Raw genomic sequence first — 72,089 nt, forward strand, 5'->3', positions numbered from 1 at the left:
ACGAGCCACAGAAGAGGCCTTGGAGGAGTTGAAGTGAAAAGAAGGCTTAGAGGAGCCCTCATCACCTATTTTTGAATCAACTGTGGAGGTAAACAATGTCAATCATTCTTCAGTTTCATCTCCACATGATGTTCTTTCTGTTGGAAATGTGGAGGTACCGATTACAGCAACTGGCATGGGACTCCTTACCAAGATGGGGTACAAATGAGGAGGACTTGGTATTGATGGCCAAAGCATGACTTAGCCATTGGAGGTCATGAAAAGACCTCGATTTGTAGGTTTGGGATACACCGAAGGAGAATGCTCAAAGTTGTCAAAATCTTTCAAGACATTGTTGAAACTGTCGAGGAAAGAGAATGATGGGAACATATCACCATCATCCCATGGCAGTGCACAATGCAAAGAAAGAATTGAGGCAAGCTCTCATCACCATAATTGCACTAGAGACAACCAGGAAAGGTATATACATTCTCAATATTCCAAAGTTCATTTTGATTACAAGTATGTTGTTAATGATGAACATAAATCATGGAATCGAAAAACATGTAGTCTATGTGGTTTACATAACCATGTGTTTGTTGAGTGCTAGAAGAGAATGGCAACACAAGAAAGGATGAGGCATGAAAGGCCTTCTCCACAACAAGGAAAGAAGCAAGTTAAGCAGGCCTGCAAGAAGAAGACTTATTGTAGTCATTATAATAGAGGTGGTCATTAAAGAGCCACGTGTTGGAGGCTCCATCCAGAGCAGTGCCTTAATGACAAAGCGCCCATGCAAAAACAAGTTGGAAATGTTGATCAATAAGCGAAGCCACCACAGGGAGATGACCCATTCACTTTGAGAAGTGAGAGATGGTTTTTCTAGATGTGTTAGCTTTTCATGGCCGTATTTTTGTAAAACATTTGTTGCAATTTACATTGTAAAAGTGATGATGTGTTTTCCATCACTTGTTGAAGCAATAATGATGTTTTGGCCTTGTGTTGATAGCTGAGGTATTGTTTCCATTTTGATGTAAACTTGACCACAGAGTATGTGTTATAAACTCGCAGCAAGTATGGGATGCTTCGGTCATAATTGGGTATTTAGTTAAGCACGTAATTTGCAAAATATTGTACTACAGGTTTGCAGAGGATGTAGGTGTCGGTTCATTGCTTATGGCTCCAAAGAACAAAGGTGAAGGACAAGGAAGGGTGACCTGTCATGACATTTGTGGTGCAGACAATGTACGAAGCAGTTGCAGATTATGTTCATGCTTTAGGAGGACCAAAAGCTCCTCAGTGGGGAGGAATGATCTTAGTGGCTCCAAACACACTAAGAGGACAAAGGGGGCTTATAATAACTCAAAATTCAAAGTGGTCAGATTTCTCTCGAATCAAAACTAGAGTGTAGTGCTCGTCATCCTGATTCCAACAATGTGAACGACACTCAAATCTGAGCTCGTATGAGGGAGATAGAGCAAGTAAAAATTTTGGTCAAAGTGGACATGTGGGTCAAGTTTAATGGTTCTACAAATTGACGGAGACCCGGTGCATGGAATCTCGCCACAAGGAGGGCAAAATTGTCGAATGGTTAATTTATCTATTAACCCTTATTTTAGACAAAATTGAAAATAACCATGTTTTTTATTAAAATAAATAACTAATAAAAGAAAAGTATTGGGGGGGGGGGGGGGGGTGTGTCACCTCTGCCACCCCTGGTCCACAATACCATAGTTACACATATTTTGGGTTGGGTTCCAGCTAATTGAGAACCCCATCCCATGGCCTATGCCACTAAAGTCAACTTTGGGGCCAGTGGGGCTTGAACCCACCTGACCCATGTGGGTCGGCCCCACCGAGCGTCCCCATATTTAAACACAAATCATTTTAAATGTAATGTAAAAATATTCGTTGGAACCTCATGTGACTCCCACTGTCTGTTATTAAACTCCCACCAGTTTGTAACAATAACGTGCTAAAAACATACATCCGTCCGTAAAAAAAAGTTAACACGCTAGTTTATGTTGGGGATCAGCGAGTTTGAATGCACAACCTCCCGCCTCTCTTTCTAGCTCCTCACCATTGGAGCAACGGTCCACTTTGTTAACTCTGTCACAAAAAGCATTATTTAACTGTTCTCTAACTAGTTGACTAGGAAGCCTCAAGGCAGATTAGAGGAATTCAGAGGCCAATGGAGCCATAAGTAGGTGCAGAACCCGGACAGTGGGACTTTGAGAAATGCGGAACCATGATTCAGTTCCAAGAAGTAGAATGATGGCATGCTTTTCAAGACGAATCTTACAGAGAATATTCTTTGATGCCTGAAAGATTCTTTGGGGAGGTAAATTTTTATTTCATCAGAATGATATGAAGTTTACAGTCATTTTAACCAAGATTTCAGAGGGAACACGATGGTGAAATTAGAATCACCATCTAAGCAGCAGATTTTCATATTCTCGACAAAGCAGAATCTTCAGGGAATCTTCTAGATTCCTTGAAGGCTGAAAATCGACAGATTCATAATGAAATCGAGTTTACACTCAAAAGTCTCAGAATCATGCAAGGATCATGATGGCAAGATCAAAATTTCAATCTGTTTTTCAGATCTCCAGCCAGCTTAGAGAACAGAATCTTTGAAGAATCACGAGGAATCTAAAAGGTTCCCAAAGGCCGAGATTTTGACGGTTTTGGAATTTGAAAAATGGAGAGTTGATTTTACACTTCTCGATGACAGAAATTCAGCGATGAAGTCAGTTTTTGCCACTAAGCCTTCCATTTTTCAGCCAACTTCAAAGGTGAAGGTACATGAATCAGTCATGTCATGTTTTCCTTCATAATTGCGGAGATGATGTATTATGTTTGAGATCCATGATTGATGTTATGTTGCGAGATCAATATTTCCACCTTAGGTTAGATGTATTTAGCTTGTATTGCTATGTATTGTTGTTGAGACCCCGTTTAACTATGTTGAAGGGATACTCATTGCCATGTTGTGTGAGATCATGTTAAGTTGTCATGCTGAGAGGAAGCCTTCTTGAGTGAGAATTCCCATAAGAGGAACATCTCATGGAGAGACAAGCCACTCTTGTTTGATGGTGTATGTCCTTTCTATGACAAACAGTCTTCCATGTACATGATCATCATTTCCAGTAGTATATGAAGCGACCTCCACCATATTGACACTGGGCTCGGAGACGTAGTCCACACTGGATGAACTTTGTTATCAAATGTGTCATGTTCTTGATTTGTTGATCGTTGTCATATTTCCTCTTGTTTAAGAATGCACATGTGGTTCTTTATTCTCTTTTAAATGAAATTCTAACAACATCACAAAAGTAAAAGATCTTGGATAATCTCGATAGTCGAAGAAACTTCGATCACCCATAAAGAGGTTTGTTGCCTCACTAAATAAACTTATGATTTGGTGGATTATCTTCCAAACATCATTATCATTCATGCCCCCAAATAGAAGGTCATCTACAAATGCAATATGAGTGACCTGCATATTCATAGAAACCTTCACTCCCTTGATTCTACCACTATCTTTTTCCTCTCTCATCTTTTGACTCAAACAATCCATGGCCAGAATAAAAAGGAGTGGTGATAAAGCACATCCTTGTTGGCGACCCTGGAATGCCCTAAAGAATCTAGTCGTGAAACCATTAATAATGATAATAAAATTTGTGGACTGTATACATCCCATAATCCAGCCTATGTTACTCATGGATATTCCCACCTTGTGCAATACCATTCCCAAAAAATCCCAATCTATATAATCATATGCCTTTATCAAATACATCGTTATCAAGCTAACTCGCATTTTTCTAACCTGCACGTTGGAGCAAGACAAATGCATGTACACATCCATCTGATAGTCTGGTTATGCAGTCAGAAAAATCATGAAGATTTTTGGACCGCCCGTCCTTAATATCGTTGGGCACGAAATAAGGGCCTAGAGATGGACTTCAATTATAGGCGGGAATGACACATTTTCACATGATACATTGGTGTCCACAAAATGGCACCGATTGTATATATTAACAATCATTTGTATTAATGTGATTGTATTATTAATTCATAATCCCGGGAGGATTATTAAATTATGGTTAAATACGATTAAGTTAATTTTATGTTGATTTTGAAATAAAAATTTTAGATTTTGACTTTAATTATTAATAAGTATTAGGTATATAGTAGGAATTTAACTTTCCCAATTTATTTTGAAATATTTTTAGTAGTATACAATGTGGTTGGAATTTCAAAAGGGACCCATCTATAAAATTTGATAGTTTTCACACCTCCCCACTCATCTTCACATTTTTGCAAAAATGTTCACAGCATTTGACAAGAAAATCACCCAATGACACCCAATTTTACCCATCAAATTCCCTTCCTTGTATACACAAATCAAAGTCGAGATTTATCCTTAAAGTAGTTATGTCATTTTTACTCTTTTAATTAAATTGATTAATGGTAGAAAATGTCAAATGAACTTCTACCATATGAAGTGAGTTGTGGTTTTTTGGGCATGCAGTGCTGATAAACCATGGTTTTACTCCATGGTATTGTAACAAATTAAGAATCTTCATGGCAAAGTGGGAGTAAATCTTTATAAAATCTAGTTCTATATTTTTTTAAATGCATATGCATGTTTAACTTATATATTAATTCTTATGTAGAGGGGTCATTTTTAATTTTTTTAAATCCTGGTTATAGTTGTCAAACTTCAAAGTTTTGGATGATGTTGAATCTGTTTCCACCATCAAAAACGCAATGCAAGCACTCCTATTATCAAATTTTTTAAAACCTAAGGGTCTTCACAATACTTCGATCACCAATTGAACTACCCCTTGGAACGTATATATGTTTAACAATTATATTAATTCTTTTTATAATTAATAATATATATATATGTTTAACAATTATATTAATTCTTTTTATAATTAATAATATATATATATGTTTAACAATTATATTAATTATTTTTATAATTATATATATATATATATATATATATATATATATATAATTTATTTTTAAAACTTTTAACAACTTAAGATATATCATAAGTGTTTTTATGTTAATTATAGATTGATACCTATCAATATTTACCAATCATTTAAATTATATGTTTGTGTGGAATTTTAGGGGCTAATATTCGTAGGTGGGCTAACTTTCCATGATTTTTTCACAAAAAAGATTCGCAAATTTCCATATTTATAAAAATGACTCGACCAAATTTTACAATATAGAATTGTTTTACTTTAAAAATCACCATCATTACACAGAGACTATATTTAAAACCATTTTAAATTTGACCACTTTTACAAATATATCAATAAACATTTTATAGTTTGCATATTAGGGACTAGTGAGATTCACCAATGTTTTTAAACTTCAAGATAATTTTCCACCCTTGAAATTTTCCATGTATGGTTGTCATAGTTATATCTGAGAAATAATTATTATGATCAATATACAATTTATTACAGTTCATCATGGGGATCGTGATTAACCATGTCCAATCATTTTAATTATGTTATGCATATATCAATCATTTGTATATATGTAATTCTATTATTAATATTGTAGAGATTATTAGTAAATTATGATTGATCCTGGTTAATTGTGCTGTGAGGCACTCTCCACCCTAGTATGGAAGAGGTATTGTAATGTCCCATCTTGCAAACATTTTGACCAAGTTGAATTACATAAAAATAAAACTAAAACAATAATTAGTTTTACAATTATTAATTAAAACATTTTGACGCAGTAAAATTGCATAAAAATAAAAGTAAATAAAATTAATAACTTTAATTATAATGAATAATTCAACGAACCTAGATCTGTCTTAACTCCAAATCTAACCAAGCCCTAAGAGGGATCAAATATGAGGAGCAACCCTATTTTAGAGTGAAAATAGATTTGATCCCTCTTGGCACTTGGTAGACTCAGAGTTAAGATGGATCTAGTTTGGTTAACCACACTTGTGGTTAAATATGATTATGTTAATTATAATTGGGAAAGATTTATTATGATCAACATATAATTTACTATAGTTGACCATAGTAATTATGCTTAACCATGTTCAATCATTTTAACTTCATTGAATCATCTTTAACTATTTTAAAGGAAATGACAAATTTTGACACAAATTTATATGAATTACACAAAGAAATCACAAATTTTGAAGTTTTATTAAATATCTCAATGAATTCTTTTAATAAAATATTAAAAATTTAACATTTATTTTAATAATTCTATATTTTTTTGTCTTTCTATATAAGTTTTATGTAAATTCTAGCCTCAAGGGTTAGCTTAATTGGTCAATTTCCCATCGCTAAATCCCCTGGCTAATGGGAGGTCACGAGGTCAATTCTCCTCGACGCCCTCAAGGTTAGGCTCTACTAATAAACTAGTGGGATGTGATCCCTCAAGGTGGATCTGTCCAAACATTTCCTTGGGCTAAAAGAGAGAGAGAGAGAGAGAGAGAGAGAGAGAGAGAGAGAGAGAGAAGAAGAAGAAGAAAGAATAAAGAAATAAGAAGTTTTATGTAAATTATTCACTAATTTTTTTTTTTTTTAAATAAGTAGAGACAATTTAACAAGGTTGAAATCTTACTTAAAAATAAGTTGGTCATCATTTTATAATCAACCCACTTCAACATTTTACCATTCTATTATAACAATCTTCAATAGGCTGTAACTTTGTTGTCCAAAATTAGCGTAAGTTTTCCACGGGGGCTTCATTCAATGAACCTTTGGCATATCTTGTGCATTCGTGGCATACTAAACAATACCCCTAATTCAACTACATATTGGAAAATACCTTTAAAAATCACATTATTCAACCCCCTGCCAATACGAACCCAATACACCTTCCCAATTTAAAAAAAAAAAACCTACTTTCAATAGATATTGTAGGTACCCATTTTTTCATTAACATTTTTATACCCCTTTATATTTTTTCATTAACTTTGAGCTCCATTTTTTATACCTACCAACATAAAAACCCTTTACCTCCTATATATCCTAATATATTATGTCATTTTTTTCTTAATATATATCCCCCAATATGAATGCACATGGTATGGTATTTCTCCCTCAGTGAAGCCCCCATAGAATTTTCAACTCTGTCACAACTAATGTAGTTATGCATTGGAAGAGATAATTTATTAGATGAAACAATTTCAATATTCTTAAAAGAAATTTGTTGAATTAAACTTTTTTCGCTAACTCGAGTATCATTGTTCTACCACATTACTTAATGTGATGAGACCACAAAGAAAGAAATTGCAGAAGTCTTAATCAAACAATATATACTATCAAGCATTAATAAGCACAACCACATTTGCAAAATGTTATTGATATACGTTGATTGGCATCATTTTAATATGACCAATTGCAGATGTATAAAATGTGGGAAATGTTGTCGATTGGTGTATATCAACCACATTTATTAATGTAGTCATGCTAGTTAATGACTAGTGTGCATAAGGAGCATTAGTAGACCATGGTTACTATGGATAAATATGTTCAAGTTATGGTTAAGGAAAATTTATTATGGTCAATATAGATTTGACTATGGATGACCATTATTGTCCATAACTAATTGCACCGAGAGGCACATTCTACAACATAGTATGACCCTAATGTGTAAGTATGTCACGTCCTAAAAAAAAAAGTTTTGAAAATGTTGGCCAATCTTAAATTATATATAACTTTTTAATATTATTAATGGACTAAGATTAATAATTAAAATATAACTATGTATTTGAATGGATAGTAAATTATCTCATGCTTTTAATAGTTCCTTTATCATATACGTGAATTTGAATGGATCTTAAATTTACCTTTAACAAAAAAAATTACCACATTTAAATTCCAAATTGAGTAAAATTTTAAACATTTTTACTCTTGCTAAAACAAATGTCATTTTTTAAATCAAAGGAAAAAGGTTAATTCAACACAAAGAATCAAAAATCTTCTCCAAAATCTTTTAATATTTCTTTCAACTAAACATTTGTAAAATGAATCTTTAAAAGGAAAAGACATATCCTAGGGCTATATCAAAATCTTTAAAGACATAAATATCTCCACATCAAAGTTGTAATATTTGGAAATATTAATTTGATGTAGTTTTATTTTAAATTTTGTTATCATGCCATGCAAAAAACATCATTAAATCTAATATTTATATTATAATATTAATATAAATATATTATAATATTAGTATTATTGAATTTAATAACTTTGGATTAATGAAATATTAAATTTAATATAATATTCAGTTTGTTATATTATAATATATATTAATATATCATGATATATATTAACTTTAGATATATATGGAGGGAAGAACAAAGACATAGAGTGATAGAGGTGGAGAGATAGGGGGAGTGACAAGGGAGAGGAGGAGATACAATGAAGGAGAGGGAAGAGGAGGAATGAAGAGAGAGAGAGAGAGAAAAGGAGGAGTGAGAGAGGGAGAGAAGGGTAAGAGAGAGATAGGGGGAGACACAAAGATGGAGGGGGGGAGATAGTGACAAGGTTGGAGGGTAGATAGATAGGGGGAGAGAGAGGGGGGGGGGAGAGATAGTGACAAGGTTATAAGGTAGAGAGAGAGAGAGAGAGAGAAGAAGAAAGACATTGAGAGAGAAACGTGGGGAGAGAGAGGGAGTGACAAGGGAGAGATTGAGAGAGAACGTGTATGTTTTAGGGTGAGATAGAGATACAAATAAGGAGAGATGGAAGGAAGGGGGGGAGAAGGAGAGAGGAGAGAGGGAGGGAGATAGTGATAGAGTTGAGAGGAAAAGAGAGGGGGAGGGGAGATAGAGTGAGGTGGGAGAGAAATGGGCAGAGAGGAAGGAAGAGAGAAAGGACATGACAGAGAGGAGAGAGGGAGGGAGAGGGAGGTGCTTGGAGGGGGGAGAGAGGTAGGTAAGAAGAAAGACATATAGAGATAAAAGTGGAGAGAGAGGGGGAGTGATAAGGCAAAGAGAGAGAGGGATAGAGGAGAGTAGGAGGGAACATAAATAGAAGGGGGAGAGAGAGAGAGGGAGAGTAAGAGGGAGGGAGAGATAGATGTATATGGGGAAAGAGTGGGTATGCTTTGTGGGTGATATAGAGAGACAAAGTAGAGGCATGGGGAGATAGAGATATAGATGGGAGGTGAAGAGAGGGAAGAAGAGATACATAGAGAGAGGGAGGGAAGCATATATATATATATAGATATATATATATATATATATATATATATATATATATATATATATATATATATATATATATATATCTGGAGAGAGTGTGTGTGTGTGTTTGGGAGGGTGAGATGGAGAGATAAAGAAGGAGAGATGAAGGGAGATATAGATATAGATGGAGGGGGGAGAGAGGGAAGATAATTTCTTACACAAGATGCATTGATTTCAGTGTAGATGGTGATTTATAATCCTATTTGATTGCTTGCACTAGATGCATTGATTTCGGTGTAGATGTTTAATTCTAATTATATGTGATTGTTTGCACTAGATGCATTGGTTTCAGTGTAGATGTTTATTTAAAATACTATTTATTTCTTTCTCTAGATGCATTGATTTCAATGTAGATGGTGATTTCTAATCCTATTTGATTTCTCACACTAGATGCATTGATTTCAGTGTAGATTTTGATTTCTAATTATATTTTATTGCTTGCACTAGATGCATTGATTTAAGTGTAGATGTTGATTTCTATTCTTATTGGATTGCCTGCATTATATGCATTAATTTTAGTGTAGATGTTGTTTTCTAATCCTATTTGTTTGCTTGCATAAGATGAATTGTATGTTGTTAATCTTGAGACTATAAATTATTAAAAAAAAATCAATATTAGATGGAGGGGGGAGAGAGGGAAGAATATTTATTACACTAGATGCATTCATTTCAGTGTAGATAATGTTTTCTTATAATTCTATTCAATTTCTTGCTGTAGATGCATTGATTTTAGTGTAGATGTTGATTTCTAATCCTATTTGATTGTTTGCTCTAGATGCATTGATTTTAGTGTAGATGTTTATTTCTAATCCTTTTTTATTGCTTGCACTAGATGCATTTATTTTAGTGTAGATTTGGATTTCTAATCCTATTTGATTGCTTTAACTGGATGCATTGATTTTAGTGTAGATGTTGATTTTTAATCTCATTTGATCGCTTGCATTAGATGCATTGGTTTCAGTGTAGATGTTGTTTTCTAGTCTTATTTGATTGCTTGCATTAGATGCATTAGATGTTGTTAATATTGAAGTTGTAGATTATTAAGAAAAAATATTTTCAAGATATATAGTAATACCTAAAAGGACGCTATTAAGAATTAATTAGCTGTCAAAAGTTGGGATATCTAGAATTAAAATGAAATAGATGTGCAGAATCAATCCTCCTGCAAAGTGCAAATTAATCCTTGATAAGATCGTCTCCCTTCTACATCACCAACTAATTACTAATAGACAATTACATATATTCAAAATTACAAATGGATAATTGCATATAATAATGTATTCATAATATTTATAAGAGGAACATATAAATTCATAAACATTCAACACAAATCAAAATATTCTTGAAGGAGATGTGATAATTGTTTGGAGAAACAAATAATATAAATATTTTATAATTCTAGCCACTCATTAAAAAAATAAAAAATACATTATTTCTTGACTTTTCTGAATAAACTATAGATAAAAAATCATTAAAATATTCTTGAAGGAAATAATTATTTCAAAAATTAGCAAAGCAAAAAATATTTCAAGAGTAATCTTGACGCGATAAATTATTAAAACTAATCTTCAATATATATTTTGTAATACTTGGAGGGACACTATTGAGAATTAATTAGTTGTCAGAGGTTGTGATACATAAAATTAAATGAAATAGATGTGAAATATCAATCCTACTACAAAGTATTGACAAGATTGTATCCTTTATTCATCACCAACTAATTACTAATAGAAAATTACATACACATATAAAAAAATATAACACAGCAATTGTAACATTCAAAAACATTATCATCCAAATCCAAACACATAAACACACAAACCACTCAAAGCATTCAAACAAAGATGTACAAACCATTCAAGGCAAGCAACAGAAACTAAATTAAAGAACAAAATGATATGGTCATGCCAAGAAAAGAAAACATAATGTGAATTTTGAATTTAATCTCAAACACATATATAATAATGATAACCTAAAAATGTGACATTGTTGCCCTAAAATGGAACCATCTTAGATCCATCTAACACCAGATCTATCATGTGCCAAGAGGGATCAAATCCCTCGAGGTGCAAACCTTTCCTCAAGTTCTACACTCCAAAAAGAATGTTTGCACCTCGAGGGATTTGATCCCTCTCAGCGCATGATAGATCTGGTGTATGATGGATCTAAGCTGGTTATGGTTATCTATGGTAGATTATGATTGATCATGGTTGTTCATATTTGATCATGGTTGACTATGGTTGGGTAAGTTAACCATGGTTGATGATGTTGGCCATGGGTGAACATGGCTTGACTAATTTGACCATGCTTGACCATAGTTTTCTATCATATATTATGGTCATCCATGTTGATAATGAATGGCCATGGTTGACCATGTTCAACCATGGTGATCTTCATTAATCTTGTTTAACCATTCTAACCACGATTTTCCTTGTTGAGGATGGGTTGACCATGTTTTTCTAAGGTTGACTATGGTCAACATGAGATGACCATGGTTAATCATGGTTTATCATCATTAATGGTTGACCATGGAAAATACAGTCAACAATGTTGATGATGGTTGACCATGTTGACCATATTTATCTACATGTTACCATAGTTAACTGTGGTCAACCATAGTTAACCATAGTAAACTATGGTGACCATAGTTAATTATGATTAACCACATTGACTATGGCTAACAATGGTTGACTATGGTTGACCATGGTTGGCTATGGTCACTATGGTTGAACATTGTTGAAAATATGGTGTCTATGGTTGATTGAAGACGACGATGCTTTCTAATGGTTGAATAAGGTTGACCATGATTGACTATGGTTGACTAGGATCAAGACATGGACGACTATGACTAACTATAGTAAACCTTAGTCAACTATGATCAACCATGCTTTGATTTTTGTTTATCACGTTACAATGTTGATGATTTATTTGTCACGTGACAATGTTAATTATTGTTTGTCACATTGCGATGCAAATTTTTGGTTCATCGAATGCGATGCCAAATTTTTTAATCATATTATGATGTTGATTTTGTTCTTAAAATTATAACATTGATATTTGTTTAATATATTATGATGTTGATATTTATTTTTTGTGATCATTTTTAAACATGGATGTCTATGGTCAAATGTGGTTGACTACGGGTGAACATTATTGACCATGATTGTTAATGTCTAACTATATATGAATGTGGATGGTCAAGTTAACTGTGGATTACCATGGTGACCATAGTTGACAATAGTAGAGCTTGTCTAATCATAATTAAAAATAATTACATTGTTGAGAAAAGTTATAAAAAAATGATTAAAATTTATATATCAAAAAAACTTAAAAATTAAATAAGCCTTAAACCTTATTAAATATAAACACTAAACATTATTCATAAACCTTAATGTTAATATCATAATAAGCCTTATCAATATAGATATTATTATATAAATATAGTAAACTTTAATAATAATAATAACAACAACAATGTTTTATAATATTAATAATATTAAACAATTGTAAACCTTCACTATCACTGAGTAAGGTTGACTATGGTCAACCATGGTTGATAATATATGAATATAGTCAACTAAGACTAACTGAGGATGGCTATGAGTGAACAATGTTGACTATCATTGACTATGTCAAACATATGGTTGACTAAGTTTGACCATGGTTGGCAATTTAAACATTGACTCTAAAGGTTGGCTACAAAGGTTGACTATGTTTGCATATGTCGTCAAATTATAACATTGTCATTTGTTAATCATAATGTGATGACATTTTTTCATTCATCTCAATGTGTTGTTGATTCCAATTCATGATATTGTGATGTTGTTTTTTTTTTTTTTGGTCACATTACGACATAGATTATTGTTTGCCATATTCCATTATTGAGTTTTCTTTGTAATAATGTGACATAATTTTTTTCTCCATGAAAAGTTGTATTCATCATATTATGATGTCAATTATATATCAAATAAACCTTAAACTTGATTAAATATAAATATTAAACCTTATTCAAAAATTTGAATATTACTATTATTAGTAAAACTTGTTACTGTAAATATTAATACTATTATTAAGATTTTTTAGTAATCCTCTTTAAAATTAAATAACCTTTAAATATTATTAAAAATAATATCTTATTAATAAAACCTTTAAATCTGATTAAATATAATATCTTATTAATAAAAGCTTATGGAAAATTATTAATAAACTTTATCATTAAACTTTTAAAAAATTATTAATATCAATATCATTAAACAATTTTAAACCTTTTAAATAAAAATTTATTAAATTCTATTAATATTATAAATGTGTTTTGAATCATATTAATATTATTATTATTAAAAAACAATAAGCTTTAGCTATTTGTGAGCATGGTTTAACCATGAATGAACATGGCTCAGTTGAGATGACTATGGATAAACATGCTTTCACTAATTTAACCAAGGTTATAGATCCCAACTTAGAGGAAATTATTTTTAATGAAAGAAAACAAAAAAGAATAGTATAATACTTTGGAAAATTGTAGTGTCTGAAGCAATGCAGTCCAATTAATTAACATAACAAAACATAAGCCCTAAATATCATTCCAATTGTACAAACAATGTTTGATTTGAGGGGTGGGGGTATAAGTTGTTAAAAGAACATGGATTATTTTTTTAGTAACAAGCATTTTATGGAAGAATTCAAACTCCTTACTCATAATGGAAGGATTGATGTCGATGAATATCTAATTGTTATAAGTAATATGTTGTTCATCTCATCTATCACATCTTATACTCTGAAATCCTATAATAAAAAATTCTAAACATCCACCACCTATTTCTATTCTAAGGCACAAATAAGGAAATAATGGAAAGGTCAAATTTGTTTAGGGAAAAATGGAAAGGTCAATTTCATTATTCTACTATAATAGGACTACAATTAAAAAATATATACAAAACATATGTGAAGGAAATATCTAAATTTTGTAGATTCAAAAACTCTATGAATAAACATGGGTCAAATTTTTTTTTGAAAAGAACTAGTTAATTTTATTAAAACACCAGATAGCTCCTTTATCTTATTCTCGCTAGAACAATTCCCTAAAAAGTAATGATTTTGCATCACAATAAACTTTGAAAATTGTTGAGAAGCTTCCTCACAACTCATTACTTGAAATCTTCGATTTCTAACTATCTAATGCATGTTCCCTACGAGCCATCTCTTTAGAGCATCAAAAGCAGTCTTCAATCTCTCTCACTACTCTATTGCATTGTTACTCTACATATATAAACCATAATAAAAATCAAAACCATGATAACCTTTAATATTAATTAGAGTATGTTTCATAACCTTTAGTATTAATTGGAGTAGATTCCAAGTTTAACTTCACTAACATTCTCCCCGTAGTGTGGGTAATAAATTGAGTTTAAACAACATATTTATCATGCTCAAATGCATGCTATCTGAACCATCTTGCAACGTTCTTTTGTAAACATATTAAAAACATGTATGGTAAAGTTTTGCTTTCACTCCTTTACCAATCCAAACTTTGTGAACCATCTTGCAACATTATTTTGTAAACATATTAAAAACATGTATGGTAAAGTTTTGCTTTCACTCCTTTACCAATCCAAACTTTTTCATAAACAAAAGGTAGGCCATTCAACCTAGCTTGCTCATTTTGAGGACAATAATTATTTCTCTTCAAACTTTGAGTTGGAAATGAACTAAACAAAAACTATATTGTACATATAGTTGAACATAGCAATATAACTGTATAATGCTCTTCACAAAATCATCTTCTCCTTGAAGAAAAAAAATCGCCTTTCAAGCAATCTATGATCTATTTGAAAACGAGGAAGAGGCAATATTGTATTGCCTTGTTTAACAAGGATTTTTGCAATAAAATTAACCAAAATTACCAAATCCAACCATATATATCTTTAACAAACAATTATTCCATTCCAACCTGTAAAATAGCTCTTCGAGTTGTTAGAATAATTAATTCAGTGACTTTTGTTGCTAATGAAATGTTTTAAATATTTCTATGTAAGGAACCTATGCACCCTTTATACTGATTACATTATAGAACAAACAAGGCAATATACCCATATGATCATTATAAAACAAATGACACCAGCTACTATGAATTTATATCTAGTGGCATAGTCCCATATTAAAAAGGTATAATATCCATAACTTACCCAAAATTGAGGTAAAAAATAATTTATTTATGATGACTTGTTAAAAAATATTGAATTTTCCTTTTTATGTTATTAAAAAAAAAAAAAAAAAAAAAAAAAAAAAAACAAACAAACAAACAAACAAACAAATTAACATTCTTGAGAGTATTATATAATTTTACATTCATTAAGAAATGAAGACTTCACAAATTATTAATAATTTAATTTGTTTATTTGTTCTATTTTTTTAGAAAAATGCTATGAACGTAAATATATAAAATTAATATAGCTTAACTATATAAATTAAATTGTTGGTAAACATGGATAAGGATCAATTCATAATAAACATCAAAACACTTATTTTATTTTACATCTCACTTTGCCAAATTATAAAAAAAATAAAATAAAAACTAATTAAGTTACAAATTTATTATTATTATTAATTATAAAAATAATTAATATATAAATTAAACATATTTATATTAAAAAAACATGGAACAAGATTTTTAACCATGAATATTTACCTCCACTTTAAAATGGAGATTCTTAATCTATAAGTAAGTTTTGCTACAATACCATGGACGAATACCATGGTTTATCAATACCACATGCCGAGAAAACCATGAATTATTTCATATGACACTTGTTCATATATAAAAAAATAATTAGTCAATTTAATTAGAAGAGAAAAAAAGAGCATAACTACTTTACGGATAAATTCCAACCTTCAATTTGTGTATACTATGAATATTCTAGAATTTCATGGAGGTTAAATCCTTACCGATAACCAACCACCTCCCCCATTTATCCAACTTCACCAGTCTGCTAAGGTAAACATGAGAAGGAGAGTTACTATAACATGACTTGACTTGCCAGTTCCAGTTAAGAAATTGGGGCCTACAAACCAACACACTAACGACTCACAAACATCCCTCGAGACATTAGGTCACCCAGAAGTCAGTCCACCACCTTTGATGACAAAATCATAAGTTGGAACTGTATTTTCACTAACCTAACCCCTGACCACACCCACAACAAGGCATGCATGTAGTTGTGAGCCTCCAATCGCACTCACAAGCCTAGCTATCAATGGTTGTGACCCTAAATCTTCCATTTAGAGCATGCGATCTCGGGATCAATGCTACCTCTTTAGGCCAACCTCTAGACCACTGCCCAAAACTCCATGAAACTTCTCAGAATCATAAATGACATAACAATAAGGCTACACATTCAAACATAGACGAAGAACTTGACCTAGACTGCCTGGAAAATAACAAACATCTCGTCAGACACATGGAAAACATGTAAGCTACAAGTCATGAAAGCATATCTAATCATAAATTGATAGTATTCACCTAAGGATCATCGAGAAGGCTCTAAATGATGCAGGTGCATTCAGCCCAAGGGAAATCATTGTAAATAGTAGACATAGGGGGTCATGAATTTTTGGAATTAGTTTCCTAAGTTCTAAGTCAGTTTAATATTTAGGCTTTTAAGTGTGATTTAATTAGATGTTCTCAAAATAAATAAATGAGAACATAGGAACTAGGGAGAGCTTTTAGGCATAAAAGGAATGGAAACAGGAAGATGCAATAATTTGTTGGCAGGCTCATTAAATAGCATGAATGAGTATGAGTATGTGATTAAAGAGATTGAACATAGATTGTTTGAAGATGGTAAAGAGGCAATAGGAAGAAAACAACTTCAAAGAGAAGATTATCAGCAACAAGTTAAGGGAGAAGAAGTTCACTACAGTGGACAAGAGCGGGAAGGCAACATTAGAACAGATGGTGTGGAAGAGAGACTAATGGACAGTCTCATGAATTCTGCTGAGAATTCGAATCAGCATGCTGATATGCTGACAGAGGAGAAGGAGAAAATAGAGCAACAAACTGAAATGTTGCCAAAGAAAGAAGAGGCACCAAGGCCTCATGTTTTTAATTTTAACAAGTGTTTTGTGAATGCAGGTGATGTAGAAGACAACCCATCACTTGGAATTGTCTTGAGGGAAGAAGAACTGTTTCAGAAATAAAATGAGACAGTCATGTCTCATATGCAGAAACTTGTTTCCATGGGTGACAATAAAGAGTTGGCTTGCCTAAATAGCCAAGAGAAAACTGTGGGGCAGAATTTTGAAACTGCTACAGTGATAGAGGATGAGACTACAGTGGTTAAAGAAATTGACTTGATTGCCAGAATCAATCAAGATGATGGTGGACAATTACTGAAGATTGTCGAAGGGGAAGATGGAAATTATGATGGAGTTAATTTACAGCATGTTGATGAAATGTTGAAATGTTTGCTGGAGACATTTGAACCTGAAGAAGAATTTGCAGATACTAGAAAAAATTTTCCTGAAGTTGAAAAAGGAGCAGATACTAGTTTGTTAAAATTGATTTTGCTTACTAGTATACAAACAAAAATAAATGGATACGTTACTGCAGGAAGAGAATTAAATGATAATTTATTTTCTGAAGATAAATTTGCAGGTGATGAAAAAAAGAATGTTGCAGAGGGACAGGAAGCTTGGGAGGTAGCAACATCTATGGTGGCAACTGAGGCAGCATTGACAGCAACAACATCAATGTTGGCAACAAGAAGAGCAGTAACAACAGTCACAGTGAAAGCAACTATAGCAGCTAAATTAACAGAAATTGGGGACAACAGTAGTAAGCTAGACACAGATATTGAAAGCATCAGAAGACGGATGATGAAGGTGTCTCAGAGGTAGCAGACAACAGCAAGAAAGCAGAAGAATTTCAGCAAAGGAAAGACAAAAGCAGAGTATGAAAGCATAGCTGGAGGCAGGATGCAGAACAAGATTTTGAAACCTGGAGAAAGGCAGCGAGCAATAGCACATGATGACTTGCAGAACAAAGTGTGGGATCCAGGAAGACCAAGACCAGAAGACACATGATCAGGAGATCATGAATATTTTCTACTTTGGGAGTCTGATGCAGGTGCATTCAGCCCAAGGGAAATCATTGTAAATAGTAGACATAGGGGGTCATGCATTTTTGGAATTAGTTTCCTAAGTTCCAAGTCAGTTTAATATTTAGGCTTTTAAGTGTGATTTAATTAGATGTTCTCAAAATAAATAAATGAGAACATAGGAACTAGGGAGAGCTTTTAGGCATAAAAGGAATGGATGTGGACCATTAAGTGATAAGGAGGCTTTTCTATTTTAAAACAGGGAAAAGATGGAATAAAGCCTCAAGAGGCTTTTTGTCATATGTATGCATTGCATGTAGAGCTTTAGAGCTTTTATTTGAGTGATTTAGGGAAAGGATGGAATTAGTAATCCAATTCCAATTCTATATAACCATATGTAAGCCTACGGGCAGTGGAAGAGGCCACTAGTATTGAGCATTTGGCTTGTGAGAGAAGAGGCCACAAGTATTGATAATCGAGCCTGTGAGAGAGTGAGGATCTTGTATAATCAAATATCGAGCATGTGCGCCTATGCATGTGTGTGAGCGAGACTGAGGGGTCTCGCATGTAACCTGCTTTTACATTAATATATATGTGGAGTTAATTCCTGTTTGTGTCAATTATGTTGGAAAATATTTCATGGATGTATGAATTGTTATGAATTCGTAGGCTCTGCAGGTTGCAGATAGAATTCTACAGGACACAAGGGAAAGAAGTGATAGAGAGAATCACAGGAGCTTTTGAATCCAAGTGGAAGGCCGAGCAACCTTGGAGGAGGAGTTGCAGCGATTCAGAGGAATCGAGGAGGAACATTGGATCCATTAAAGGAGAGAAGTACCGAGAGCGAGAAGGAACAACTGGAAGCATTATTCCTTGGAAACTTTCCATATATCGGGGCACGTAAGCTTTTAAATGTTGCTTTACAAAGTCCTGTGAATAACTCTGTTTACACAGAGAATTCACAATAATCCCTTAAGTGGAACATTGTGGCGGACGTGAGATCTTGTTAGATTGGTTCATTCCCTTATCGAGTCCGAACCAAATTTTGCATCGAAGGAGAGGGCTTTTAGAATTGTTATGCGTGAGCTCCGATATCCCAGAGCCGAAGTCATTATAAAGTAGAGTATAAAGGGTCATCGGGTCCGCAGAACCCATTATATCGCATCGGAGGTCGGGATAACGAACCCGAAATCATTATAACCCAAAATCGTCCGGACCCGAAATCATTATAGGACGGGTCGTAAAGGGGTGTCGGGTCCGCAACCCAAGTATTGATGCTTTAGACCTCGCGATAGCGATATGCGACTATCGCATCGGAGAAAGGAAGGGGAGTCAAGTGTTTATTGCGATCGCCAAATGGACGGAACCGCCGATAATTATAGGGGCGGGCATATAATATTTGGAATCCGCATATGTGAATTGGAGCGGGGTTTTACGTGTTTTCCCGTGTATTAATATATGTGTGTGGCCGCGGGGTTTTAATACTTAATACATATATTGTAATGGTTGTAATGTGTGGTCGCAGCGGATGTGTGGTGTCTTCCGATGGAATAAAAGGCGCGATAAAGGGATGGCTGAGGTTAATGTAAGCCCATGGTTATAAAAGGCTCATCGCCTAAAACCGCTTCCGATAAAGCTTGTGGGCTATAACCCACAGGTCGAGGGTTGAGATTTATATAAGAAGGGGGATTTTGGCCTATAACCAAGATCTCTTCTCATCAAGTGGTATCAGAGCAGGGAAAGTTTCCTGCGGAGAGATTCCAGAGAAGTAGAAGTTGGTGTCAGAGAAGAATTGAGGTCAAGGCAGCATTACTATCAGAACAGAAATAAAGCGGGGAAGATTTCTTTGAAAAGAAACTTACACACAGGAAAAGGTAATGAACTGAATGATAAAAGACTACAGTGGGAGATTGTAGCAATTCCAGCAGAGGCTTGGAGCAAACAGGAATAGGTAATTCCTTAAAGGAAAGAGAAAGCAAGATTGCTTAATGCAAGTTCTGAAGGAAAAAGGACTTGAGAAACCAACCAGAGGACAAGCCATTCAAAGTGTAGAAGAATGGGTGGAACAAGATCATGCTGAGATCTTGAAGGAATATTATGTTTTAAATTAAGAATGTGTGTTTTTATGCTAATGCACAGGTGAAGCTGTGAGAGAAGAACCAAGTGAGTTCTTAAAGACAAAGTAAGGAGAATTCTCTTATAGAGAAGTGGCAGTGAACCTGAAGAATCCAATAAGAAATTGGATAGAGAGGACAACTAAAGTGTTCTCAAGAGAGAATGAGAGATTGCAGAAGCCTAGAAGGAGCAAAGGTGTTGCTCAGGAAGAGGTTCCAGACAGAGGACCTGTGCTTACCAAAATACTGAGTGAGGAGAGCTTAGTGAGGTAAGATTGTAGCCAGGAGGACTAGCTGTTGCAGAGGCTTGTTGCAAAGGAGCTCATGAAGAAAGAAGAGAAGAAGATGACTACTGATAGTCATAGCAGAGGTTCAGAGAAAAGCCACAGTAGAGGATATCAGAAAGAGGATGCTAAGGCAAATGGCAAGAAGAAGAGTCAAGAGGAAATTGACAAAGAGGTTGCTGAATTAAAAGAACAACCCAATGCATTAAGGAGAATGCTTGAGGAAAGCCAGAGACTAGGTTGGGTCTTAAGTAAGAAGCCAGTAAAGTGGCATAAGTTGCAGGGAAGGCTGCAACAAAAGAAAGTGAAGTGGTTAAAGGGAAAACTCAAGGAAGTTGAAATGAAAGAATCAATTTGTGAACCAGAACAAGGAGAATTTCTGGGAGATAGTGAAGATGAAGACTTGAGGACTGAAACGTCAAGTAAGGCCGAAGATTCACATGGTCTTAAATCTGACAATTTGTGTATGTTTGCAGGTGAAAGACAATTGGCTGATATTGTCATGAAGAAGGAAAAAGACCAACAGAATCAAAATTTTGTTCTGGAAGAAGATGAGGTAGATAGATCTCATATACAGCTGGTGGAAGATGTCAAGCAACTAAGTGAAGGGCTTGATGAGATTGAAGAAGAGACCATCGAAGAATTTCTGAATCCTATGAATGATTTAGAACAACAAGGAGATATGATGGCTGAACCATCAAGTGAGACCATAGGATCTCATATTTTTAAAACTGATAATTTGTGTATGATGGCAAATATTGCAGGAGAAAAACAGCCATTTGAAGATATCTTCAAAGGAGATAAACAACCAGGGACTGAAGGAAAACTTGAGGAAGAGACTATGTTAGCTGAAAACATAGTAAAGGATCATCAATTCACTATGATGATAGGCATAATGGAGATAGTCATGGAAACTGTCGAGACAAACAGTAGGAAAGAAGAACGTCTACTGAAAGATGTTAAGGAAGAGGAAGTCTATGGGAAAAACTTAGCAAAGGGAGGAAGGACACTAATAAAGAAGTGTTTTGAAGAGGATGGACAGTCTTTTGAAGATGTCAAAAGTTTGGAGTACTCTAGAAGAACAGAGTATGATGGAGAAGACCTCTTGAATGAGGGAAGTAGTGATTTGCTACAACAGAAAGACCTTGAGATTACAAGGGTCAAAAGAAGACAATATTTTAATATTGTAACATAGCATGGGAAGGATGAAGCTGGAAAGAAAGAGCATTGTGATGAAGTTCTTTCTAAGTGTGAAGAGGAGATTAAACTGATGGAGAAACCGATGAGAGAACCTGACAGTAGAACAGAAGTTGCAGCCACAACTTCTGAAGAAGAAGGGGTGTCTCAAGGAGGCATGGAAATAGGAAGATGCAATAATTTGTTGGCGGGCTCATTAAACAGCATGAATGAGTATGACTATGTGATTAAAGAGATTGAACAGAGATTGTTTGAAGATGGTAAAGAGGCAATAAGAAGAAAACAACTTCAAAGTGAAGATAATCAGCAACAAGTTAAGGGAGAAGAAGTTCACTACAGTGGACAAGAGCGGGAAGGCAAAATTAGAACAGATGGTGTGGAAGAGAGACTAATGGACAGTCTCATGAATTCTGCTGAGAATTCGAATCAACATGCTGATATGTTGACAGAGGAGAAGGAGAAAATAGAGCAACAAACTGAAATGTTGCCCAAGAAAGAAGAGGCACCAAGGCCTCGTGTTCATAATTTTAACAAGTGTTTCATGAATGCAGGTGATGTAGAAGACAACCCATCACTTGGAATTGTCTTGAGGGAAGAAGAACTATTGCAGAAAGAAAATGAGACAGTCATGTCTCATATGCATAAACTTGTTTCCATGGATGACAATAAAGAGTTGGCTTGCCTAAATAGCCAAGAGAAAACTGTGGGGCAGAATTTTGAAACTGCTACAGTGATAGAGGATGAGACTACAGTGGTTGAAGAACTTGATTTGATTGCCAGAATCAATCAAGATGATGATGGACAATTACTGAAGATTGTCGAAGGGGAAGATGGAAGTTATGCTGGAGTTAATTTACAGCATGTTGATGAAATGCTGAAATGTTTGTTGGAGACATTTGAACCTGAAGAAGAATTTGCAGATACTAGAACAAATTTGCCTGAAGTTGAAAAAGGAGCAGATACTAGTTTGTTAAAATTGATTTTGCTTACTAGTATACAAACAAAAATAAATGGATACGTTACTGCAGGAAGAGAATTAAATGATAATTTATTTTCTGAAGATAAATTTGCAGGTGATGAAAAAAAGAATGTTGCAGAGGGACAGGAAGCTTGGGAGGTAGCAACATCAATGTTAGCAACATCTATGGTGGCAGCATTGACAGCAGCAACATCAATGTTGGCAACAAGAAGAGCAGTAACAACAGTCACAGCAAAAGCAACTACAGCAGCTGAATTAACAGAAATTGGGGACAACAGCAGTAAGCTAGACATAGATATTGAAAGCATCAGAAGACTGATGATGAAGGTGTCTCAGAGGCAGCAGACAAAAGCAGAGTATGAAAGTATAGCTGGAGGCAGGATGCAAAACAAGATTTTGAAACCTGGAGAAAGGCAGTGAGCAATAGCACATGATGACTTGCAGAACAAAGTGTGGGATCCAGGAAGACCAAGACCAGAAGACACATGATCAAGAGATCATGAATATTTTCTACTTTGGGAGTCTGATGCAGGTGCATTCAGCCCAAGGGAAATCATTATAAATAGTAGACACAGGGGTCATTCATTTTTGGAATTAGTTTCCTAAGTTCTAAGTCAGTTTAATATTTAGGCTTTTAAGTGTGATTTAATTAGATGTTCTCAAAATAAATAAATGAGAACATAGGAACTAGGGAGAGCTTTTAGGCATAAAAGGAATGGATGTGGACCATTAAGTGATAAGGAGGCTTTTCTATTTTAAAACAGGGAAAAGATGGAATAAAGCCTCAAGAGGCTTTTTGTCATATGTATGCATTGCATGTAGAGCTTTAGAGCTTTTATTTGAGTGATTTAGGGAAAGGATGGAATTAGTAATCCAATTCCAGTTCTATATAACCATATGTAAGCCTACGGGCAGGGGAAGAGGCCACTAGTATTGAGCATTTGGCTTGTGAGAGAAGAGGCCACAAGTATTGATAATCGGGCCTGTGAGAGATTGAGGATCTTGTATAATCGAATATCGGGCCTGTGCGCCTATGCATGTGTGTGAGCGAGATTGAGGGGTCTCGGATGTAACCTGCTTTTACATTAATATATATGTGGAGTTAATTCCTGTTCGTGTCAATTATGTTGGAAAATATTTCATGGATGTATGAATTGCTATGAATTCGTAGGCGCTGCAGGTTGCAGATAGAATTCTACAGGACACAAGGGAAAGAAGTGATAGGGAGAATCATAGGAGCTATTGAATCCAAGTGGAAGGTCGAGCAACCTTGGAGGAGGAGTTGCAGCAATTCAGAGGAATCAAGGAGGAACATTGGATCCATTAAAGGAGAGAAGTACCGAGAGTGAGAAGGAACAGCTGGAAGCATTATTCCTTGGAAACTTTCCATATATCGGGGCACGTAAGCTTTCAAATGCTGCTTTACAAAGTCCTGTGAATAAGTCTGTTTACACAGAGAATTCACAATAATCCCTTAAGCGGAACATTGTGACAGACGTGATATCTTGTTAGATTGGTTCATTCCCTTATCGGGTCAGAACCAAATTTCGCATCGGAGGAGAGGGCTTTGTGGTGGCTTTCGATGGAATAAAAGGCGCGATAAAGGGATGGTTGAGTTTAATGTAAGTCCATGGTTATAAAAGGCTCATAGCCTAAAACGCTTCCGATAAGGCTTGTGGGCTATAACCCACAGGTCGAGGGTTGAGATTTATTTAAGAAGGGGGATTTTGGCCTATAACCAAGACCTCTTCTCATCACTAAACCCTCTCTAGCTAGCTGCAAAAACACTTATTAATCCATGCATTCATCAACCATTCGCGTATTCATCAAAACATGTAAAGATCCATAGATAATATACATCATATAATTGACATATAACCAGAAAATAACCAGCATAGAAACCATGGCAACTCACCTATAATATCACCAACATAATCACTACAAATGTTCATGGATCACAATAATGAAATATCTGATATTAACATGTGAAAATACCAACCAAGTCAAGGAATTTCACGTACCACCAAACCATAGGTTGGGTTGAATCAAATTTGTCTTTCATCCAATCACCCTTGCGCCATATTCCAAGCATGAATGTCAGGTCTCATGGAATAAACCAAATCAATGCTTCCAGAATTCAAACCACCCGAGGGACTCTCAACCACAGTGATTCCACTTCCATGGTTGGACATCAGTAAAACTAACCAGATCGGTCTCTACCCAAACTATTTGGGGCTCCAGGAACTAATAACTCAATCCACAACCTTTCAGGGTTCCAGAGCCTTTATCCAACCTGACTCCAAGGAATAGTAACTCAACCCACCAAGGGCTCCAAAGCATTTGTCCCAACCTCTACTCTATGACTAGTAACTCAACCCAAGTTGTTCTAGGACTTCCAAAGCATTTGTTCCAACCCAAGGCCATAAGGAATTATGAACACCAATAAAAAAACAATCAAGTGGAAAAAACCCACAACACCATGACTATCTAGGAAATGGAAAAGCAAGGCTAAAAGCACTGTCACTCTGGGAAATTCTCCATGCCAATGATAACAAATGACTAGAAAATCGCATGCATATACCATGCATCCATAAACCAACAATGAAATTACACATGTAATCTATTACCAGCAAAGAAATCTAGTTGTAATTGTTGATCCACCTGTTCCCTTGTGCTTTTCTTCTTTCCTTTACCTTCTTTCTCCAAATCCAAGGTATGTCAAACTGCTCTAATAATGCTCCAAGAATATTCTAAGTGTGCAAGAGTGTGAGAGAATGAAATAATAGAAGACAACTCCACCAAAAAACTGTCGAAAGGCTATGAACTGATCATCAGAAGCCTTATATCATTGAGGTCTCTATTTGCTTCATTTTCCTTCGATTTCCCTCACATGCAAATATGTGTCTCTTCAGCTTCATTTTCTCCTATTTTCCTTTATTTCATAAATAAAATGTCAATAAATATCGTTTTTTCTTTATCAATGCCTCTGTCAATTTCCATAGTCATTAATTAACGGAACCTGTTAGGATATTTTGCCCACCATTCAATTTGGAATACATGTCCCATGACCTTGGTTTTATATTTTTTTTATATGAAAAATCAACCCAGAGGTATTACATTATCATTCACCTAATAATAATTGACAATTAAATTAAAATTCTAAAAACTCAATTTCAAAATAGACACACCTAGCATAATAATTAATATATGAAAAACATAATTATTCATGTAAAAAACATCTAATACAAAAACTTCATTATATTTCACCACATCATATAATTTATAATTTACTAAATAAAATAAACAAAATTTATTTATACAAAATATCTAAAATATAAATTATTTTTAATAAAATTTAAACTCTTCTTATATTAATAAAATCCTAAAATCCATAAACATTCATGCATATATTCAAAATGATACTTATACGAAAATGGAAAACCGCTCCATATTTTCACGAATCTTTTAGATATATGTATATATATAAAAGAGACACACACTCCACTTGTAAATATTATACCATAATTGAGTTGACTTTAAAGTCGAGCTGGTAGTTACGCGGAAACACCCTTTTTCCTTCGTGGGACGTGGGAATCATTTGGCTTTTGTCATTTCAAACAATCAATCGATAAACACTTTCTCTTTTCCTCTCCCACCTTTCACTTTTGTCGTTTCAAACATAATGAGTGTTTAAGTGTTAATTATGATGTTAAAGAGAGATTTCCATGTTTCCTCTTGTTGTTGATGAAGAAATACTTTACCTTTTGTTAAAGCAAACACAAACACAGTGATGATGCCCTCGAACTTTTTCTTTATCAATGTGGAACTACTACTCTCGTTTTTCGTTCACGTCAAAATTAGAATTGATGAAACACTTTCTTTTCGATTTTGCAAACCACATGTGTCCTGCTTTTTCTTTGTTAAATGAAAAAAAATTTCTTTTTTGATTGCTTTTGTGATCTGGAATCTGATAGATCCTTGACTTGGGAGTTGGATAGATGTCTTTTTCTAGAAGGAAAAGCAAAATAGATTATATTAAGTCAATATAAAGAGCTGCAATTGTATACATATGAGAGAGACAGATCATTTCAGATATAACTGAATAGGAAACATACGGCAAAAACTCAGAGAGAGTTGATTACAAATAATGGTTCCATATGATGGAAGGTGGTTGAAAATGAGCATATTTGACAAAAAAAACAGAATAGGGCAGATGTATTATGCCTATGAGCCTGAGATAGCATCAAAACAGGAGCAAATACTTTGCATAATGGCAGAGAAAGGGATCTTGGAATCTCTGAAGATTTTGTGATTCCGCCATTTCCAGGCAAACCATAAGGTGATAATGAGGAGGGGGCGCCTTGTCGCACATTATGAGCACCACCAATTGAAGGCTGCATGAATAGAGTCAAAAACATTGTGAGGAAAATCTAAAGAAATTGCGAGTTCATACCAGATTTTCTGAGTAGGATAGATGTTAACACCACACAGTCCATAAAATGTTTCTTGCTTTTCCCTAATATTGTGAGAATATATAGATTGGACGACCACACGCCATTATATTATACCTCCAAATACATTGCATATATGATTGTATATGTGCAAGCTTTTCAAAGTTTATAGAGGTTTTTTTTCTAAATATTTAAAATTATTTACATTTAATTGAAAGTTTTAATTTGATATGATTATTAGTGTACTAATTAAGCACAACATAAATTAATTAAATTCACACACAGCAGAAGCAAACAAATAGAGACAACGAATTTAACATGGTTCACCCAACCAATCTGGGCTACGTCCACCAAACAGAGGCATTGGAAATCTCATTCATCAACTGGAAGATTACAACAGCAAAGTTTCGTATCTGCTCTCCCACTCACCTCACATCCCTCATTACATATTTTTCCTCTACGAGCTTACATTTTATAGCTGGGAGTAGAAACTGAATCATAAATTCACTCACAACAAATATAGGATGCAATAACTCCTCATCAGGTTTAAATGAAGTCAATTTAGCAACAAATCCTATTGTTGTCACATTCACGAGATTTTTTCCAAATTTAATTAAAAGAAATCTCAACAATCTCCACCTTGACAACAATTAAAATGATATCCCGTTCCATTATTATTTTAATCTTTTTTGCAAGCCAAGAAAAGCTAGACACCATTGTAGCTTCTCTAACAAAACTGGTTTCGTGAGCATGTCTACACAGTTTTCCTTTGTATGCACTTTTTCAAGAGAGACTCCCCTTTCAGTTATAACCTGTCTTACAAAATGGTACTTGATAGGTATATACTTTGATTTACTATGATAGGCTGGATTTTTAGCCAAGTGACTTGCACTTTGACTATCACAAAGTAACTTGATGTTGTCTCGCAACCTACCAAACTCACCAAACAAACCTTTCAACCAAACCACTTCTTTGCAAGCATGTGAAGAAACGATGTATTATGCTTCTGTAGTGGATAAAGCAACAATGTTTTGTAGCTCTGACATCCAGCTTATAGCTCCACCTGCAAGAGTAAAGACATATCCTGAAGTTGACCTTCTCTTATCCAAATCACCTGCAAAATCAGAATCAACATATCTGCAAACAAATTCACTACTTTTGTTATAAGTGATACAATAATCACTTGTTCCTCTTAGATATCGAAGCACCCACTTCACTGTTGACCAGTGTTCTTTTCCTGGATTTGCCATATACCTACTGATAACCCCAACTGCATGTGAAATATATGTTCGTGTACAAACCATTGCATACATCAAACAACCTACTACATTGGCATATGGAATTCGAAACATATATTCCTTTTCTTCATTTGTATTAGGACATAAACTTGAAGAAAGCTTAAAATGGGAAGCTAAAGGGACTAAAACAGGCTTCACATTGTTCATACCAAACCTCAAGAGTATTTTCTCAATATACTTCTTTTTTGATAGCCACAATTTACTATTGCTCCTGTCTCTGAAAATCTCCATGCCCAAAATCTATCTGGTTGCTCCTAGATCTTTCATATCAAATGTCCTAGCGATCTGAGCCTTTAACCTGTTGATCTCTGTTATGCTTTTGCTTGCTAAAAGCATATCGTCAACATATAACACTAAGATAATGAACATGCCATTATTCAATTTCTTAAAGTAAACACAATGATCATATTCACTTCTTATATAATTTTGACTCATCATGAAAGAATCAAATTTCTTGTACCATTGTCAAGGTGACTGCTTCAGACCATACAATGATTTCCTGAGCCTGTAGACAAATTTCTTGTTGCGGTTTTGAACAAACCCTTCCGATTGTTCCATGTAAATTTCCTCATCTAAATCTCCATGTAAAAATGTAGTTTTAACATCTAGTTGGTATAATTCTAAATCAAGTAAAGCAACTAATGCTAACACACTCCGAATTGAAACAATTGTTACAACTGGTGAAAATATCTCATGAAATTCAATTCCTGCTTTCTACGAAAAACCTTTTGCAACCAGCCTTGCTTTGTACATGTCCTCTGCATCATCAACACCCCTTTTCAATTTGTAAACCCATTTACATCCCACAGTTTTTCTGCCTTTAGGAAGTTCTACCAGATCCCATGTGGCATTCTTGTCTAATACCATCATCTCGTCCTTCATAGCTTCTTTCCACTTATCACTGTTAGATCCTTCTACAGCTTCCTGATAGCACAAAGGTTCATCATCATTAGCAGTTAAAGCAACTGAAGTAACATAATCATCATACCTTTTAGGAGGACGTTTGATTCTTGTGGACCTCCTTAAAGATGTTTCTGGTACTTCCACAATTTGTTGATTATTATCTGTAGGAAATTCTTCATGATCTGCATCTGAAACATGTTCATGATTTGCATATGAAACTTGTTCATGATCTACATCTGCAACTTGTTCATCTGGACTATCATCAGTATTTGAACTGGTTTCAAACTGAATATGTTGAAACTTAGGTACATTATCCTGTTTCAATTTATCATCTACATCTGGATTATTGAGTGAAGATTCATTGAATTTAACATCTCTGTTAATGATGATCTTGTGAGTAGTAGGATCCCACAACCTGTATCCCTTAGTCCCATCACCATATCCAACAAATATATATCTTTTTTATTTAGGATCTAATTTAGAACGCTAATGTTTTAGAATTAGAGCATATGCATCACAACCAAAAACTTTCAGTTTAGAATAATCACAAGGATGACCTTTACATACCTCTTAAGGAATTTTGCATCCTATTGCAGTTGATGGTGATCGATTTATCAAATAACAAGCCATAGAAATTGCTTCTGTCCACAATTCCTTCTACAAATTGGTGTTACTAAGCATACTTCTTGCTCTCTCTAAGAGAGTCCTGTTCATGCGTTCAGCAACTCCATTTTGCTGAGGAGAATATACAGTAGTTTTATGTTTTCGATCCCAGCGTCCTTGCAATAATTATCAAATTCCTTTGAATTAAACTCACCACCATTGTCAGTTATTAAACATTTAATGGTTCTTCCAGTGATATTTTCTACTAATGCTCTAAACTGCTTAAAAAATGTGAATACAGTAGACTTTCTTTTCAACATGTAGACCCATACTTTCCTAGAGAAATCATATATAAAAGATACAAAATATGATGATCCTCTATATGAGGTTGTAGGAGATGGACCCCAAACATCAGAATGGATACAATTAAGGATTCCCTTACTAGTATGTTTTCCAGTTTTAAATTTCTGCTTGCTTTGTTTCCCATATATACAATATTTGCAGAAATCTAACTTAAAAGACTTTAAACTAGGAAGTAACTTACGATCAGATAAAAATTTTAATCCTCTTTCGCTCATATGGCCCAACTGTTGATGCCATAGTCGAATAAAATCACTGTCATTTTCAGATACAATTGAAGCCTGATCTGACTCTGTTCTTCCTTCTAACTGAAAAATATTTGCAACCTTCTTTGCTTTCATTACTAGTAGAATTTCTTTATAAACTTTCATTACTCCACCTTGAATAAAGGTTTTATATCCATTTGTGTCTAGTACTCCTAGTGAAATGAGATTTTTTCTGAGTTCAGGCACGTGTCTTACATCAGTTAATATTTTATTTGTCCCATCAAACATTTTAATCTGGATGCTTCCAATTCCCACAATATTACATGTGACATCATTTCCCATGTAAACTACTCCATCATTGATTGATTTATAAGTTTTAAACCACTCTCTATGAATGCACATGTGATTTGACGCACCAGAATCTAACAACCAATGTTGATCATGATTAGACAAACTAATTGATAACACTTCATCACTCATACCTGAAACAGATGCCGAACATGTATCTGTCGTGTTTGCTTCTTTCTTTTCTATCGAAGAGTCTGCTTTGGGTCTCTTCCAACAGTCCTTCTTCAAATGTCCTGATTTGCCACAAAACCAGTACTTTACCTTACTCTTCTTCCCTTTCGATTTTTACCACGAGTTGTTATGCTTACTAAAGCGTCTTTCTTTAAAGCGACCTCTGACCATCATTGCTTCTGATGTAGAGGTTTTTGAATTTGACCTTTTCCTTGTTTCTTCAGATAATAAAGCTCCAACAACATCATCAAACTCAAGGGTTTCTGATGAACTAAGACTTATAGAAGTAACAAAATGATCCCATGACTCGGGCAATGAGCATAATAAAGTTATAGCTTTATCTTCTGATTCAAATTTTACTTCTATACTTTCTAATTGCACCAAGAGAGTATTAAAGGTATTCAAATGATCAGTAATAGATGTACCTTCCTTCATGCGCAAACTGTACAACTGTCGCTTCAGAAGAATCCTATTGGTTAAGGATTTTTTCATGTACAGCTTTTCAAGCTTTGTCCACAAACTAGCAGCAGTTTTCTCTGACACGATGTTAAAAAAAACATCATCTACCAAACACAATCAAATGCTGCTTGGTTCTCTTTCATCCATGTCACTCCATTCATCATCTGTCATGGTGTATGGCTGTTTGGATTTTCCCAACAGCACCTTCGCCATGCCTTGTTGCACAAGTAGATCATACATCTTAACTTTCCAGATCTCGAAGTTGTTTTTCCCATTGAACTTCTAGATCTCAAATCGAGCACTTTGTGTTTTTTACATAGCTTAATTTAACTTCTCACACAGAACAGAAAGCTTCACACAGCATATAGTGTCAAAAATAAAAAAATTCCTTCAATTCACGTACTGAAAAATGATACCTGTCTCCAGCTCATGGCACTTTTAAACCTTCAGCTCCAGCTCACGGTAAACATAAACTCGACTCTTCAGGAAGATGAATACGGCTCTGATCTTGCGTCTTTTAGCAGTGGTTTCACCGTTGGTCTCGTGACCCAACCCACCTAATCAGGACTATATCAAAACTCATATTATTATCTGCTCACTCAAATACGGATCTGCGTTCACCGATCTTGGGTCACTTATATCTCCTAAAATATAAAACAACCAACGCAAAGCAAACAAGTGTAAAAACCATGAAAATTGAAGTGTCTTATTTCAGAAATCACTCAATTTACAGATCTGAAATATACATCTTTATTTCGCTGCAGAGCTTTACGACATTCGAGTCAGATTCGTTCAAAGTTTGGCAAACTCCGACTCTTCCCCAGCCTCTGGAAAACCATGGCACAACAACCCAAAGAGGACGAGGAGCATCGAACCTGCTCCCTCAGCCCATCAAATGCAGGGAAAATTCCATACAGAGCACCAGCTCATGGCGCAGTAGATCCTCTAGCCCTCGATTCGTTGACGCTCTCTCTCTGATTTCACAGCAAAGACGCTGCTCACGGACGGCAGCTCACAGCCTTATATTTAGTTCAAGACTCGAGACAAAAGCATGTCAAATCCCTGCACCATTGTCTCAGCAACACAAGGCATATTAAAGCAAAAGACAAAAGCATATTGTGAGTTCCGCCCCCTCAGCTCTAGGCTAGAGAAAAAAAAATTACAGAAATTCGAGTTTCGTCCTGCAATTAATCAACAGATGCTCTTCAACAAATTCTGTCACTTAGACCGCACACAGACACAACCTGCAAGCTCTGATACCAATTGTACGAATTAAGCACAACATAAATTAATTAAATTCACACACAGCAGACAAAAAAAAAATAGAGACAACGAATTTAACATGGTTCACCCAACCAATCTGGGCTACGTCCACCAAACAGAGGCATCAGCAATCTCATTCATCAACTGGAAGATTACTGAAGAGGAAGTTAGTGAGGTTATCAAGGACATGCAAAATGGCAAAGCTCCAAGTCCAGATGGTTTCAATGTGGATTTTTTTAAGGCTTGCTGGAACATTGTCAAACAAGACATCCTAAATGTGGTGGAGGATTCCAGATGTAATAGGACTATTCTGAAAGCCCTCAACACCTCCTTCATCTCTTTGATCCCTAAATAGGATTCAGCCCTAACTGATGATAAGTTTAGACCCATTGCCTTATGTAATGTGGTTTACAAGATTATATCCAAGATACTGGCTAGCAGACTTAAACCTCTTCTTCCTTCTTTAATCTCAAGTGAACAATCTAGCTATGTGAAAAGCAGACAAATTCTTAATAATATCATTCTAGCTCACGAGACAGTGCACAAGCTAACCAATAAAAAATAGGCCAGTATGATCATGCAACTGGATATTGCAAAAGCTTATGACAAAGTCAACTGGAGCTATATCAAGAGGGTCCTTGCTGCGTTTGGATTTGATCATAACTGGATCAGATGGGTCATGGCTCTAGTAACTTCTTCCAGCTTTTCTATTCTGGTGAATGGATCTCCCTCCACTATCTTCACTCCTTCTAGAGGTCTCAGGCAAGGCAACCCACTCTCTCCCTTTCTTTTTATCCTCATGACGGAAGGATTGGGAAGAACCATTAAGCAGGCTAAATTCCTGGGAAAAATTAAGGGACTCCAATTAACCGTAAATGGCCAGACAATGACTCATCAACAATTTGTGGATGACACAATGCTACATGGAATTCCAACGGTCAAAGAAGCTTCAGAGTACAAACAAATCCTGAACATTTTCTCCTTGGCCACAGGTATGGAAGTAAATCTCTCCAAATCAAATTTTTTTTTCTTGAATACTAACATTGCAATTCAGAGAAATATTTAAAGAATTCTGGGCTTCCAAAGGGATTCCCTCCCTTCAAAGTATTTGTGAATTCCCCTTACAGACAAACCCCTGCACAAGAGCATTTGGGAACCGGTTCTCAATAAGATGCAGGACAAAGTTAAAAAGTGGACCATCAGATCATTGAACCTGGCTAGTAGACTAATTCTAACGAAGGCTGTCCTACAGTCAATCCCGGTGTTCCTTTTATCAGCTCTCCTAGCACCCAAAGGGGTCTTACAGCAATTCAGGAATATCTAGAGAGACTTTCTCTGGGGCAAGGAAGAGACAAGGAAAAAATGGGCGCTTGTTTCTTGGGATAAAATCTGCAAACCTAAAAGTCACGGGGGACTAGGTTTAGATGATCTGGAAATCTTAAATAATGTACTAGGAGCCAAAATCTGGTGGAGATGGGTTAAAGAACCAGAAATTCAATGGGCTAAAACCTAGAAAGAAAAATAAGCAAGCTCTTGGAAAACTATTGATCTTATTAGAATGTCGGGAAACATAAATGGCTCTTACATCTGGAATAAAGCCTGGGAAAACCGATGCCTAGTACAAGACCATAGTTTCTGGGAAATCAGATCAGGGGATCTTGCTCTCTTTTGGGAGGACAAATGGCAACAAGAGCCAATGATGCTAAAAGATGAATTTAAAGACCTCAAGCAGGAAACAGATTCCCAGGGACCAATCAGAGTTAAAGATTTTTGTAATCTTACTCACAGCTCCGAGAAATGGAGAAATTGGAGAAGCATAGACTGTAATGAGGACAGTCCCCTAAAAATAAAAGCCAAGGAAATTATGAGCTTTATAAAACAAAGGAAAATCTTGGTTACAGAGGGGCAAGATCAGTTAATATGGGGCCTCAATCAAGAAGGCTCCTTCAATCTTAAGGAAGCTAAAAAGATTCTCTTGAACCTGGATTCCAATACAGCAACAAATTCTTGGCAACAACTCTAGAGCCAACAAGGGTGGTTGAAGATCAAGCCATTCATGTGGCTAGTTCACCATAAGAAAATCTTAACTTGGGACAACATCAGGAAAAGAGGTATTATTGGGCCCTCTAGATGTCAGCTCTGTGAAGCTCAAGAGGAAATAATGAAACATATTCTTAACAGTTGCATCTTTACCACTTGGTTGTGGGATTCTTTTGCCACCATTTTTCAACAGACAGATCGTGATAAAGAAAGCATCACAAAAACCCTGATCAAGTGGAGAAGGAACTTCTCAGAAAATGAGTTTCTTAATCTGGCCTGGGCCTTTACGCCTAGCTTCATCATCTGGAATGTTTTGAAAGAAAGGAATAAAAGAATTTTCAAGGATGAAAAATCCAATCCTCTTCAACTGTTGGATCTGATCTTGAAGAAAATTAGAGAGATAGTGGGTACAACAATTCGTAATCTTCCCAAAAACCCGCCGACGATAAATGAGATGAGAACCCTCAGACAACTGGGCTTGCAAGAAACCATTATCAATGGACTCAGAAGAAAAGATGGAAATTTGGGAAAGGAGAAGGATTTCTGGCAGCCTCCGCCGAAAGGCTACTTGAAATGCAATATAGATGGAGCTTCAAAAGGCAACCTTGGAATAGTTGGTTATGGAGGGGTGTTGAGAGATGAAGATGGAATTATAAACTTCATTTTCCACTGCCATTTAGGTAAAGCCACAAATAACATGGCTGAATTAATGGCCTTGGAACAATGCCTGGACCTATTGAATCAAACACATAGCTCAAATTTCATCATAGAGGCAGACTCAGAAATCACAATAAAAGTTGTCAGAAGAATCAGTTGTGGAGCAATGCCGGAGAAGGTCTCAAAACATTGGAGACTAATTCAAGTGTATCAAAGAATACAGAAGCATCTACAAAGTCTAAGAACTGTTAGTTTCAGACATGTTAGACAAGAAGCCAACAAACTCGCGGATACTCTTGCCAATCAAGAAGCGTTTGAGACTGTAAATAGATTTGAGAAAAACTGGAAGGAAATGTCTTTGGGAAGAGTGAAAGCTCTTTGTGAGGAACAAGTGGCGGAAGACAGAGAACTTTTCAAACATTGGGTCCGGAGGAAAGAAATTGTATGATTACATCTAATAAAGTTAGGTCACAGTTCTCGGGGAGACGAGGGGAAAACAGATAAGTTCTAAGTTGTCTGGTTTTTTCCTGGTGGAAAATGGCCAAGCCCTTCCTCTTCAGATTGCTCATCAGGTTCTTCCCGTGGTCCATGGTGGTCGTCGTTGCCGGTTCTGTCATGGGAGTGTCTGAGTTTTGGTGGCTCTTGTTTCCCGATGAAGTGGTTTCCCCTTCATTCCTCTTCCCATTCGGAAAACCAGGTTATAGTGGTTTAAGGGTGATCACACAGATTTGGGATGGTAAGTGGTTTAGTTTTTTTGGGAGCGATTCCATTAGACTTCCGCCACGTGGCCAGTGCGGGGTTGGAATACCACCCTCCATCGCGAGTTAAGTTTCGCGCATGTTAGGTGGTGCGATTTTTAGGGAGGCCGTCTGATCTCTTGGGGATGTCTCTACCGTCAGATCTATTGGTGCCTTTTCGGTGGGGCCACGGGTCTTGTCGGGCTTTTCGCCTAAGTGAGGGGGGTGTTTTTAAGCCTCAGTTTAGGCTTTTGTTTGCTTTGTGTCATCCGATAGTTGAGGGTGATTGATCTAGCTATCGGTTGTTTCGGGGTGATGCTGTACTTTGGCATCATGCCCTTGGTGACCCTGTTGCCTCCTAGAGTACAGGGTTTTGTAAATTCTGTAAAAAAATTTACGATGTAATGAAATAGAAGGAAGTACTCTTGCTCAAGCAAAAAAAAACGATAATTAATATATACATTGCATTAGCTTTTTCGATAATTTTTCAACTAGCTTTAGTTATAGTACGACTTTACTTTTTATAGATAAAGAACTTGCTATTACTATAGCAATTTTAAGAGATTGGGTGAAGCCAAAGCTTACAGTTTCATAAGATAATTAAATTACATTTTTAGTTTTATGTTTTCAAATAAAGAACTGGTTGTAGTTAGCGAAAGAGATTGGATGATGCCAAAGCATTATCACTGGACTAATTTATTTGGCATATCCTCATTAATTTTTATCATCTAAGATAAGATAGAAAACATTATTTTTCATCATTTATATACCTATGTTTGTCGATTTCTAATTATTTTAGATAGATTATTTATTTAAAATTCTAAAATATAGATTTTTTTTGGGGTTTAAAAATGTCTTTCCAATAATAAAATATGTACAATTATATTGAAACAAAATTATTGACCTTTTCAAAAATAAACTATTTAATATTTCCATGAGCATTGATATTGTTCAAGGAACAAACTAAACATGATCTGCACCATATCTTTATTCAATTTTTTAATCATTTATCAATTTATCTTTATTTATCAATTTATCTTTAATTATTTTGGACAAATTATTTACTTAAAATTTTTTTTCCAATTATAAAATATGTATAATTTCATTTAAACCAAATTATTAATGTTTTTGAACGCTGAATTATAATTCTTGAAGTGGCTCTATGGTTATTTAATATTTCCATGAAGAGCGGAACGGTTAAATCAGTGAACCAATATTTCCATGAATAGCGGAACTATTAAACGAGTGAACCAAACAGGGTCTCCATATGTTTATTTAAATTTATATAAATTGGTTGATCAAAACATGTTTTAAAAATATAAAATTATATATTTTTTAATAAAACATTGATGGTAATAATTAACAATATTACTATTTTATTATTAAAAATATCTATCAGAATATTTATAAGAGACACCTAATACCAACTGTTTCAAAAGGAGTTCCAACACTTGAGTGGATGGATATTCAAGAACCACGATGAAATTCACAAAACTCTTTTTCACGGCATCTTCTATTAAAATTTTCTTTCAACTCATTGTTCATGTCATTATTATGGAAGGAGTGGCCAGAATGACAAAGGAGAAATATGTGATGATGATATTTAGTCCATTTTCCCTTAAATTCAATGACTGTTATCACGATCCACTAATTTTAATATTTATATACAAATTAAATTAAATTTAAACATTAAAGCACATATGTATTTCAACCAAAAAAAATATGCACCCGGTGTGCATGACATGGTGGTTGGGGTGGTTGATTTTCGCACCTCTCAACCACGTTCGAATCCTGCGATATATTATGATTTTTCAGCGGAGATTTTCTCCCCCACTGAAAAAAAAATACAATAACAATGTAGATATAACAATGTAGATTTAAATGCACATTTCTTGTGGATTCAAACTAAGATACAAACAAAATTAAAAAAACGTTTCAAGATGCTCAATCATGGTCAATATGGAAATTACACATGAATTGTGCAACTATGGGTGAGCTTTTACTGTACCCGAATAAATTTGAGAGCATCTTCAATACTCGTCAAAACAATAAAAAAGTGACGGGGTCCCTGCAAAGACTTTTGCGCGAAACCTCTGAAACGACGCTGTGAGCAATGCGTATAACAATGCCCCCAGGGTGGGAGTCTTTTTCCCGATATAGGTGTTTGATGTACATGTCATAATAAAAAAAATTAAAACACATGCATGTCTGCCTGGGTGTGGCATTCTATTTGTAAATGTAAGGCAATCTTACCAATCTTTAATAAAACAGAATATGTGCTTAAGGTAGATGGTGCCTTGTTGCGGTCGGGATTTATCATATTTAATTCAATTTTAATTTTCCATGTAAACGAGTCTATCCCCAATGTATTTTGAACTTGGAAATTTGGGAAAATATTGTGAACCAATCATTAGACGGAAACATGGTGCATAAATTTACTGATTTTATTTTATATTAGGTTGTGATAATGGTGATTAATTCTAGACACTGAACTTTTTTTCATGCTACATATCCAAGGGAACCATAGTTCCACCTCGAGCTCTGTGCATATGAGATAACTATGCAAAATTCCTGGACGCCATACACCCCTAGACTGATTTCCACACAACTTAGAAGCGTTGTTAATGCTTCATGAACACTTGCATTTTAATAGTGCATTACAATGCGTTGATCTAGAACAAGTTGACCATTAATCTATACAACGTCGTAGTAATAATGTTCAAAACAATGGAGTTATATCAATAACCATGCTAAACAATGTGAGAAAAAATAATCTAATAGTGGAAGTGAAAAATTCTGATTCGATTCAATGCAAACGCAAACTGGATAGTTGAAGTAAGCTCGACATTAAACAATAACCTGACAACCTTCATTGTTGAACCAACCAGCGCACAGTAATTAATGATGAAAACAACAGGGATACACTAATATTCGTGACAAATATTTGTGGGGGAAAATTTTAGGGCTTAATATTCGTCAATTGTCTAATTTTCTATATTTTTTCAAAAAAAAATTTGCTAATTTCCATTTTTTTTAAATGACTCACCCAAATTTTATAGAATAAAATTATTTTACCTTAAAAATCACCAAAACATTATATATAGACTATATAAAAATATTATAAATTTGAATATTTTTACAAAAATATCTCTAAACATTTTATGGATTTCATATTATGGACTAGTGAAATTTACCAAAATTTCTAAAATTTAAAATAAATTTCCATCTTTAAAATTGTCCCTGAACATTGTGCGAAAACAATGCGATGGCAATCAAATCAGGCAAGTGTGTTCTGTGTTTTGATGTTCATTACCAACTGCACACTTACACATCTATCGTACTAAACTGTAAAATTAGCCTTCGGCTCAATAACCTTAACAAACACAGTAAGCCAATCATCAAATTATTGTATAGCGCTTAATATTTGCTTCTAATAAGGTCGGCAATGGGCATTATTGGTAGGTGAGTGGTAGTCGGCCCGCATAATGTGGGGTTCTGAGGTCTGCAAGAATCAATCGCCACATTTTTCGAAGATAGTTCGGTAAAGTGAATGGCAGGGCAGTGGTGACTGTCGGTGACAAGGACAAGGTGTGTACTGGGAGAGCAGTTTTGTAAAGTTGTTTTTGTTGGAAGGCGTTAATTTTAATTATTTATTATTTAGAATTCAGCAGATGTATTAAATGTAGTTTCTAGAATTTGTTGACAATGGGCAAACTTTCTGAAGAAGTCACCACCCCAATCAATCTCCAGAGCTTTCTCCTAATTCCAACTACCCATTATCTAGAATTCAACAGATGTATTAAATGTAGTTTCTAAAATTTGTTGACAATGGGCAAGCTTCCAAGAAACCACCGCCCCAATCAATCTCCAGAACTTTCTCTGTCCTGTATATGAAACAAGTGTTGAAAAATTCTAAAGTTCTAAGTGTTTCAAAATTTTGTATTTATGTGTAACCTGTGTAATCTCTAATTTGGTATCAGGGCAATATCTAATATGGTATCAGAGCAATATCTAATAGTTTTAAGAGTACCACCAAGTTAATTTGGGTAAAGCTTCTCCTTACTTATACCTTGATTAGATCCTGCACATCAATATGAATTTATCTCCTCTCGTTGCCGCGTCTTTCGTTTATCTCAAATATACATTCATCTTCCTTTCAATCTGATAGCCTACTATCCCATCTGCAAAATCCAATGGAGTCGGTTGCCACAGAGCCAGAGCCAGTATCAGCAACATACCACGTTTTTATAAGTCACAGGGGACCCGATGTCAAGAGGACTCTTGCTAGCTTCATCTACCATCGTCTCACAAATTGTCATGGCCTCCGCGTTTTTCTCGATCAAAAGGAACTCCAAACCGGAGATGCTCTCTCCCCTGCAATTCTCGGAGCCATTGAGAGTGCGTCAGTACATATTGCCATTTTCAGCGAGCGCTATGCTGAATCGCGTTGGTGTTTGGATGAATTGTGTTGGATCTTGAGATGCAACAGGAAGATCATTCCTGTGTTTTATGACGTTGAGCCCACAGACCTTCGTTACATTGACAGTGAGAGGGGATGTTATAGGAAAACCTTTGAAGAACACCAACTGAAAGGCAGAGTCGGCATGGAAGACATCAAGAAATGGAAGGCGGCCCTCAACAAAGCCTCAGAGATTTCTGGCATTCTCTTCAAAACTAATGTGAGGTGAATACATTCAGCTTTATTACGAATCTTTGATTTCTCGAAGTCGTTTCTTCCTTCCTTCCAGTAATTCTGATCATTATGACTGCATGTACGTGTTTGTTGCTTTGCAGTGACCATGGAGAGGTTTTGGAGGAGATTGTCAAAGCTGTGTTAAAAGGGGTAAATTGGGAACCATTGGAAGTGGGTAAATACCTAGTAGGACTCGATCCAGCTGTGAGGGAAATAGATGATGAAATTAAGAAACAGAGGGCGTTAAATGGCACAGTTATTGTGGGGATTGCAGGAATGGCCGGAGTAGGCAAGTCAACTCTGGTCAGATATCTCTACAACCTGAAACGTTCGGCTTTTACTAGGTTTTGTTTTTTGTCCGACGTCAGGAAAAAGGATTTATCATCTTTGCAGCGGAAGCTCCTTCGGGATCTGCTGTGTTGTGATTTCCATGTTGAAGATACCAGACATGGAAAAGGTATTTTTCGCGATCGTCTCCGAGGACTCCAAGTTCTGATTGTTTTGGATGACGTGGATCATATCGAGCAAATAAGTAATCTACTAGTCACTGATGTTGTGGGATCGCGTAGTTTGATTTTGATCACTTCTCGTGATCAAGATTTACTCAGACGCTCTTCTCCAAAAACTGTAGTGTATAATCTGAAGCCATTGCAGACAGAGCATGCTCAGGAGCTTTTCTGCTGGCATGCGTTTGATCAATCCGAACCATATGAAGGATTCGAATGTTTGGTTGCGGAGGTTTTGAAAATTTGTGGTGGGTTGCCATTATCCTTACAAGTGCTAGGCGGACATTTTCGTGGCCACTGGAAAGAAGAATATTGGAAGCCGCAGTTGGAAAAGTTCTCAAGAAGACTGCATAAGGATATAGTGGACACGTTAAAAGTGAGTTACGAGGCTCTGAATAGTGAAGAGAAGGAGATATTTTTGGACATCGGTTGTTTCTTGGTGGGAGAGGAAAAAGAAGTCGCAGTTCGAGTATTTGAGGGCCTAGGTTACACAGACGTCTGTGATTGCCTTGAAAATCTCCGTCAAAAATGCCTAGTCGAGTTTTATGATGAGTTACAAGATGATGAAATGGTATCCCGACCGAAATTTATTAGAATTATCTCTGTATTTTATGTTTTTTTCTCTCTTTTCGCCAAAACTGATTAGAATTATCTCTGTATTTTATGGTTTTTTTTCTCTCTTTTCGCCAAAACTGTTGTTCCCTTGGGATCTTAAACGCCCTAACTTTTTTTTGTTTTTGTTTTCTTTCCTTCGATTGAGAGTGATGGATTCAATCTCCCCAGCTGCGATTATGTCCACCTACCAAAGACGGAGAAAATTACAATGCATGAGCATATCAGGCAGTTGGCCAGACATATCGCCAGGGAACAGTTTGGTGTGCTCCCAACGCGTAACCCACTACGGCTCGGCTGCTCGAAAGATGTAGAGGAATTGATGTTGAAGTTACAAGTAAGCAAAGCATATTTTCTCTTATTTTTATGAAACGATTCATTACAAACGGGCGTTTAATTGAACTCCCTGAAATGCGTTTGTTAGGGCGGAGCCGATTCTTGTTTGATACGAGGGATTCGGACACCGAAAGGTGAGCATCTGCCAGATTGCACGAATTACATTAAAGGTGTAGGTGTACGCCTCTTTGTAGTTGAGGTCCCCATAGATTTGTCGACATTTTTCGGTATGTGGGATATGTCGGGAGATTTGGTGTGGCTTCGCCTGCGCAGTTTCAGCTCCATCTATTTTCCTCACACCGTTTCACTGGGAAATTTGAGAGTTTTGGAACTTGAAGGACGTGGGGACCTCGAGCAGTTCTTCCAAAGATTTAATATGGTAAGTACATCCATAGTTTGCTGAGTATTTTGAGTATAGTGAAATTCGTCCCACATAGTATTAAACACATTATGTGCATTAACATTTGCAGCCTCCTCGGAACTTGAGTGTCTTGAATATTGATGTGACAAACACACATCCAAGGCCCAACAAGCGGGTTAAGTCAGGGGCGAGTACCTCTAGCAGCAGCCTTGATCTTAACGATTCTGCGATGGTGTCAAATTGCAGCAGGGAAGGCTTGACGGCATCTTATTTTTTCCGCTTTCTGGAATGGATGGGAACCAGCATAAAAAATCCGAGCAAGATTGTGTTGAGGAATATCACATTTCTACACTCGCTCCCCATTGGGTTTGGGGAACTCAAAAGCCTCAAACATTTAGATCTATCCGGCTGCGGAAATCTAACCCAACTGCCCGAATCCTTCTCTGAATTGATGCATCTCCAATTTCTCGCTTTGCGAAACTGCTATAATCTCTCCATCCCCTTAGACTTCTTGGGAAATATGTCATCACTTGAGTATGTCGATTTCGAAGGTTGTAGCAAGTTGAAATATTTGCCGGCCGGAATCGAAAATCAAAAGTCTTTAAGATACTTGAATATACTATCTACTCATTTAAAATTGCCCATTAATTTGAATCTGCCGGATAAGTTACAAATGCTTGGAATAGGGAAATTGCGAGTGCAGAAGCGGAAGTTCCCTAGTGCTAACGTGAGGACAGAGTTACGACAGTCTCTGGGTGATTTGAGACGATTAAAAGAGTTGAAAGAGTTAGTTTTGATAGATCTCGAAGAGCTTGAGCTTATTTTATGGAAGGAAATTGCAGGGCCGAATATGGAAGTTTTGGTTATAAGTGTAAGATTTTGAGAAACACAGATAGATCTAGATCTGTAAAACAATAACAAGCTTGCAAGGCAAAGAAGAAAGCGAGCAAGAATTGAGAAAGAATGAAAAGTAAATTCTACATTATGAGGTTTTGAATAAATACACAAAAGCAACTAAGTTAAGCTTAGTTGTGCATGCAATAACTAAAGCTAACTAAAGTTAAGTGTGCTGTGCCGCATGCATGCAAGCAATAAGTTAACTAGAGCTAATCTAGGTGCATGTACACCAACACAACTAGTCTACAGCTAGTCTAAGTCTACGGCTAGTCTACAGCTAGTGCATGTACACCAACACCCCCCCTTAAGCATAACTTAGGTGAGTGTGATGCAATAATGAATGGGTCCCGACAATACGGCCATTTTAGGTACCCATATACAATGCATAAAAAATGAGGAAAGAAGGAAAACCCAGTGGGCAGAAAACCCCCCCTCAAAATATAATGCAAAAATAGAGAAACGACAACTGCTAGGCAGTTGTGTTCTTCACCCCGAGTCGATCTCGACGGGAACGGATTCCGGCCCGAATTCGAGCGTCCCGGAGAATTCCGACGCGCGGTCCACCATGCAGTGGGAGGAGCGGCGGCCCGTCTGCGTGCCGAGTTGGGTAGTGATGGAAAGCGTCCCAGCACCTTCTCCCAGTGGCAAGTCAAGGGGCAGCCGCTCCTCCCACTGCATGGTGGACCGCGCGTCGGAATTCTCCGGGACGCTCGAATTCGGGCCGGAATCCGTTCCCGTCGAGATCGACTCGGGGTGAAGAACACAACTGCCTAGCAGTTGTCGTTTCTCTATTTTTGCATTATATTTTGAGGGGCGGTTTTCTGCCCACTGGGTTTTCCTTCTTTCCTCATTTTTTATGCATTGTATATGGGTACCTAAAATGGCCGTATTGTCGGGACCCATTCATTATTGCATCACACTCACCTAAGTTATGCTTAAGGGGGGGTGTTGGTGTACATGCACTTCTCGGCGAATTCCTTGACGTCGTCCTGCAAGGAGCAGGACACCCGCGCAGAGGTCGCGGCTTCGAATCCGAAGGCTGCTACGTTATCCTTCTTTGGCTCGTTTCCCGTGCATGCAACGTTTGCACAGCCAGGTGCGTAGACAGTGCCTCTGATGGTGCCCTCCAACTGGTTAGGGTCACCACCGTCGGTTTCTTGGAGACCTTGGACGTAGTTGGTGGCGTACAGGCTGGCGACATGCGGGTCCTCCGGTTCTGAGCTAAAGCTTTCACGGCGATTTCTATAGATTGCTATCGAATCCTCTACCATTCTAAGCATTTCATTTTGTTTTCCAAACAATTCTTCCAAAATTTTCCATACCTCATTTGGAGTTGAACATGATTCAACATGAAATAGCAGTTCCGGAGAAATAGAAAAACATAGGATGCCGAAGGCCTCGTCCATGCGATTGAAATATCTTGATTTCTCCACTGCCGATGTTGGTTCAACTTCCGTTTCCATGGTTATTCGAAATAAGCCTCTACTTCTGAGATGAAGTTGAATCTTTGGCTTCCATTCGAAATAGTTATATGGAGTGAGAATTGCCGATGGTGGAAACTCCAATTTAGACTCCATTCTTTCTTGTTGCTTCAATCTTCTGAACCTGCAAATAAATTGCTTGTGCACTGATTTACAAATCCCTGTGCTCCGATACCATGTAAGATTTTGAGAAACACAGATAGATCTAGATCTGTAAAACAATAACAAGCTTGCAAGGCAAAGAAGAAAGCGAGCAAGAATTGAGAAAGAATGAAAAGTAAATTCTACATTATGAGGTTTAGAATAAATACACAAAAGCAACTAAGTTAAGCTTAGTTGTGCATGCAATAACTAAAGCTAACTAAAGTTAAGTGTGCTGTGCGCATGCATGCAAGCAATAAGTTAACTAGAGCTAATCTAGGTGCATGTACACCAACACAACTAGTCTACAGCTAGTCTAAGTCTACGGCTAGTCTACAGCTAGTGCATGTACACCAACAATAAGGGATTGTCCAATCAAAATATTTAGTTTTGAAAAGGGGACCATGCAGGTTGGCACAGTTTTAAGAGATTTCACTTTGAGTGGCACGAAGATAACCAAGATACATTTTCCTGAACATGTTTTACCCAGCCTTGAAACTCTTGATCTTTCAGGAAATCAGGAGCTAAAGGAGGTTCAAAACTTGCCATCGACATTAGTAAGATTAAACCTGCAAGGATGCTCGCTATTGAAGACAATAACAAGCCTTTCAAATCTGGTAGACCTCAAAGTCCTCAAGGCAAATCGATGCTCTGTGTTGGAAACCTTGAATGTTGAAGGTCTGACATCGTTGGAAGAGATTCAAGCGGAGGCGTGTTGGGAGCTGAAGAGCATACAGGGACTGAGTCAACGGGATCGGTTGAAATGTCTCCGCGTTTCAACAGACACTCGTGCTCTCTGGAATGACATTTGCAATTTTTTGGTTAGTATTACACAGCGTATTCATTCATGGTTAGTCGTGTTCTGTTATCGGTGGATGTGTAATCTTATTTTTCTTCTTTATTTACTGTCGTGGCCAGTTTAACGAGACTACATTATAGTTGTGCTAAACGGATTTGGGAAATGTGTGCAGGCATCGACTTCTCATGAAAATCTATCAACGGCCTTCTTGAGTGGAACAGTAGGGAGTGGAATAGTAGGGAATTCATTAACTTTTCGTCCTCTGTACCCAGAAGTTTACGAGGTATTTAATTTTCCGAGAGCGGAGTTAATCTTTCAAGCAATAAATCGATAGATTGAATTGTATAATTTATCAATTGAAATGAACTTCTCAAATTTGTGCAGGTCAGGCGAGGAATATATTCCATTGCGGGAAAATTTAACCTCAGAGTGGTGGATGTTGACTTTGCTGGAGGTTCATCTGAGCTTCATATGAGGATGGAAGAACCCCAGTCGTACGGTGCTACGTTGATGTGCTTTCTCACCTTTCACCCTCCTTCCCACTGGTACGGGCAGGATTTGTTTGATGTAAGATTTGAAGCGAGTGATGATGGTGTGTCAGTTGATGAATTCAAAATGGGAGTTGAATACCCCCGATCCTGCGGCGGTAGTGAACTATACTTTCACATATTAATGTGGACGGAAGAGTGTAATCTGTTCAGTGCTGACAAAGGGTATAACAACATCTGTGTATCTCATCGCTCACGGTGGGGCGTTCGGGCAGTGGACAATGTGGCAGGGGGATGGATTATGATGGTCGATAAGGGCACAAAGGTTTCACAAGTTTGCAAAGAAATGATAATGGCATTGTCATAAAAGAAAAACCTTCCATTTTGGTACAGATAGGGATCACAGGTGATAAGTATGGTTGAATGGAATGTTTTCAAAAGATTGACGGGTTCTGAATGGAAACTCAATGAGAAGGATCTGTAATATATTTTAATGGTTTTATTTTGTGCTTTTTTTTAAATTAACTTTTTATATGAAGTAGGTTTGTTTTTGGTTTTCACCTCAATTAATTGTAATTGTATTGTATTGTCCTCTGTCGCGTGTTTTTGTTTTTTAAAGATCGCTATTATATTATATTATATGATGTTATAAAACTGTATTTTAGGGGTGTTTTTGTTTTTTTAAAGATGGTTATTATATTGAATTTGGTTAAGTGTTGGTTTTTTGTTTTTTGTTTTTGGATTTAAGGAAATAGGTTAATGGTTTAAGATTGAGAGGATTTTTTTTATAGACTATTAAAAAGTAATTTTATGTGGAAATTATTAACCTGTAATTTTAGATGGTTTGTTTTCTTTGAATAACAATAATGAGTTAGTTTACATTTGCAAATAATATCAAGCCATAGATATCCATTACTGATTTGACAATTAAAATATGGCCATTTAAAAAAAATAGCTCTATTTAATTTTCTTAAAACAAATTATATTATTTTTTTATTCAAATATTACATTTTTTAACCTAAAACAATTATAAACTAATTTAATTACTTATAAATTATTATTATTTTTTAAACCTAACACAATTATATTGATTTCTTTATATATTTTTATTTATATATTTTTATTTATTTATTTATAAATATGAAAGAATTACATTACTTATTGTTGATAAAAATGTTTTATTTAATTATAATTATAAATAAATTTATTGAGCTGAATATTGTGGCTGCAACGTTTTCAAAAAAAATTAATTTTGACTTTTAAATAAAATAATATTTCAAATTTTATAAATTAAAATTTTAATATTGTTTTTTTTCATATTTTTTAATATTTTTATTAATAATTTTGTAAGTGCGAGGTCCTCTAATCATAGATAAAATAAAATAATCATAGTCATATTTAGTTGTATGTTTTGTAAATATGTGTAATTATTTATTTGTATATACAATATTCATAAATTAACTTAGATAACAATCACCACAAAACCTTAAATTTTATCGAGCCATCCAACTAGGAAGTGTTAAAAATGCAATGTTTTGTATTAAATAGAATGAAAACCATTGGTCAGCTCTACGAGAGAGAGCATGAACCAAGAGACTCGGCGCTGTAGAACGCTCTACATTGTTCATGTACATCACACATTACATAGTAATCATAGATTTAGGGAAGTTAGAACCATAACTTAACAAATACAAACTAATTCCTATCCTGAGGTCTCGTGAACCAAGTCACTATTCTAAGATATTCTCCATTATCTTTAACACTCCCCCTTAATAAAGAAGGGGTTCACAAATATGCCTAACATCTCCCTACACATTTCAAACTTGATTTTTCCAAGAGGCTTAGTGAAAATGTCTGCAACATTATCACATGTATTACAATATACCAAATGGATTTCTTTTGATTGCACTTTCTCCCTGACAAAGTGGAACTGTGTTTCAATGTGTTTAGCGTTTTTGTGAAACACCGGAGTATTAGCAAGTTTGATTGAACTCTGATTGTCACATCTAATTGTTGTTGCATCTTTTTGTTCTTCCCCAACATCTTGGAGAAGTCTCCGCAACCAAACTACCTCACATGTTGCTGCACACATAGCTTGATACTTTGCTTTCGCTGAAGATAAGGAAACTATGTTCTATTTCTCACTGTTCCATGTAATCACCCCGGATCCAATGCTGAATGCATAGCCTGTTATGGATCTGTGATCATCTACATTTACAACCCAGTCTGAATTTGTAAATCATGTCAATCTAACATCAGAGGAATTAGTATAAATAATACCATAATCTACAATACCTTGTAGATACCTCAAAACACTTTTCACTGCATTCCAATGACTTTCAAGTGGCTTGGAGATGTATTGACTTAGCACACTGATTGCATAAGCCAAATTTGGTCTTGAAGTGGTGAGGTAGATTAGGCTCCTAATCAGATGTCTGTAAAGTGTCACATTTGCCTCTTTAGATCCATTCTCACTCTGCAGTTTGTTGTTTTGTTGTAGTGGTACTGCTGCAGACTTACACTGATCCATCCTAAATCTTTCTAGTAGTCCTTTGACATACTTTCCCTGGGACAAAAATGTTTTTCCTGAATCTCTCCAGATCTCAAGACCCAAACAGTATCTTAATTCACCAAGGTGTTTCATTTCGAACACTTGCGACATCTGTTGCTTGATTTCTTTGATTAGATAAGTAGCATCACCTATAATAATCAAATCATCTACATACAAAGAAATCAACACTATGCACCCTTGTTCATCTTTCATGGTATAAAGATTAGGGTCGTTTTTACTTCTGTTGTAGACAAATTGCAGAAAAAATGAATCAATATTTTCATATCAAGACCTGGGTGGTTGCTTTAGTCCATAAAGAGCTTTCTTTAATCTACAGACTAAATGTTCTTTCCCTTTCTGGACAAACCCTTCAGGTTGCTCTAAATAAACCTCCTCTTTCAATTTTCCATTTAAAAATGCAGACTTTGCATCTAGTTGGTGAATCATCCAATGTTTCTTAGTAGCTAAAGCAATCAACATTCTGATGGTATTAAGTTTAGCTACAAGGGCAAAGGTCTCTTCATAGTCAATGCCTTCTTTTTGTGAATGCCCCTTTGCTAGCAATCTAACTTTTAATTTATCTATGGTTCCATCTGCGGGTTTATACAACCATTTACAACCTATGGTTTGTTTCCCTCTAGGAAGTTCAACTAGTTCCCAAGTGTTGTTCCTGATTATAGATTCATATCCCTGTTCCATAGTCGTTTTCCATTCACTACATTCATTTGCTTCTTCTTTTTTTTGCTGAAGCAAGAGTTGTGCCTTATATTTTATTAAATCACACATAATTTACAATATATACACATTTCCTCCCCACATAGTGGTGAAAGTCCCAAAATAAACGAGTCCTAAAGAGCCTAGGCCCTCCGACCTCAAAACTTTCTTGCCTATCACATTTGAGTACTAAAAAAACTAAGCGACGGGGGTCGCAGGGCACAAGAACCATCCCCACAAATACCCGCGCCAGCAAACCTTGAGCCTGCCACAAAAACACTATCGGCCAAGATCTACTTAAACCCGACGGTGGAGATGCTTATCGCTCCAAAAAGAAGCCTGATGTTTAATCCTCTAGTCCCACCAAACTGCTCGCACCATCCAGACCATTGATCGGGCTTGCAAAGATCAGACGACAACACTGATGATCGCTCGCCTGAAATAACCGAAGGTTATAGTGCGATGAGAGTGGTTTTCATACCCCACCCTCCTCCACGTGTTAAAAGAAGAATGTTGTCGCTGCCCCAAATTCGAAACCGCCTTCAGCTTGAACGCGGTGTGATCGCACCAAAACCACCCGAAAAGTGGTTTTAACCCCCAACTCTGGAAAAAAAGTGAAATGAAGTCACCCGAACAGGGCCATCGGATATTCTTCTCGTCCTTTCCCATAACTGTGAGAACCAAACTCCCGCCTCCGGGTATTTTCGTTGTTGTGATAACCATAGTTGCTGAGGCCGCCCCTGGCGAGCTAACTGCCATAGATCTGTCTGACAAAAAATGTGAGTCCTGCATCATTTTTCTCATTGTGTGTTGGTTTCCTTAGTTTTGTTCTGATACACTCTCTTATCCTCTTCCGCCTGGTTATGGCAGAGTTCTTTTAGTCCGCTCCGTGGCATTGCAAGCCAACCCCACGAAATTTTGCTATCCTTGCAGGTGACACCTTGATTGGCAAGAATGTCTGCCAATTTGTTGGCCTTTCTACACACATGGATGAATCTGAGTGTGCGTAGTCCCTGAAGATGATCCTGAATTCTATGGAGCACCTTAATTAACCTCCAGTGTTTTGTAACTTTTTCTGGCCCTGTTCCATGGCTAATTTTCTTGGCTGCGTTGATGACTAACTCTGAGTCAGCTTCTATTATCACATTTTGATAGTTTTCCTGTTTTAGAAGTTCTAAGCATTGCTCCAATGCCATAAGTTCTGCCATGTTGTTGGTGGCTTTTCCTAAATGACAATGGAAAAGGGAGATGATGCTTCCATTTTCATCCTGAAGAACTCCTCCAAAGCCCGCTATTCCCGGGTTATTTTTTGATGCCCCATCGATGTTATATTTCAAAAATCCTTCCCGGGGCGGGGTTCCAGAATTCTTTAACCTCTTCCTTCATGCTTATTGTCCTGTCCAGGCCTTGTGGGATGAGCCCCTGCATATCTAACTACTTGAGTATTTCCAACTCTGTTTTTGAGGGAGGATTTTTAGGGAGATCCCTAACTGTTGTGCTTACTATCTCTTTTAACTGTTTCAATATCTGCTCCAACAGGCTAAGAGAGGAGTTCTTCTCTTCTTTGAAAATTATTTTGTTTCTTTCTTTCCACACGTTCCATATTATGAAACTTGGCAAGAGAGCCCAGGCAGAGTTAAGAACTTCATTATCCGAAACACTATTCCTCCAATTGTTTAGGGTGTTAGTTATACTATCTTTGTCTCTATCAGACTGCTTGAAGAGGGTGGCAAAAAAATCCCATAACCCTGAGGTGAGAACGCAACTGTTGAGAAGATGTTCCATTGTCTCCTTTTGTGCTTCACAGAGCTGGCATCTGGAGGGTCCCAACATACCCCTTTTTCTAATATTGTCCCAGGTTAGGATTTTCCTATGTTGAACCAACCACATAAATAGTTTGATCTTCATCCAACTTTTGCTCCTCCATAGCTTCTGCCAAATTTTGACTGGAGCTTGGGATTCCAGCCCCAGGAGAATACCTTTTGCTTCCTTAATATTGAAGTTTCCCTCTTTGTTGTTACCCCATCTTAGTTGATCCTGCCCTTCAGTGACAAGAATCATCCTCTTATCCAACATCCGCTTTAGGTTCTCTGCTCTCCTGTTAAGGGTACTGTCCTCTCTGCCATCTATTTTCTTCCATGTTCTCCATTTTCCTGTATTGCTAGCATGATCCCAAATGTACTTAACTTTTACTAACCCTTGGTTGTCTGTCTCTTGCTTGAGGCCCATAAATTCCTCTTTCAAGAGTGTTGGTTCTTGTTGCCATTTATCCTCCCAGAATAGTGCAAGATCTCCATCTCTGATTTCCCAGAAACTGTTTTTTTGAACCACCCCTCTGTTCTCCCAGGCCTTGTTCCATATGGGAGAGCCCTTTATATTTCCAGTCATTCTTATTAGCTCAGAAAAATGCCAGGAGCTAGCATATTTTTCCTTCCAGGTGCTTGCCCATTGAGCCTTAGGATCCCTAACCCACCGCCACCAAAGCTTGGCCCCAAGAACCTTATTGAGAATCTCTGGATCATCCAATCCTAGGCCTCCTTGGTTCTTGGGTTTGCAGATCTTTTCCCATGACACTAAAGCCCATTTTTTCCCGGTTTCCTCCTTGCTCCAAAGAAAATCTCTTTGAATATTTCTAAATCACTATAAGACTCCTTTTGGAACTGGGAGAGCTGATAGCATAAAGATTGGGATAGCTTGGAGCACTGCCTTTGTTAGGACCAGTCTACTAGCCAGATTTAAAGACCCGATTGTCCATTTTCTGACCTTATCTTGCATCTTGATGATTACTGGTTCCCAAATGCTCTTATGCAAAGGTTTGGCTATTAGAGGAACTCCCAAATACTTAGAGGGGAGGGATTCTCTTTGAAAGCCAAGAATTCTAGAGACATTCCTCTGAATGGCAATGTGGGTGTTAAAGAAAATAAAAATTGATTTGGAAAGATTGACCTCCATACCTGTTGCCATGGCAAAGTCATTCAAAATTTTTTTGTAAGCAAGTGCTTCCTTGACTGTGGGGATTCCCTATAACATGATTTCATCTACAAACTGTTGATGGGTCAGAACTTGACCATTCTCCAATAGTTGGAGTCCTTGAATTTTGCCCGTTACCTTGGCATGCTTAATAGACCGCCCCAGTCCTTCCATCATGAGGATGAAAAGAAAAGGAGAGAGCGGATCACCCTGTCTGAGTCCTCTAGAGGGAAGAAAAATTTCAGAGGGTGAGCCATTAACTAAAATTGAGAAGCTGGAGGAAGTCACCAAGGCCATGACCCATCTGATCCAATTATGATCAAAACCAAAAGCACTGAGCACTTTCTTGATGTATGTCCAGTTTACTTTATCATAAGCTTTGGCTATGTTTAATTGCATTATCATACTCGCTTTCCTTTTACTAGTTAGCGAGTGAACCACTTTGTGAGCTTGAATGATGTTGTCTAGAATTTGTATGCCTTCCACATACCCAAATTGTTCCCCCGAGATAAGCAAAGGCAACAAAGGTTTGAGTCCGTTGGCCACTACCTTGGAAATTATCTTGTAGACTACATTGCATAAGGCTATGGGTCTATACCTCTCTGGCGTTTGTGCATTATCTTGTTTTGGAATTAGGGCGATGAAGGAGGTGTTGAGAGCTTTCAAAATAGTTCTGCTCAGTGTGGAATCTTCCACAACCATTACAATATCCTCTTTGACAATATTCCAATAAACTTTGAAGAAATCCACATTGAATCCATCTGAACCTGGAGCTTTGCCATTTTGCATTTCCTTGAGTACCTCACTGACCTCCTTTTCAGATACTGGTCTATTTAAATTACAGTTATCCTCTCTGGATACCAACTTAGGGATATGTTTAGTGAAGTCCTTGATGAAAGGTTCCCTTACTAAGATGTTTACCTGAGCAATACTTTTGAAGTGTCTGACTAACACAGCTTCTATATCCTCATGGGATTGGTGAATTTGTCTGTCCTCGTCCTTGATCATAGATATTCTGTTGTGAGTCCTGTTAGCAATGGTGGAACAGTGGAAAAATTTAGTGTTGCGCTCTCCTTCCTTTAACCATTGAACTCTTGATTTTTGTTTCCAAAAAATTTCTTCTTGTTTGCACAACTTTTCCCATTCTAGATTATGTTTCTCTACCTAATCATTTTTTATTTTATCAAATCGATCCTTGATCAAAGCTTGGTTGAGCTCCAGAATTTTGTTTTCAACCGCTTTATTTCCTGCAAAAATATTTCCAAATTCATTCTTGTTCCAATCTTTTAGTTTCATTTTAATATGCTTTAATCTTTTATGAAGTAGGAACATTGTTGATCCCTGAATCTGTAAATCTTCCGCCCACCATTTTTCAATGTTGCTGTTAAAATTTAGGTGTGAAAGCTAGATATTTTCAAATCTAAAAGGTCGGTTTCTTGGTGTGCCTATGCCTTTGATCTCCATTTGAACTGGCCAGTGATCTAAGCCTCCAAAAGGTAGAATTTCTGCCATTATTTCCTTGTCTAAAAGCATGATATCTTCAGAGATCATGAATCTATCTAACTTGGAGGCTACTTGGGAGTCCCTCCTCTTTTATTATTCCATGTGCAGAAACCATTGTTTGTCTCAATGTCAACAAGATTCATGCTTTCTGAAAAGATTTGGAAGGTTGAGGAATATTTATTTAAAGCTCTTGTACCTCCTTTTTTCTCCGAGAGCGATCTAATCATATTGAAGTCTCCTCCTATGACCCAAGGTAACCCTACATTCCTAGCCCGGAGATCCACCAAGGATTCTATAAACCGGATTTTGTCATCTAGCCTTTGGGGGCCATAAACATTCGTGACTAGATAAGTATCCCTGTCTCCTACAGGCTGTATGACCACTGATAAATAGTTCCTTGATGCCTCCGCATCAATTATTCCAATCTTTTGGGGATTCCAGAGAGTGAGGATACCCCCTGCTGTGTTTTCAGCTTTAACTTCTAGAAACTCAAATCTACTGAGCCATTTACTATGGATTTGTCTTAACTTTTGAATAGAGCATTTCATTTCTTGGACAAAAATTATATCTGGGGCTGCTTGCTGCATTCTGTTATTCAGCATTCTCTGTTTTCTCTTGCTGCCAAGACCTCTAATATTCCAAGTTGTGAACTTCATAATTAACAATTGGTGAAGGAGTAACTGGTTAGATCTTTCATCTTACCTGAGTCTACCATGAGCTTGCCACATTCCATCAGGAGCTCATTCTGCTTTTTCCTGCCTCTTTTCTTTCTGGGATTTCTCGGTGCTAACCCTGGAGTCATTTTTATTGCTTTCCCTCCTTCAATGCTCTGTCTTTCAGTGTTGTTTGCTTCCTCCAAACCCTTGGTCTGAGTTTTCCATAAGAATAATTGTTGTATTCTATTGATCTCTTCTTGTGGTAGTGATTCTATCCTGCCCTTAGTTCCTTGATTCAAGAACCCTTCTAGATCTAGGTTTTCTATGTCAAGAATCTCCTGTAGCTCATTGTCTTCCGTTTCCATCTCACTCTGGTTCATTTCCTAATCCATTTCTAGTTCTGAATCATTCATCATGTTTCCTTTCTGTTTTTCATTTTCCTGTGTGTATTCAATATTCTCTTCCTTATCCCTCTTCTCATAACCTTCCTTCATTACTTGATCTTCTGCTGCTATCACTTCATTCTCTTTAAGAAATTAGATCTGATTTTGACTAACCTTTTGCCCTCCCGCTTGGTTTTTCTTTAGCCCTTTTTTGCCACTTTTTCCTTTATGAACTACTTTGTGAAAACTGTTTGTGTCTGTTGCTGTGTTAGTATTTCCTTTGATTTCTGCTTTAGTGAGAGGGCAGTCTCTTAGAAGGTTCCCGTGTTCGTGGCATCTACGACATCTAAATGGAATATGCTCGTAGTTTACTGTCTGCACCCATTCCTCATCCAAAACTTCCAAGATAACTTCATCTGGAAGAGCTCCAGATAGATCCATCTCCACACAGATCCTTGCAAAGGAGGTATACTTTCCCCTTCTTGTGGCTTCAGCAGCGTTGACAAACCTTCCTAATTTATTTCCTATGGCAGCTAACGATTCTGTTTGCTAATAATCCAGAGGTAGAGAATTGAGTCTTACCCAAATCGGGACTGAAGTAAAAGTTTCCCTCTCCGGAACGAAATTCATCCTCCATGGCCTCATATAGAGTCCTGCTGCTACATAGAAGTAGGGCCCACCTTCAAACACTTTGTCTTTATCCTCAATGTTGGTAAACACTACCGTGAAGAAACCCTTGGACCCTAGATGAAGATCAATGCTTCCTTTAGGCTTCCAGTGGTATCTGATCCACGTTTGTAACGCTTTTTCAGTTGGCCAGAGCCCCATGAATTTGCATATGATTGCATAAGTCTGCATGTGCTCCCTGTGCCCCTGCAGATATGGATTATTTAAAACTACTCTAGGAGTGATTTCAGCCTTGGGTTTGCACAGTCCCTTCTGTTTTATGTCTTTTGTTCCCTGTTTTTTGTCATTTTCCTCCTTGTCTATTGTGCTTTCCTTCTCCTTCGAAATGTAACCTTTTGTTTCCTCTTCCCCGTTTCTCCTGCCTTCTTCAGCATTACCTCTGCCTCTTTCTGGAGGTTTCTTGTACTTGTTGGCCACCACCTCCTTGTAGGAGGGAGAGAGGCTCCCTCCTCTGTGCCCATCCATGGGGAAAATCCCTCAAAAACCCTCAAACCCTAGCTGCTCCCTCATCGCTCCTGCTCCCTTCCAAGTTCCCAGCACTAAACCATAAACCAACCACAAACCCTAAACTATCACATTCATTTGCTTCTTTATAACTAGAAGGTTCAACAATATTCATCATACAAGCTATAAAAGCATTTTCGCTATATCTTGCAGGCAATTGAGCTTTCCTACCTGATCTCCTAAGTGGTGGGGTAGCTTCAAACCTTGTCTGATCATCATTTTCTTTTTCTTCCCGTTGCTACTGCTGCTATTGTATCTGCTGCTGTTGCTATTGTTGTTCATCTTCTGGCTTTGTCTACTGTTGATCCTGATTGTTTCTTGTTTCTTCACTTTTTTCTTCCACTAAATACGGAATATCCCATTCCTCACTGTGCTTATTAGATTCTTCATGATCCTGTTCATGGAATATGACATCTCTACTAACAAAAATCTTGTGAGTAGAGGGATTAAATAATCTATAAGCTTTATATTGTGAACAATACCCTATAAAGGTACATCTAATGGCTTTTGAATCTAGTTTTCTTCTGTCTTCCTTTGGAATATGGGCAAATGCTTTAGACCCAAATGCTCTTAAATGTTTTACTGCGAGCTTAAATCCATATAGTGCTTCATAAGGAGTTTTAAACTCAAGACTCTTTGTAGGACTCCTATTTTTCAAATAAACTGCAGTATTCAATGCTTCAGCCCAAAAACCATTCGACAGATTCTTACCTTTCAACATGCTTCTAGTGCATTCCACCAATGTTTTGTTCTTTCTTTTTGTTACTCCATTCTGCTGAGGAGTATGGGGTACTGTGAATTGTTGTAATATTCCATTGTCTTTACAATACTTGATAAGCTCATCCTTCTTGTATTCTCCCCCTTGATTGGAGCGAAGAATTTTTATCTGCTTCCCTGTTTGCTTTTCAATCATGTTTTTGAACTTCTTAAAGTATTCAAATGTGTGACTCTTCTTTCTCAAGAAATATACCCAAAAAAACTTTGTGGAGGCATCAATAAACAGTAAAAAATACAGTGCACCTCCTAATGACTTTGTTTGCATGGGTCCACAAAGATTTGTGTGCACTAATTCAAGTATATCTCTTTGTTTCTTCTCTATTCGAACAGGGAATTCTTCTCTATGGATTTTTCCTAATGTACAGGCATCACAATCATTATGCACTTGTTTTAACATAGGAAGATCTCTTACCATTTCCTTTTTCTGAAGTAACAAAAAATCATTGTAGTTTATATGACCAAATCTCTGATGCCATAACTATTCTGTAGTCAAACCCGCTGCTGTTAAAGCTCGAACTGGTGCTGGTCTTACATCCAATTTGTACAGACCTCCTGTTCGAATTCCTGTAGCAATAGTCTTCATGCCATCTAGCAGATCTTTAATATAGCAGTTAGATTTAAAAAATTCAACTTTAAGATCTTGATCTGTAATCATGGATACAAAAATCAAGTTATTTGTTATACCGGGCACATACGGAACATTATAGATTTGTCTTACATTACCATTAGGTAAAATGACAGAAATTTTCCCACATCCTTTGATTTGATGACTTGTATCATCACCTAGGTAGATTTGTGCTTCGTCATTGATTTATTTAAAATCTTCAAGCCATTGCTTGTTCCCTGTCATTTGTGTTGATTCTCCCGAATCTACATACCAGATGTCTGCGTCAACATTCTCATCACGGTTTGCCATGAACAATCTGAAATTTCGCTCATGATTATCATTCGTGAGATGACCTGCATGTCGTTTCTGCCTATGCTGTTCTTCATGATATTTCTTCTTCCTACACTCCCTAGCTATATGACGAAGTTTTCCGCAATAAAAACATTTAATTATAGAGTTGTTTCTATTTGGATTCATACCTTGGGTCGGATTTGGTCTTTTCTGTGAGCTTCCTCTGTTTTGCTGATGCGGATTTCTTTTTCCTTTGTAGAAGTTCTTTTTTGCCGTCAATGCAAGATCGACACTTTGGGCTTCAGAGTCGATCTTCTTTCTTCTTCTTGCATCAGTATTCCTGTCAGTTCTTCAAACTTCGGGATTTTCTCTCTCACATTTATCCCAGTGATGAACATTTGGTAGTCATCGGTCACACCATTCATGGTAATTGTTACAAGATCTGTATCTTCAACTATATGACCAATGTCTGCCAATTTTTTCTTCAGATCTTTGATCCTTGCTATGAAGGCAACAACTGTTTCATTCTCCTCCATCTTCAGGGATAAGATCTTGCTCTTCAGAAACAAAAGACGATCTGTATTCCTGATCTCATACAGATCCTTCAAAATTCTGAAAATTTTGCTTGCTGATTTACATTCTCTGATATGTGGTATGATGCGGTCTTTCACTGACATCTTCAGCAGCATCCTTGCTTGACCCTCACGCTTCTCCCAATCTGGGACTGATGCTGATCCAGCTGCTGGCTTCTGCTCATCCCCATTTGAAATCATCCAAGCACTCTGCACTTCTAGCAGAGTCTGCATCTTGAATTTCCAATTCGCATAATTGGAGCCATTGAGCTTGTTATGCTCATTCAAGCATGCTTCAAACATTTGATTATTCATCTTGGCGATTTAAAAAAATTTGACATGTAAAAAAAAAATGTTAGATTTACCCCACATCTGTGTCAAAGACAGAGATCGCTGATCTCCAATGTTGTTTGATCTCGCAGCACACTCGCAGATCACCGTGGCTTCCTTCACAACCTCCAGACAACGTTTTGTTGTCAGCCTCTGCGAGGACACAACCTTCTCTCGGCCTCCACGCAACCCCTCACTTGTTTGCTCAGTGGGTGTGAGTTAGCAGCACGGACTCGTGAAGGTCTTCGCCCATGTACACTTGATATGTGCGACGATCGACAAAATGAAAAAGCGTGGAAGGTTCACAGTGGGATCGTCGTGTTTGTGCACTTAAAACTTGTGACAATTTCGGTTCAGTCGTGCCCTCCAATCAGCATACAGGTTCCTTAGCCCTAATGCTCTGATACCATGTTAAAAATGCAATGATCTGTATTAAATAGAATGAAGCCCACTGGTCAGCTCTACAAAAGAGAGTCTGAACCAGGAGAGTCTGGCTCTGCAGAACGCTCTACATTGTTCATGTACATCACACATTATATAGTAATCACAGATTTAGGGAAGTTAGAACCATAACCTAGAAAATAGAAACTAACTCCTATCTCGAGGTCTTGTGAACCAACTCACTATTCTAAGATATTCTCCATTATCTCTAACATGAAGAGCATTTCTGGCTTCCTTGTATTAAAGTGCATGGGCTTTGGAATGTTTGAGAACCTCCATCTTGATGAGTTTGTCTTTCTCTTAAGTAAGAGATTTTATGAGGGCATCTTCTAAGTTTTTCCCATTGATAGTTTAGTAGTATGGAAAGAGACACAAAAATAGAACACTCAAGACCAAGTTATGAGAGTATGGAGAGGATTAGTTGTTCCTATTTCCTATCAATCCCACATGCTTGGACTCCAAGAAGCAAAGCCTTGAACTTGGTGAAGAATTCTTTTATGGTATTAAAACAAGAGAGAAGAAGGACAAAGAAAATAGATTGAGAGAGCAAAGAGGTCAACTTGAGTTCATGGTATTACATCTAATTGCATGAGCACATGGAAAGAATCAATGTGCATTAAGGTTGGGGTTCTTTAGTGCATGCACAAAAAGAAAAAAACAACTCCCCCTTAGTTTATATTAAATGGCCCAAAGATAGAATTAACTAGTCAAAAATAGAGTTGGAGCCAATAATAGAATTGACTAAGAAGCTATCCTCAATTCTCCCATGAATTCGTTGTCCCCAAGCATGCATGTAATAGACCTTGGGGTATGCTCAAATGTGGACAATTGCAAGTGATAAAGTGGGAGGAAAAGAAGGTAACTTCCAGAGTATGGTTTACGTTCACCTTGTTGCAATTAAGTCCACGTGGGGTCATGTTGTTTTTCTTGCACAGGAAACTGGATCTCACTCGATCTTACTACCCACGTGAAATCAAGGGAAAACAACAATCAATCGTGTCATTTAAAAGGCGAGCCTCATGGGTCATCCAACCTGTTACGTAGTAATTGGTGATATATAGCATGTTTAATTTAAAATTAATTAAAATTTATTGTTACATAGTAATTGGTGACATATAGTATATTTGATTTAAAATTAATTAAAATTAATTGTAATCAGCATGTTTAATTTAAAATTAATTAAAATTTCTTATAACACTAAATACTATACAATGATATAGATATTCAACATTACACATTTTATTATATTTTAGTTTTAATTTTATTGTAATGAAGTAAAAATGTTTATATTATATTATATATTTTTAATATAATGAATTAGAGAACATTTTTCAATTTAATAAATTAATTTTATTAAAAAATTAAAAATATAATATTGAAAATTTAGAATCCAAAAATTACCAATACTAATATAACTATTTTATTTTAATTAATAATGTTTTTTTAATGTAATTTAATTTAGTTAAGAAAATTTAAAAAGACAAAATAAGATATTATAATATAACTATTTTATTTTAATTAATAATGTTTTTTTTAATGTAATTTAATTTAGTTAAGAAAATTTAAAAAGACAAAATAAGATATTATAATATCTCTGGACCAGAAAACTCTTTGCGATAAAATATATTTAACTACATAAACATTGCAATAGCAGCGCAAAAGAAATATTGAAAATGAATTAAAAAACATTTTGGTTGGTGATGAAGATTAAAAGAATACTGTCACTATTGCTCCGGTTCTTCTGAAAATGGAATGTCACTAGATTCCATCTGCAAAAGGCTTTACAATACATGGTGTTTATCCAACTAAGCGACATCGACGGATTAGATGCCATGTCGACATTGTCTCGCACATCATGGAATTATATTTTCTGGGCAGCGGTCACATGTGTCATGGGGCGGTGCATCATACACCCTTACGACACAACTCACGGACAGTTGGGGTTAATCTCCGGAAGCTTTACAATACACACTGCTGATCCTGCGGCTGAATTTCATGGTGCTGCACTCCACTCACAGCGTCTTCAAAATTAGTTTCCACCACTGTAATTATCTGATCAAATATTTTCTTTTCACACCTATTTTCACGACTTTTCAATCCCATTGCACTCATGGGCATCACTCAATTCTAAACCGTAGGTAACAGTTAAATCCGAAATCCTGATTAAACATTATACAATTTCTTAAATTTGCCTTTAAGAAAAAGTCCATGAACAGTCTTCAATGGAATCACTTATGACTAAGATTACATCGTCTTGCGTGCCACCGTTGTGGTTAAATTATATTTTAAAGGAAGCAATGATCGCTGTCACATGGGGCGGTGCATCGTACTGCGTCTATTGGCGGACAGCATAGTACGACCCCACCCTTAAATTACGGCATCACATATGTTTTTTCTCCAATTATTTTGACGAAAATTCCTTTGGAGTTGTCTATAATGCGACTTTTTGAAGATTCTACCGACGGAATCTGGCGGAAGAAATTGAGGTTGAATCTTGATTTGTTGCAGTTAAAATGGTTTTTTAATTGCATATTTGGATTCAGCACCCTGAAAAACCCCTGGAACGCTTTCATTGTGCAGAAACTAGCTATCAAACTTGCGATTCCATTAAATTCCTGCCAGATTTCGACCGGAAAAACCCGCCAAAAAAATTTCAAAAAATCGCGTTATAAACCACTGCAATTCCTTTTATATCGCCTTGTACTCATCGGCATGATTTTACATCGGCATAGAAATGAATTTTTTTTTCCTAAAACGTACCCAATAGTTAAACCCAACTTTCGTAATACACATTATAAAATTTTTATATTCATGTGTTTTTTTAAAATCGTATGAAGTCTTCTATGGAATGACGACTTACGTCACTAATGAGTAACTAAGTTAGATTTAACCAATATTTTTTAATTACCTTATCTTGTACCATTAAATGATTTTCTAAATACATTATAAAATCTTCCAAATTTTATAATCTCTAAAAATTTCTTCTACTTCACAACTCCCTTTACCTTTCACTCTTCCATTTCTTAATGCTTCTCTAACTTTACCACCTGGATTGTGAATAAGTATAATTGCAAATCAAATACACAGAATTTGGCTTCTCAACATAATGTTACATTATGAGGAATCTGGACTATGCTAAACCATTTTGGAGAAAATTATTTTAATAATTCAGTTTAGATTCATTTAACTTCGGATATGTCATGCATCGAGAGGATGCAAATCTTTTTGGAGTGTGGAATTTGAAGAAAAGTTTGCACCTCAAGGGATTTGATCCCTCTCACATGATAGATCCAGATTTAGATGAATCTAGGCTAGTTCTATTTGAGAGCAACAATGACACTTTTTTAGATTATTATTATAATGTATATGTTTGTGATAAGCTTCATACTTTGAAATTTACATTATGTTTTCTTTGTTTGACATGACAATATCATTCTCTTCTTTAATTTTGTTTTTGTTGCTTGCCTTGAACGGTTTGTAGGTCTGCACTTGGATCGTTTGAGTGGTTTGTGTGTTTATGCGTTTGGATTTGGATGGAAATGTTTGTGAATGTTACAATTGTTGTATTATATTTCTATATGTGTATTTAATTGTATGTTAGTAATCAGTTGTGATGAAGAAGGGAGACAATCTTGTCAATAGTTTGCAAGAGGATTGATATTGCACATATATTTCATTTCATTTTAGGTATCACAACTTTTAAAAATTAATAATTCTTAATAGTGTCCCTCTAGGTATTACTAAATATATTTTGAAGAGTAGTTTTAATAATTTACTGCATCAAGATGACTCTTGAAATCATTTGTTCCATTGATAATTTTTTAAAGAATTTATTTCCTTCAAAATATTTTGATGATTTATTTTGTATCTATAGTTTTTTTAACAAAAGTCAAGAAATAATGTAATTTTGATTTTTTTTTAATGAGAGGTCAGATTTACAAAATCTTTACATTATTTGTTCGTTTTTCCATCTTTTCATATCGATTATATGAAAATGATAGTTGGTATTGTAAACCATTCAATTCTTTAACTCGAACTATTGTAGTAAACATCATACCTTGTCTCTCTTACACTCCAATATTAATAGGTTGAATTACTATAACACAAAAATCAATGCAAATTCATTTTTCTGTGCTTACACTAAATCAATGCACATTGTTAATCTAATCACTTTAAGTTAATGTATCATCATACATTGAATTACATCAAATCAAAAATCATCATCTACACTAAAATCAATGCATTTAATGCACACAATGATATAAGATTAGAAAACATCTACACTGAAATCAATGAATCCAATCTAAGAAATCATATAAGATTAGAAATCAACATCTACATTAAAATCAATGCCTCTAGTGCAAGAAATCAAATAAGATTAGAAATTAACATCTACACTGAAATCAATGCACCTTGTGCAGGAAATCAAGTAGGATTAAAAATCACCATCTACATTGAAATCAATGCATCTAGTGCAAGAAATTAAATAGGATTAGAAATCACATTCTACACCAAAACCAATGCATCTAGTACAAGAAATCAAATAGGATTAGAAATCACTATCCACACTGAAATCAATGAATATAGTGCAAGCAATCAAATAGAATTAGAAATCATCATCTACATTGAAATCAATGTATTTAGTGCAAGAAATTTTCTTCCCTCACTCCCCCCTCCATCTATATCTATATCTCCCTCCATCTCTCCTTCTTTGTCTCTCTATCTCACCCCAAACATATACACTCTCTCTTCATTTCTTCCTTTTCACTCCCTCTCTCTCTCTCTCTCTTGCTCCACTTTTCTCTTTGTATGTCTTTTTTCTTCCCTTCCAAATCCATCTCTTTCTCCTCCCTATCTTCTCCTCTCTGTCAAGTCGTCTCTCTCCCTTTCTCTCCCATCTCTCTCTCTCTCTCTCTCTCTCTCTCTCTCTCTTTGCCCTCCAACCCTATCACTATCTCCCTCCCTCTCTCCTTATCTCTCTCCCTCTCTCTCCCCCCTCCATATTTGTGTCTCCCTCTCTCTCTTATCCTTCTCTCCCTCTCTCACTCCTCTCCTTCTCTCTCTCTCTCTCTTCATTCCTCCTCTCCCATGTCCTTCAGTTTATCTCCTTCAATGCAAGCAATCAAATAGGATTAGAAATCACCATCTACATTGAAATCAATGCATCTAGTGCAAGAATGCTTCTTCCCTCTCTCCCCCCTCCATCTATATATATATCTCCCTCCATCTCTCCTTCTTTGTCTCTCTATCTCCCCCCCAAATACACGTGCTTTCTCCCTCCATCTCTATCTATCTCTCCCCCCCCCTCTCTCTCTTCTTCCATCTCTTCACCTTCCATCTATATATCTATCTCTCTTTTGTATTTTTATATCACCCCCAAAACATACACACTCTTTCTCCATGTTCATCGATCTCTCCCTCCCTCTTCCTCTCCCTCTCTCTCTTTCTTCCCCTCCTCTCCCTCCTTCTATCTCTCTTCCCTCTTGCTCTCCTCTCTGCCTCTCTCTCCATCTCCCTTATCACTCCCTCTCTCTCACTCCCTCTCTCTCACTCCACCTTTCTCTCTACGTGTCTTTATTCTTACCTCCCTGTTTCTCTCCCTTCCTCTCTCCTTCTCTCTCACACATCCAAGCTCTCTTCCTTCCTCTCTCTCCCTTTCTCTCCTGCCTCCCTCTATCTCTCCCCCTTATCTCTCTGTCTTTGTCTCTCTCTCTCTCTCTGCCCTCCAACTCTGTCATTATCTCTCCTTCTCTCCCCCTCTTCTCTTTATCTCTCCTTCTTTATCTCGCTATCTTACCCCCAAACCTATACACTCTCTCTCCATCTCTTCCTTGTCACTCCTTCTCTCTCTCTCTTTCCACTTTTCTCTCTCTTTGCGATTCTTCTTCCCTCCCCCTCGTTCCTTGCAGTTCATTTCTTTATCCCTATGTCTCTCCTTTTGTCTCTCAAGTCCTCTCTCGTCCTTCCTTTCTCTCCCTTTCTTTCGCTTCCTCTCACTCCCTCTCACTCCCTTTATCTCTCCACCTCTATCACTGTGTCTTTGTTCTTCCCTCCCAGATATATCTAGAGTTAATATATATCATGATATATTAATATATATTATAATATAACAAATTTAATATTGTATTAATCTTAAGTTATTAAATTTATAATATTAATATTTTTTTTTGTGGATAAGATGTATTGTATTACTATATAGTAGCGGTATTTACAAGAGTTGGATTGTGTGCGACTACCTCTCCAGCACAAGAGCCAACGACCCTGCCCATTTTTGCAGTCATATTGATAGAATTACAATGAAGCTTAACAAAAAGGTAGCTATGTTTTCTGTGAGAATCACAATAATCAGAATGGAGAAAACTTTCATAAATCAAAACACCTTGTTCCATTTCACTAAAACGTGATACTTATTTGGTTTAATAATTGAAACATGTACAAATATCCTTTTTACCAATGTCGCATCTATCATGAATTCCTGCCACAGAACCAGTGTCAGCAACATACCACGTTTTTATATATCATAGGGATCCCAATGTCAAGAAGACTCTTGCGAGCCTCATCCACCATTGCCTCAAGTCTTGCAGGCTCTGTGTCTTTCTCGATGAAAATGAACTCCACACGGGAGATGAGCTCTCTCCTGCAATTTTCGCAGCCATTAAGAGTGCGTCAATACATATTTCCATTTTCAGTAAGTGTTATGTTGAATCAAGTTGGTGTTTGTTTGAATTGTGTTGGATTTTTAGATGCAACAGGAAGATCATTCCCGTGTTTTATGACGTTGAGCCTATAGGCCTCTGTTACACTGACAGAGAGAGTGGACATTAAAGAGAAGCCTTTGAAGAACACCAACGCAAAGGCAGAGTCGCCATGAAAGACATCAATAAATGGAAGACAACCCTCAACAAAGCCTCAGAGATTTCTGGGCTACTCTTCAAAATGAATGAAAGGTGAATACCTTATTTATTAGGAATCTTGGATTTGTCAAAGTCGGCTCTTCCTTCTCGTAATTCTGACAATTATGACTGCATGTATCTGTTTGTTGTTTTTGCAGTGACCTTGGAGAGGTTTTCGAGGAGATTGTGAAAGTTGTCTTAAAAGGGGTAGAATTTGAACCATTCGAGCTGCCTAAATACCTGGTTGGACTTGATCTAGTTGTGAAGGAAATAAATGATGAAATTAAGAAACATAGTGAGTTAAATGGCACAATCATTATGTGGATTGTTGGAATGGCCGGAGTAGGCAAGTCAACTCTAGTTACATATCTCTACAACTTGAAATGTTTGGATTTTAGTAGGTCTTGTTTTTTGTCCGACATCAGAAAAAAGGATTTACCATCTTTGCAAGCAGAAGCTCCTCCTGTATCTGTTGAATTGTGATTTTCGTATTAAAGATACCATACAAGGGACCAGTATTTTTTGCGATTGTCTATGAGGACTCCAGGTTCTAATTGTTTTGGATGACGCAGATCATATAAAAAAATAAGTAGTCTACTAGTCACAAATGTTGTAGGATCGCATAGTTTGATGATCACATCTTCTGATCAAGATTTTCTCCAACAACTGTAGTATATGATGTAAAGCCATTACAGATAAAACATGCCCAATAACTTTTTTGTCGGCATGCATTCGACTAATCTGAACTAGATGAAGGATTCATATGTTCGATTGAGGAGGTTTTGAAATTTTTTAGTGGGCTGCCCTTCCTCTTGAAAGTGTTGGGCGGACTGTTTCATGGCTAGAGTGAGGAAGAGTATTGGAAGCGACAGTTGGAAAAGATCTGCAAAATACTACCGGACGATATAAGGGACACATTAAAAGTGGGCTATGAGGCTCTGAATAGTGAGAAGGAGATATTTTTAGATCTGGGTTGTTTCTTGCTCGAAGAGGTCAATGAAGTCACAGTTCATGCATTGGAGCGATTAGGTTACAAATATGTTGGTGGGTGTCTTGAAAATATCTGTAAAAAATTCCTTCTTGAGTATTAGGATGACGTGCATGCCGGTGATGAAATTAAATGTCGAACGGATCCCGTAAGAATTATTTCTCAATTTTTATGTTTTTTCAAAAGAGGATCTAGATAGAGTAGTTTTAAGTGTGATTTTTTGGAAAGATTTTTGGGTTTATTTTACAATCTAATTGGTTTAGAATTTGGCAAGGATTTATTGAAATTACAAGTTCTATAGGTAAACTCTTCACAATCAAAGTGTAGAGGGATTTTTGAAGAGTTGTGTAACATGCATTAATAAATGACCAATCCAACTTGTAAAAAAAAAATCTATATACTAAGATTTCAATAATGGTTTATGTATTAACTAACTTGCATACAAATCATGGTTTATGTGTTAATTACCCTACACATAATTCAACACAATTAATATATCCAAATCTTTACAATACAAAGGATCTATAGCAATGTTAAATCTGTGTATACAAATTAACCCAAGTTAATTAATGTCATTTTCATTTGAGGGTTAATGTTATGAGATAATAAGAACTCTGAGTTAATTTACATATATCACAAAGTTAATTTACATGTGATCGTGCACGCCTTGGAATCCACCTACTGAATTCTCCAGATCTTCATATGGCTTGACATCTGGAGGCTTGTGCACCCTTGGATGTTTATGGTTCCGATCACGCAGTGCAGCGTGGCTTAAGCATTATGGTAACTGTTTCCCTTTCACTGGAGACCCACCTGATGCTTTATTCTTGCTTCTAGTGGCAAAGCTCTAGAACCTTGTGGATGTCGATTTCTCAGTTTTACAGGCAAGGCTTAAACATTTTGGTTAAAAAAAAGGTCACATTGGCTACACCTTCCTCTTGTTTTGGATGCTACGGTTCTCTTATTGATCCGAACGATCCTATGCAGAGTATTTTCAACCGTTGCAGGGTATCCAACTAGGCTCTCCTCCTTCATTGGCAGGTGAATAGTCTATGCTACCTTCTGTCGGGCTCAAGGAAACACAACACCTCTCTATTGTTGTTGGCATTGCGGCAACAACGCCTATCCAGTCATAACTCCACGTCCATCCTTTGCTCACGTAATATTTTGTTCTTGTCTCCTCATTTTTTCCTCCCCAAAACCCAAGCTAACAAGGGTTTCAACTCTAGAACGGTGGTAGGTAACCCCTCAACGAAATTTCCTGTGTGCTGGATGGAGGAATTTCGGTTTTCCTTTACTACCAGGTACTCTTTGCTTAAGTCCTGGATTGACTACCCTCTGCTGATTATTTCGACTAAGCATCTCTTTTGCTTGGCTATGGTTAAAGTTCTGGCCTTTCACCACTGGTGATGCCTTTGTTAGTTCGAGATAGAGCTTGGCTAGGGTTTTACTACTCGGTTTATTTCAGTTAAGGGACTAGTGTGTAAACGATTTTTATGCATAAATTTCTAGGTACTATTATGTTGAACATGGAAGTTTTCGAGTTAACAATATGTAATATTTTATTTCCTATGATGTAGATTCATTTTAGTTTATGGTTGTTGACACCTAATCCTTGTGATTGGGTGAATTATTGTAAATAGATAAATAGGAAATATGAACAGTCATCGGGAGATGAATTGAACAGTCTCTCGCTCATGTATATAATGAGGACCTACCTGATGGAATATGACAGTCAAATTATTTCTGCCTAATGGAGTTATTGCCTGGCCTGACATGGTATCAGAGCCAGCTCCTTTTTAGCTCTTGTCCCTTGTAACTCCCTTGTTTGCCATATTCCTTTTATACAGACCTGCGCCCTGTCTGCCATATTCACTTGAACGATGAAACGTTCCTCTGCCTGACACTGCCAGCGTTGTCCAAGCTGTTTTGACATGGTTTCATAAACGTTTCAGAAGCGTTGTGCATTCACCTGAACGTCAAGTCTCTGCACAGCCATGGTCTCATGGTCTATCGGAGCAAATCCTGTGAACGTTGTGTATTAGTGGATGGCCATTTATCAGTTTTTGGCCTCGTACTCTGTTTTGTTAAAGATTCCATTATAGAGAGTCATGTTGGAATGAGATTTGCGCGGTTTTAAAGAATATTTGAATGAAAAAAAGCTGTGTATCAATGTTATACACATTTTAAACACTGGTTTCATATTAATACTGCGTATTAACATTGACATCATTGTTGAACTCTTGATACGCTGAAAGCAGCGCTGCCCAAAGTTTGTTTTGCCTTTTTTCTTCCTTACCGTAGGCGATAACCCTATGGAGTTTGCTTTGAAACTCCTCATCATATTCAGTTCCACGCCTGCTCTATACTCTGGCTTACATTTAAGGCAGTTTCTGTCTACTTTGATCGTGGAGATGTGCTGTTGATGCGTGGAGATGTGTTGTGACCTTCTTTTCATGCGTGGAGATGTGCTGTTGATGTGTGGAGATGTGGTGACCTTCTTTTCATGCGCGGAGATATGCTGTTGATGCGTGGATATGTAGTGACCTTCTTTTCATGCGTGGAGATGTGTTGTTGATGCGTGGAGATGTGGTGACCTTCTTTTCATGCATGGAGATGTGTTGTTGATGTGCTGTGACCTTCTTTTCATACGTGGAGATGTGTTGTGACCTTATTTTCATGCATGGAGATGTGTTTTGGAAGGGATCGTGGACTCCTCGGTGTTGGCGTTTGAACACCTTTTTTTTCTTTGTGATCAGTTGGATTTTTTCCCAAAGTTGTATGATTCCGACCTACACCTACTTCAGTTATGCTCAAGGATCAATTTATACCAGTATAAATGGTATATAATGCAAAAGCCTTTTGGTGGACGCAGTGCTTTATGATGTTGAGAATATTTTTTGGACTTAGTATACTGCCATATTCTATACTTTAACATTGTGCAGATGAATGTGGATTGACATTTGAGTTTGCTGTCCTGTTACATCAGAACTATATTTTTTTTCCATTAAGAGTAAAAGTTTTGCAGCAGAAGTTTTTTTTGCTACAGAATGCATTCAATCATATCCATGGTGGGAATAGTTCTCATTGGCAAGGAGAACTATCCTGAATGCCCCTGGATGATAAAACACACCTCATTTTCAATGAGCTGTGGAAAGGAGTGTGTGTCGGAGACGGAGACAATGACCCAATACAGCCTACCTCAGACAAAGAGCTCGTCATTTGGGAAAACAAGAACATCAAAGCTTATGCTTTAATCGCAGCATCTGTAAATGAAGAGGTGAGTCGCCATATTTCGTCATATTCAACTGCCTTTGAAGCTTTACAAAAGTTGAAAGAACTCTATGACTCACATTCTGCACTTGAAGTCGTTCAACTCATGATTAAACTCTTCACCCTTGAACTGCAAAATAATGATCCTCTTGCTCTTACATCTGAAGTAAAGTCTATAATGCATGATATCAAATCCACTAAGGTTGAATTGGATATTCCTCTTATTGCTTTTCTCAAGGCACTTTATCCTACTTACTCCAATTATCTTGAGTCATTGCAAGCAAATGGAAATCTCAAATATATAACCTTTGACTCTCTTGTGAAAAAGTTTGTTGAAAGAGAGAAAGCTTTTGGAAAGGAGACAGCCCCTGAATCTTCTGAAGAGACTATGTGCCTTGATCATAAAGATAAGCATCCTACTCAAGATTATACAAGAGGAAGAGGTGGACGAAGAGGAAGAGGAAGATATTTCAGAGGCAGGGGGGGCAGACATTCTCAAGGAGAGAAGGCAGATTTGCACTGCATACACTGCAAAATAAATGGATCACATGATGCCTCTACATGCAAGCTACCATGGGAAAAAATTGAGCAGAAAAGAAACCAACAGAAAGGTAAAATTGATGATACAGACAAAGGTGAAGCACCTGGATCCACTCACTATGTTGAGGCATAATGTAACATTGGAGTAAATGAAGATTTATTTAATGCTTCACTTACTTCTTGGAAAAATGATTGGTTGCTTGATTCAGGAACAATCTACCACATGACTCATAGAAAAGATTTTTTTGAAGATTTCACTAACAATGTTGATGGAGCAGTATACTTTGCAGATCAATCAAAAATCAAGCCATCAGGGCTTGGCACAATTAGGCTTAAACTGCCTGGTCTTCCAGAATTTCTTCTCGATCATGTTCTATATCTCCCACAGCTCAAAATAAACTTGTTGTCCTTGGTCCACATCCACCAACAAGGTCACTCCATTGATATGTTTGATGGCAAGCTTGAGGTAAGAAAAGCATCTGATCACTCACTTGTCATGAGGGGAATAGAAGAAGAAAGGCTTCTCAAACTACAAGGAACCTCTGCTCATGCACAACATTTCTCATACAATTCTCATCATGAAGAAGGTACACTTCCATCAAGTTTATTATGGCATGCTAGATTTGGACATTTGAACTATGACAATCTCCGCTTATTGAAGAAAAATGGTGTTGCTGGTTTGCATACAATTCCTAGGAAACTTA

At 36.5% G+C, this 72,089-nt stretch overlaps 3 protein-coding genes across 3 annotated transcripts; all 3 read left to right on the forward strand.

The window, feature by feature from the left end:
• Nucleotides 1-35,118: 35,118 nt before the first annotated feature.
• LOC149244568 (uncharacterized) lies at nt 35,119-36,102 on the forward strand. Its single transcript, XM_089371588.1, has one exon. The coding sequence runs from the start codon at nt 35,119-35,121 to the stop codon at nt 36,100-36,102; it is 984 nt and encodes a 327-aa protein (XP_089227714.1).
• A 4,482-nt stretch (nt 36,103-40,584) lies between these two features.
• Nucleotides 40,585-41,079, forward strand: LOC149244569 (toll/interleukin-1 receptor-like protein). Its single transcript, XM_089371589.1, has one exon. It carries the CDS (start codon nt 40,585-40,587, stop codon nt 41,077-41,079), a length of 495 nt encoding a protein of 164 aa, XP_089227715.1.
• On the forward strand, nt 41,043-47,191 carry LOC149244570 (TMV resistance protein N-like). Its single transcript, XM_089374893.1, has 4 exons — nt 41,043-42,161; nt 42,351-42,539; nt 42,627-42,917; nt 46,602-47,191. Exons 1-4 carry the CDS (start codon nt 41,154-41,156, stop codon nt 47,070-47,072), a joined length of 1,959 nt encoding a protein of 652 aa, XP_089231019.1. The 5' UTR covers nt 41,043-41,153; the 3' UTR covers nt 47,073-47,191.
• Nucleotides 47,192-72,089: the final 24,898 nt, after the last annotated feature.

This window comes from Pinus tabuliformis, chromosome 8 (genome assembly GCF_031772625.1).
Source record: "Pinus tabuliformis cultivar Carrire ecotype Pingquan chromosome 8, CPIR1, whole genome shotgun sequence".
Taxonomy (NCBI): Eukaryota; Viridiplantae; Streptophyta; class Pinopsida; order Pinales; family Pinaceae; genus Pinus; species Pinus tabuliformis.

Coding starts and splice junctions, on each gene's coding strand:
- LOC149244569 (XM_089371589.1), top strand. CDS start 40,585: ATGGAGTCGGTTGCCACAGAGCCAGAGCCAGTATCAGCAACATACCAC.
- LOC149244568 (XM_089371588.1), top strand. CDS start 35,119: ATGAAACATATTCTTAACAGTTGCATCTTTACCACTTGGTTGTGGGAT.
- LOC149244570 (XM_089374893.1), top strand. CDS start 41,154: ATGACTGCATGTACGTGTTTGTTGCTTTGCAGTGACCATGGAGAGGTT. Junction 42,162..42,350: donor AGTTACAAGATGATGAAATG/GTATCCCGACCG, acceptor CCTTCGATTGAG/AGTGATGGATTCAATCTCCC. Junction 42,918..46,601: donor TCTTCCAAAGATTTAATATG/GTAAGTACATCC, acceptor AAATTTGTGCAG/GTCAGGCGAGGAATATATTC.